Consider the following 72,089-nt stretch of genomic DNA (forward strand, 5'->3'; position numbering starts at 1 on the left):
ACTTATAAGAAAAATACTAATTGTCTTAGATTTGTTTTAAAAATATTTAATAACTACAAAAAGTATACAAGGAGAGAAGGAACTGATAGTGGTATACTGACAGATATTAAATCCCGAGGATGTGTTTATAAAGCTTCAAAATACAACTCCATATATTTTTATGCCCACATGAGATTTACTTATGAAAGTAAATAATAAACATGAAAAGCTTACCTAACTCTACCGAATAAGCTCTATTGTTAAGAAAGTTATTTTTCACTTTATGGAAGACCCTCACATAATATATTAGAAGAAATGATAGAGTTTAAAAAATCAACATTTTAGAACCTAGTCAATGATTAAACTAGATAAAAATTGGTTCAAATATTTTTAAGCAAAATAAGCAAAAGCTGAGTAAGGTCTTGAAAAAGAAAATAAGAAAAACACAAGAAAGGCATGTGATTTGAATGTAGGGAAGATGACTCAACAGCCAAGTCATCCTGCTCATGAGAGCCTCACCTTGCCTAATGAAACAAAGACTCAGGAAGTGTACTGATGTAAATTAGTAGGAAATATGTGGTCAACAAGTCCTGTGATGTGTCCCACCCACTGAGGGTACATATAAAAGGACCTGTGCAGATGGTGATGTTCAAACTGACAGAAACTGATTCCTTGCTCCTCAGCAAAACCCTCCACTCCTGAAACCATGTCTTACTATGGAAACTACTATGGTGGCCTAGGCTGTGGCTATGGTGGCTATGGATGTGGCTACGGTGGCCTAGGCTGTGGCTATGGTGGCTATGGATGTGGCTACAGTGGCCTAGGCTGTGGCTATGGTGGCTATGGATGTGGCTACGGTGGCCTAGGCTGTGGCTATGGCGGCTATGGATGTGGCCACAATGGTGTGGGCTATGCCTGTGGTGGTTATGGATATGGCTGCAACCGCCCATCTTGCTGCAGAAGATGCTGGTCCTACGGGTTCTACTGAGAAGCTTCCAGAGAAACTCAACTTACTATTCTCCTCCAGCTGCCTGAATCTGCCTCCATGATTCTTCCTATGAATAATTGCATTTTGTATTCCAAAATGTCAGCATCATCCTAAGATATCTAAAAAGATAAAATAAAATAGGTCAGAATCTGCAAACCTTACTAGAGTCACTAAAATCATATGGAATGTTTCACAATTTTTAAAAAGTTTTTCTTTTGATATTGTATTGCCTTCAAATTTCTTACCTTCTTGATCAACAATCTTGTATGAGAAAAGTTTAATTTTAATAAACATTTATCTCATTGAAAGTACTTGTTGCATTTATATTGGTTTCTCTTCATCATTTGTGTGTGTGTGTGTGTGTGTGTGTGTGTGTGTGTGTGTGTGTTAAAATAAATCAATTTAATACTGCTTTGGGGAAAAGAAAAAAGAAGATAGCAGGAGGGGAAGAATGAAGGGGGGAAATCGGAGGGGGAGATAAACCATGAGAGACTATGGACTCTGAGAAACAAACTGAAAGTTCTAGAGGGGAGGGGGAAGGGGGGATGAGTTAGCCTGGTGATGGGTATTAAAGAGGGCACGTACTGTATGGAGCACTGGTGTTGTGCGCAGACAATGAATCATGGAACACTACATCAAAAATTAATGATGTAATGTATGGTGATTAACATAACATAATAATAATAATTAATTAATTAATTAAGGATTTGGGTATGCATGTCTATCATCAAAAAAAATATTGCTTTGGGTGATTAATATTTTCAAATGACTTTGCAATATTGCCACAACTTAATGCTATACATAAGGGTGGAAGATCATAGCAGAAGTCATAATCACAATAATAGAAGTAATATCAATCCATTCCTTTAAGAGTCTGGCACATAGTGGGCCCTCAATAAATATTGCCTAAATGATGGAATGTTGCTAGCTTAAATGATGGGACATAGCAAACTATGTAATAATTTTTTAATTTTTAAATATTTATTTATTTTAGAGAGAGAGCAAAAGTATCAACAGGGGGAGGGGCAGAGGGAGAGAGAGAATCTCAAGCCGACTCCCCTCTGAGCATGGAGCCCAACTTGGGGCTTGATCTCAACACTGTGAGATCATGACCTGAGCTGAAACCAAGAGTTGGACACTCAACAGATGGAGGCACCCAGGCACCCCAACCATATAATAATTTTTAATGAGTTCTATGAAGTTTTGATTGGGAACATGAGAGAAATTGGAGCTCTGACCATATATACACATACCCATCTCCAGGCTCTTAATTGCCCAAATGATGACATTGTGTATGATGTTACAGCCTTAGGGAACCTGCATGCTGCAGCTGAGGAACACTTAGGCTCAGCAACCCTTTTCTTTTGCCCAATCCTCCTATAACCATGATAGACATGATGTACATATTGATCATTTTGTTTAGCCAACATATCACCAAGCTAAACTATCTTTAAATAAAATAGATTGTGGGGCGCCTGGGTGGCTCAGTTGGTAAAGCATCTGCCTTCAGATCAGGTCATGATCCCACAGTCCTGGGATCAAGCCCTGCATCGGGCTCCTTGCTCAGCAGAGAGCCTGCTTCTCCCTCTGCCTGCTCTGCCTGCCACTCCTTCTGCTGTTGCTCTCTCTTTCTCTTTCTCTCTCTGTCAAATAAATAAATAAAATCTTTAAAAAATAATCTAAATAAAATAAATAAGATTGCAATTCCACCTATTGGACTCCTCTTCTCATGTCCTAACCGAACATTCATACTCACATCAGAAATGCCAACTTCATTCCTGAGTATTGGGGGGAAAGAAGTAATTCCAATTCAGCACGCCCATTTTGATTGGCTAAAACCAGTGGGATGGTTTACATTTATAGAAAAATTTTACCTTTTATGCTGTTTTAGCATTATTCTTGTTCATATCATTCATGAGAGATAAAATTCATATTTAACACCAACCTATCCCTGCAAATATTGTTGCATTGCATTTACATTAATAGTTCCATCATTTTTGCTTTTTTCTGTTTATGTGTGTGTGTATGCATGTGAGAGAAAGGAATAGAAGGAGAGAGAGAGAAAAAAATGAGAGAGAAACAGAGAAAATGAGGCAGAAACAGAGGTGAGAGAACAGACTGTCTTGGGCTCTCTCTGAAGTTTTGCTGTATCTACAAATTCAAGGATTTGAATGTCCGTTCTTTTTGTCTTGGAACATACATAACCCAGGCTTCCATGTGATTTAGCAGCTACTACTACATCTGCTCAGACTACCAAATTGTTTTTCTAGGCCAAATTTTTAAAAGACGCTTTTGCCCACCAAAATAGTCCTTTTCCCTATCACTACATTTAACAACCCCTGCCTTTGTCCATTTCTTGATGCCCTAAATTTTAGCTGAATTACTTCAAACTGTGCTTCAAAAAAGAGATCACTTGGTCCTCACACCTCACAGGCTTCTACCTACATTGGGCATGTCATCCACAAAATAGTTCACGAACCATTCCCTGCCTGGAGGCTGCTGACTGCCTGAGGTTTGATGTCCAAATCCTCCAGGAAGGACCTGCTCACTGCTCACCACCTCACCATCTCACCACGATGGTCTTCAGTGCACTCAGTTACTTCATTTAGGCCCATACTTAAAATCTCCAAAATGAATGTGCCCACTTCTATTTTCTTTTTCTTAAGAAATCTCATGACATTGGGAAATGGTAAAGAGACCACAGAGGTTTATGGAATCCATTATCAGTCAAGCAAAGATCATTTCGATTAAGTGAACTTTCTACTTTATTTTCAAGAAATTGCTACATTTTGCTCAGAAAAAAAAAAGTTTGGCCATCATCCCATTTGAAAAGTGAAACCTAACAACAAAATTCAGCTTGATTCCATAGATGCCAAGCATCATTTTGATACTTGAACATTTACCTTAATGATGTAAAGAGATTGTGTAGAAAGTCTTCACCCAATGAAGAAAAATGATGATTTGTTTTCCAATTTCAGAAGAAAGCAAATTTATTTTATTTATTTTTCTTTACAATGCTGGAAGTTTCTCTAATGTCCTTTTACCACTTCCGACATCTCATGCTGTGAATGAGAAGGTCAGTGATATGAGGAAACACAAGAACAATAACACTGTCACATAAACACAATGTCTTAAAAATGACTGGCCAATGGTTAGCAACAGATAAATAACAATGGAGTGGTTGGAATACGGCCATACCACCCTGAAGGCACCCGATCTTGTCTGATCTCGGAAGCTAAGCAGGGTCAGGCCTGGTTAGTACTTGGATGGGAGGCTGAAAAATCTATGTGAATTTTTCTGTGAAGTTTCATATAATCTAAATTAGAAGCCTGAGGGAAAGCAGGGTTGTTCATCCCATCTATATACCTATCACTACTCCCAATGTTCGAAGCAGTGTTTGTGGGGTCAGAGAAAATTTCAGTTTGGTAGCTATAAAGTCAGGAAGCTTCTCCCCCACCTTACAAAATCTCCCAATAGCTATATTTAGAGTGAAAATGCATAATTTGTATTAATCTATTTGTCAAAACTCATTTAGGTATACAGGTAGCTTTCTAAAAGTTTGCATTATGACACTTGGTTTTTACAAAAAAAAAAAAAACCCTACATTTGTACCTGTTTTCTCTAACCAAAAGAAATCTGAAAGGGGTTTTTGCTTTTGCAAAAAAAAAAGGACAAAAAGTGAAAATAGCATTCATCATTGCTTTTGCAGTGAGTCATTACAGATACAAACAGCCCCCGGAACTATGAGAGTGGTGCCCCCACCTCCTCTCCCAAGACCTCTGCTCAGCATCTCAGCCTCACCTCCAGAGCTCTGAACTCTGTCTGTGAGCATCCATGCTATCTGAATTTATTTCGTGCATCTGTTAGCAAAATGTGTCCTAAAGTATTAGAAATGCCTAAGAAAGGTTATTTTTTTTTTTTGAGCCTGGGAATGCTCAAGAATTTTTTCATTTAAATTAATGGTAATTATTTCTTTGCTTTATGCCATTTCAATTTAGGAAAGGATTCCTAGGAACATTGTACTTTTGGACAGTGGAAAAAACCCATCCTCTTAAATAGAAATAAATTTGTTTTATGTAAAGTATGTTTTAATTAAATTCAATATTTCAATTTTCATTAAAAATTTGAAATTAAAAAAAGACAGAGAAAGAAAGAAAAAACTTAGAGCATAGTCTCTGCTGTGTGCTCAATTAGTCCTTCCATGATTGGGGATTTCTATCTCCACCAACACTTCGCCAATCAGCTGAAAACTGAGGGAATGAAGAATGAATGCTGGGCTCTCTTCACCTCTCTGATAATATCCACACATTGTTTAGGACACCTCTCACTACTGCAAATCTGGGGCATCTGGAAGAACAGAAATGAGCCATGATAAAAAAAACATGAGTTGAGGACGGAGCGTCAAGCTTAACCTCCATATGGTTTGCAGATGCATCTACAACACCTTCCTATCTGATGACACAAGGAAGCATAAGGCATAGACCATTTCTGCCCATAAAATGGTCACACATTTTCTGGAAAGATCAAAGTTGCACCTACTAGAGGAAAGGTTGATAAATAAATGCCAATATGTCCATATATGAAAGTACTTGCCACCATATTACCAGTAACATAACCAATAAGCAGTCATATTGAGTTGGAAGGAAGTGTTTTTTGTAAGACTATATGAATATATATTATATCTACCCTTTACATGCAAGATTCAGGAAACATGTTCCTCCACACAAGGCTCATTTTAAAATTCTTCTTAAAGAAGAATGGACACAAAACCAAACAATGGGATACCTATTTTCATGTTTGGTTCATGCTATGTAATCAAGTCATATTTTTTCAACTAAATAAATATAGAGTGAGACATAGCCTTGAAAACAGAATAAGAGATTCATTTTAAAGGCCCATAAATGGTGGAGTCCTGATATGGGAGTAAAATTATCTCAGTTATGAGGACCCTGTTTTGCCAATAAATAAAAATATTCATGATGTTGTCTGAAGCAAATTAGTGAGATATAGGATGCTACACTGCCTGTGGTTTTCCCCACCCACCACTGAGGGTGTATAAAAGGCCCTTGGCAGATGGTGGCATTCATATTAAAGATACCTACCTCTTGCTCCTCAACTGAACTTTCCATTCCTGATACCATGTGTTACTACAGCAACTATTATGGTGGCCTGGGCTATGGCTATGGTGGCCTGGGCTATGGCTATGGTGGCTGGGGCTATGGCTATGGTGGCCTGGGCTATGGCTATGGCTGTGGCTATGGTGGCCACGGTTATGTCTGCTGCTGCCCATTGTGCCATGGAAGACACTGGTCTTATGGCTTTTACTGAGGAACTTTTAGTCTATTGACTACATAACCCTGTTTTACTTTCATTCTCTCCAAGTTTCCTTCACATGAAAAATTTTTAAATGTCTTCAAAAATACTGACTTTGTATCAAACTATCTGAGGTAAATAAAGGAAATTCAGCATGCCCATTTTGATTCATTATTACCGATCAGATTGTATCGTAGTTTATAGGAAAGTTTTTCCTTTGATATGGTATTACCTTTATAACATGACATAAAATTTAATTAAGTTGTATTATTAATTTTACCTTAAAACATATGTATTAAGGGTGCCTGGATGGCACAGTCGGTTAAGTATTGGAATCTTGGTTGCAGCTCAGGTCATGACCTCAGGGTTGTGAGATGGAGCCCCATGATGGGCTCCATGCTCAGCAGGGAGTCTACTTGAGACCCTCTCCTTCTGCCCCTCCCCCCTACATGGCACACTCTCTCTTTCTCTCTCAAATAAATCTTTAAAAAGCATATGTATTATTAAATAAACTTTATTTAATTGTAAATATTGCTTTGTTACATTTATACTAAATTATCTCCATCAGTTTAGTTTGTATGTTTGTCTACTGGGGTGTGATTATTCACATGTGTATGCAATTGGGTGTGGGAGTATGGTGAAAGAGAGCAAGAGAGAGCCAAAGTTCTCTTTTTTTTATGATTTTATTTATTTATTTGAGAAAGAGAGCACAAGAGCAGAGTGAGGGGCAAAGGGAGAAGCAGACTCCCCACTGAGCAGGGAGCCCAGTGCAGAGCTCAATCCCAGGACTCTGGGATCATGACTCCAGCAGAAGGTAGACGCTTAACTGACCAAGCCTCCCAGGCACCCTCAGAGTGCTCTTTTGTGGTCTTTATGTGACTAAAATTGAGGAGTAAAAATACCACTTTTTTCCAAGTATTCATAAGAAACCTGTTTTTATATGCATCTCTATAATCTTTTATCATCTCTGTTGGTTTATGTCTTAATCTAAGCTTTAAAAATGGCCAGTATCTACAATAGTTGTATTTCATATCAGAACATTAAAACTTGTAAAAAAATGAACATTAAAACTGTGTGTATTTGTATGTTTTGTGTTTTTGCAACATCTATGGTTGGATTACATGAGCTAAAGTTTTGCTTCTGCTAAATGTTTCTCAATTTTTTTTTAATATTTTGCCCAGAGAATGAATATGGGCATTATCAAATTTAAAATATCAGCACTAACAATGACATTCTGTCTTACCTACATGATGTCTGAAAAATATTTCAAAGTATACCAATTTATACTAAGTATTTAGAAAAGATACATATATAGTTTATGATTCAAAATAGATTTATGAAAACCATGAGATGTTTTCTCAGTATCAAATTAATATTAGCTTATTTCATTTTTTACTTAGGGGGTCTGGACTTTATCAAATATATATGTTATACATATTAAATTTCCCCAGAATTAAATTTATTTTCCACCTTTGAAGCAGTTGTTTTACTTGGGAAACTCAAACTAAAAGCATAAAATACAATGAAGAGCTAATTAAAAAAAAACAAAAACAAAAACAAAACTAAGAATAAAAGGACCAAGATTCTAAAGATAAGACAACTGTAGAAAATTTAGTGAAATTCTGCAGTCCTTGATTCTAGGAGCAGAGCAAACAAGAGCTTGCTGAGGAAAAGATTAACAACCGGAGTTTTGGGTGTTATTTTTTTCTTTTTTCAGGGTTGGCAAAACAGAATTGGAGACACAAGATTCTGATAAAAATGAACTGGCAGAACACTGAGCTTAACAGACAGCCAGATTTCTCCATGAGATATTTTCTAAATTCTGAAGTTGTAAGAGTCAATTTCCTAAGATACCAAGCAAACACATTTGAAAATCAAATCCTTTTTTGTCATATCAAGGTGTTGAGGAAATAATCATTAAAGTTCAGGAATTGCCAGGAAGTGCCCTGAATTGGAAGATCCAAAGGAGTACTCCTATCGCCTAAAAGAAAACAGGTAGACAGGCCCTTATCAAAATTATAAAATTCTAGGAACCTAATTTTATGTGAGCCTTTGTTGGGATTAAGGCAATCAGAACCTTTTGAATAACCTAGGACCAAAACAAAAACAAAAACAAAATCTCTGTGATGAAATACAGAAATACTAGATCCTCTACAATGTTTATACAAAACATTGAGTTTGTGGAACCATCTGAAAGAATACAAAAGAAACAATTGACAATATAAGGAGACCAAAAGGTGAGTCATATATTGGATTTGGAAACTGGAAATTTAAACATAGTCATGATTAATTCATATAAGAAACTTAATGAAAAATAGAAAATAGGTGTTAAAACTGGAGAAATTCACCAAAGAATCTATTTTAAATTCTAGATCTTAAAAAGAGAGCAAATGAACAATGTAGTTAAGAACTCAATAGACTAGCTACAGGAAATCTGAACTAGTAAACTTAAAGATAGATTGATAAAAGCTATACTACTGAAGTAAAAATAGAATACTTAGAATGTAAAATAGTAAAAAGAGTATAAAGGGCACATCAGACCTCATTAAACAGTAAGAAATGTAATTGGAATTCAGCAAGAAAGGAAAGAATAAAGCAGAAGCCATTTTTGAAGAGAAAATAGTCCACACTTTTCCAAAACTGATGAAAGGCACCAAACCACATATTCTAAAAACTGCACTGCCAAGAAGAAGTACAATTAAAATTACATATAAGCCTGGGCTCCTGGTTGGCTAAGTTAATTAAGCATCTGCCTTTGGCTCAGGTCATGATCCGAGGATCCTGGGATCAAGCCCTGCATTAGGCTCCTTGCTCAGTGAGCAGGAAGGCTGCTTCTCCCTCTCCCACTCCCCTTGCTTGTGTTCCCTCTCTCGCTGTCTCTCTCTCTCTGTCAAATAAATAAATAAAATCTTTAAAATTACCCATAAGCCATAGTAGCATTGTTATAGATATATCTCCTGAGGCAAAGGAAACAAAAACAAAAATGAACTATTGGGACTTTATCAAGATAAAAAGCTTCTGCACAGTGAAGGAAACCATCAACAAAACTAAAAGGCAACTTACAGAATGGGAGAATATAGGTTTAGTATCCAAAATATATAAAAAAATTTATCAAACTCAACACCCAAAATATGAACAATCCAATTAAAAAATGGGCAGAAACATGAATAGACATTTGTCCAAAGAAGACATACAGATGGTTAGCAGACACATGAAAAGATGCTCAATATTACTCATCATCGGGGAAATACAAATCAAAACTATGAGATATCACCTCACACCATTCAGAATGGCTAAAATCAACAACACAAGAAACAACAGATGTTGGTGAGGATGTGGAGAAAGGGGAACCCTCCTACACTGTTGTGGGAATGAAAACTGATGCAACCACTCTGGAAAACAGTATGGACTTTCCTCAGAAAGTTAAAAATAGAACTACCCTATGACCCAGCAATTGCACTATTGGCATTTACCCAAAGAATGTAAAAATACTAATTCAAAGGAATACATGCATCCTGATGTTTATAGCAGCATTAGCCACAATAGCCAAATTATGGAAACAGCCCAAGTGTCCATTGACTGATGAGTGGATAAAGAAGATGTGGTATATATATATATATATATATATATATATATATATATATATATATATATAATTTATATTACTAAGCCATAAAAAGGCATGAAATCTTGCCATTCGCAACAACATGGATGGAGCTAGAGACTATAATGCTAAACGAAATAAGTCTCTGGAAAGACAAATACCATGTGATTTCACTCATAGGTGGAATTTAAGACACAAAACAAATGAACAAAGGGGAAAAAAAGAGAGAGAAGCTAACCAAGAAACAGACTCTTAACTATAGAGAATATAATGGTGGTTACCAGAGGGGAGGTGGGTGGGGAGAGAGGTGAGGGAAATAGGTGATGGGGATTAAGGAGTGCACTTGTGATGAGCACAGGGTGTTGTATGAAAGTGTAGAATCACTAAACTGTACCCTGAAACTAATATTACACTGTATGTTAACTAACTGGAATTTAAATACAAACAAAAATAATTAATTAAATTAAATTAAATTAAATTAAATTAAATAATTAAATTAAATTAAATTAAAAAATAAAATAACTAGGCATGACCCAAGTGCTGAAAATTAAATGCAAAGTCAAAATCAGAGCAGCTAGAGAAAACAGAAATATTACCTACAAAGAGTAACCATAAGTAGATTCCTCAACAGAAGCAAAGGAAGCCAAAGGAAAATGTGATGACATTTTAAGGAAGAATGGATTACAGATAACTATCAATGTAAAGTCTCATATAATCAAATATTTCTTCCAAAAATAAAAGTTTCCAAACAAGTAAATAGTGAGACAGTTTATTTTTATCAAGTATTAATTGTGAGAAACAATAGAGTTGCTTGGGCAGAAAAAAAGAGATCCTGACAGAAACATGGACATTCACAAAAGCATGAAATGAATAAAAAATACATATATGAATTATTAATCAGGCACAAATACCGATAATTTCTTTGGAGGTTTATATGAGACATATTACACTTTATTCCATAGAAGACTGGATTATAAAAATAGCTAGCTCTAAGGTTCTAGACTTACCAAGAAAGAAGTAAAAGTAACATATTGCAACAGATTGTAGTAAGTCATTGATGCCACAAACAAGATGAAAATGCAGTGTCATAATAATAGAAAAACTGCAGGTAAAAGGGTAGAACTTTGGAAAACTATTTAGTAGTGTCTTCTATAACTCAGCAATTCTGGTTCTAAGTGTATATCTAATTGGTATCCCTATTTTGATAGACTAATCAGAAGTAGGCAAACTTTTTCTGCAAATAGTAAAATATTTTAGATTTTATAGGCCATACGGTCTGTGTCTCCACTACTCTATTCTGTCACTGTAGCATGAAAACAGCCAAAGACCATACATAAATGAGTGATGTTTTCCAATAAAACAGATGGTGGGCAAGAGTTTGTGGATCCCTCAGTTAAACTATTTATTCAGCAGAGTATGTTCTTTTCCCTCTCGCTTTTAGGGCAGGAGTATGCATCCCTTACCCTTTGAGTATGGCAGCCTAATGTTACTTGGTCTGGCTTTACTGTGGACACAATGTATTTCTCTGATCATTGCCTTTGGGCTTAACCATGTTATTTGCATTGGCCAGAGGGATGTTGCCACACATGACTTGAACATAGGTATATGTGTGCATGTCTGAGGTTTCCCTGTTGTACTCCAGCCTTTTCACCTGGAGAAAATGCTTCCAGTAGCTACCAGTCCAAGGAAGATGAGGGACACCTGAAGAAAGTTTGAAATGAACCCACAACTTGAGCCAAATCTATATTATATTGGCCAAATCCCAGCAGACACACAAACACATGAGCAAGACATAAATGTAAATATCATATGGCACTGAGATTTGAGGGCTTTTAAAAGCAACATTATTATAGTAATAATTAGCATGTCTTAGATACATGCATAAGTGTACTAAGAGACATGTACAAGATTGTCTGTGGCAACACTATTTGAAAAATATTGCTATAAATTTGAAACAATACAAATGACCATCAAGAGCACATGAATAAAGAAATTATGGTATATTTGTACATTGATTTTTATACAGCAGTGAGAAAACAAAAAGCATGAATCTACAAAAAAAAAAATGCATCTCAAAAGAAGCCAGATAAAATAATCTTCTTTGTGTGATTCCATTTGTATAATGTTCAAAAGTTGGCAACCAAATCCATAGTTTTGGATATCAGGAATGGTTACACTTAAAAGCTGGTGCTGAATGGAAATGGGCATAAGAGGAGTCATCTGAGATATTAGTGATATGCACTTTTTGGACCTAAGTACTGATTAAACAGGTATGACCACTTTGGAAATTCATCAAGTTCTACCTTTATGATTTATTCATAATCTGGATGTTATACAATATACATGAATAAGGTTTTTCATTAAAACGCATAAAAATATGTTAAGTCAGTTCACTGAACATATTCCATAGAAAACATGATGTACTAGACAAGACATGTTTTCACCTGAGAACAGATGGAGAAACTTGGCAGACTTTCAGCATCAAGTAATTTCCCTTTCAAAGTACCCACTCATCCATTAAATACAATATAAAACTTTAGACTATATAATAGAATTATATAAATATAAACATTCTTAGAAATCCACAGTTGAGTAGAACAAATATCTAAAACAGAAAACCCATAAATTTAGAGGAATGCTTGTGTGCTCTATGTCATCCCAAGTAATTTGGTAATATTTATCAACTGGCCAAATCCAGAGTAAGCAGTCTTTGAAAAATAAACAAACATTTCTTTTTTAAAAAAGCAATAGACTGATTTCTGATCAGTTTTAAATGTACAGAAAAACTGTGCAGAAAGCACAGAAAGCTTCCATATACCCCCTCATCTTCTTACCATGAGTGTCTTCTATTATTAATTTTTGCATTAGTGTGGTGCATTTGTCAGAACTGATGAGCCAACATTGGTATATTGTTATTAATTAAAGACCACAATTCAGTGTACATTGTGTTATATATTCTATGGGTTTAGACAAGTGTGTAATAACATGTGTCCACCATTACAGTATCATACAGAATAGCTCCACTGTCCTACAAATCACCAGTACTTCACATTCTCATCCCTCTCTCACTCCCCCCACACCCCTGGCAACCTCTGATTTTTTTCTTGGCTCCATAGTTTTGCCTTTTTTAGACTCTCATATAGCTGGAATCGTCCCATATGTAGCTTCTGCTAATTGTCTTCTTTCACTTATCAATATGCATTTAAGGTTTCTCCATGCTTTCTAGTGGCTTGACAGTTCATTTCATTTTTTCACAAAATAATATCCATTACATGGATGCATCACAGTTTGTTTATCCATTTACCTATTGAAGGATTTCTTGGTTGCTTGCATGTTTTGGCAATTATGAATAAAACTGCTATAAACATCTGAATGCAGGTTTTTGTGTAGACATATGTTTCAACTCACTTGGGTAAATGGCAAGGAGCATAGGTTAGTGGGTAGTATGGTAAGAGATTTGTTGAGTTTGTAAGAAGCTGCCCAACTTCTTCCAAAGTGGCTGTATCATTTTGCATTCCCACCAAAAATGAATGAGAGTTACTATTGCTCCACATTCTTGCCAACATTTGGTGCTGTCAGTATTTTGGATTTCAGTTATCCTAAAAGTTGTATAGTGGTATCTCAGTGTTTAAATTTGCAATTCTCTAATGATGTGCAATGTTGAGCATCTTTTTGTATGCTTATTTGTCATCTATCCATCTTCTTTGGTAAAGTGTCTGTTCAGATCCTTTACCCATTCTTAATTGAATTGTTTTCCTCTGTTGAAAAAAAAAATGCCTCTTCTTAAAGTCACATGATTTCACTGTAGGAATTCTAACATTTTATCAAAGGAATCTTACTTATGAAGGCTTCATTTCACCTTATGGATCAAGAGACCCTAAAAATTTTCTAATGAAAATTAGTGTGAAATATGCAGTGAACACTGCCTACGGTTTTCTCCACCCACTATTGAGGGCGTATAAGCAGTTGTATGAAGATGGTCACGTTCAATCTGAGGCACGTTTCTTTGTTTTCAACTGAATCATCCACTCCTTCTGTAATGTGCTTCCACAGCAATTACTCTGGTGGCTTGGGTTACGGCTATGGCCACGTGGGCTGTGGCTATGACTATGCCTAGGGTAGGTATGGATACAGCTGTGGTCACCCATCTTGCTGTGAAAGATTCTGGTCCTGTGGATTCTACTGAGGAACTTCTAGAGCCACTTAGATTATTGGACTTCTCCTCCTGTGACTGACTGTTTTTAGAGCTCTTCACATAGAACTCCATTCTCTCCTCAAATAATGTCCAACCCAATCAGCCTACAGGAATGGTGAGAGGGAAGAGTAAGGTTCAAATTTGGTGTGTTTCACCTTGGTTGATTAATATCATTTGAAATATGTTATGATTTATAGAACTTTTTCTTTTTAAATTATACTTCCATTTTACTTCAGTGCACAGTTTATTTCAACAGCTTTCATGGGCAGAAAAATTTAACTTCATTTTAAAATCAATATTCTTATTGTCAATATTGCTTTATTTTCATTTATCTGTCTTTGTCTCCATTAGGTTTTGGTGATTATGACTGAAGAAACTGTGCTATTTACATTCCCAAGGTGATGAAGTAGCAGAAAGATAAGACTCTCATTCTTCGCAAGCAATGCTAATGTAAATTTATGCATTCATGTATATCTACAGCCACTTACTATCATCATCACCTTGATCACACCATAACCTTATCTTCAGAAGCTAAAAGTGTAACTAATAATTTATTTTAATTACTTAATAACACTTTCTATAATAGTAACCTAATTTTCCATGATTCTATTCTGATGTCTCTGTTCTTAGGCTTTTTCTGACACCACACATTTGGATTGAACCATTTATTGCTGTGCTTTTGTATAGACTTATTATTTTGGTTTGACCAACTCTGGTAGTTTTTGACTGAGGTTACCTTTCTTATAGATCCAGCTACTAGGAACAATTTCATTTAAGGAGATTTCAGTGAAAGGCATCTTTTTGTCATTAAACAGGATTCATTATTTTTCACTTCATTTTCATTATATTTCAAAATTTCATACAAAATTATGAATATGTTAGGGGCGCCTGGGTGGCTCAGTCATTAAGCATCTGTCTTCAGCTCAGGTCATGATCCCAGGGTCCTGGGATTGAGTCCCACATCAGCCCCACATCCTGCTCAGCGGGAAGCCTGCTTCTCCCTCTCCCACTCCCCTGTGTGTTCCCTCTCTCTGTGTGTCTCTCTCCGCCAAATAAATAAATTTTAAAAAATTTTGAATATGTTAAAATAACTTTAGTCCATTTTTCTACGAGGATGGATATTTATCTAATGGTCTTTTGTAATGTCATGTTCTCGTGGTATGACTATAAGATTATATTAAGATACCAAAAGTAAGTCCTATAGTTCAGCACCTAGAAAAATGGTCACCAAGTATAAGCACTATAGAAAGTACTTTACAAATATTTATTAATGAATGAAGGATGCTAACAATTATGCAAAATTTTTCATTCTGTTTCTATACTCTCATTTAAGAACATGTGACAAATAAGATCTGTTTATTTATATTCATCAATCTCTAGAATCTGAATTTTTTTAATATTATGGCATTTTGGCAAATTATACATTCTCTACAGAATGTGATATCTGAAAAAATCTGTGGGCTTCTCAGTAGTGGGATCCATGTTGCTGTGGCAGCTTGTCACTCATCAAACCACCACTGAGATGGTTATGTATACAGATATAATAAGCAAAAACCAAATTATTCATATTGACTCTGGTATCAACAGGGCCCAGTTGGAAGCCGGGTTTATGTTCCCCACTTGGAGGCAATGAGGCAGTGCAATTAGGCACCCTATTTTTACCAGAAAGTGTCAGCAAGACAGAGACGGGTACTACTCCACCCATCTTCAATGAGAAAGCTAAACAAACACCCACACCTAGCCCTTGCTACCTCACAAGACGACTGCTTCTTTTAGAAAAAGAGGTGAGGGGCACCTGGGTGGCTCAGTCGTTAAGCGTCTGCCTTCAGCTCAGGTCATGATCCCAGGGTCCTGGGATCGAGCCCCACATCGGGCTCTCTGCTCAGCGGGGAGTCTGCTTCTCCCTCTCCCTCTGCCTGCTGCTCTGCCTACCTGTGCTCTCTCTCTGTCAAATAAAATAAACAAAATCTTAAAAAAAAAAAAGAAAAAGAGGTGAAATAAGATCCAAGTCTTATGCTATCCAAAATATTCAGAATACAATTTTAAAAATTACTCATACTAAGAAACAAAAAAAAAAAATCACAATTTGAATGAGAAAAGACAACATATACCAACATCAGGATCGATCAGATACTGGAATTATCTGATCTCAGTTTCCTGGGACTGAGCCCTACATTGGGCTCCATGCCCAACATGGAGTCTGCTTGGGATTTTCTCTCTCCTCTCCCTCTGCCCCTCCCCAAAGCAGCCATTCTCTCTCTCTCTCCCTCTCTCTCTCTCTCTAGTAAATAAATAAATCTTAAAAAAAGAAGCAATTAAAAATTCTCTTTAAATGAAAAAATAGAAAATCTCAGCAAAAAAGACATTATAAAAAGGACCAAATGAAAATTATAGAACTGAAAAATACAACAGCCAAAATAAAAATAAAAACTCACTGAGTTTAACAGTAAAGTGTAAATGACAAATGATAGAATCAGTAAACCTGAGAGCAGGTGAATAGAATTTACTAAACTGAACAACAGGAAGAAAACAGACCACACAAATAAACAGAGCCTCCTGGACTCGTGGAACAATAACAAAAAAAGCTAACGTTGGTATCATCAGAGTCCTAGAAGATGAGAAAGAGAATAAAACTAAAAAAAGAATTTTGAAAAATCATTATTTCCCAGTGTGTTGCTTATTGGGAAAAAGTAATTTAAATGACAACGAATTTCTTGTCTGAAACCGTTCAGGCTAGAAGGAAGTGACACAACATTTTTTAAATACTAAAAGAGAAAAAGAATTAACTGTGAAATTTACATGTGGCAAAAATAATCCTCTGGAGTTCACAGATGAAGGAAAAACCAAGAGAATTTGTCCTTAACACCTACTTTTAATAATTGGCTAAGGAAAGTTCTCTAAAACAGACATGATAACAATAGAAGGTTTGGATCTACAGAAATAAAAAGAGTTACTAGGGTGGGTAAAATTGGGGTAAATATTTTAAACTATTCCTCTAATGATTTTCCTAAGTCGTATTTGATGGTTGAGGCAAAATATATAACACTATCTGATGTGGTGTCTATAAATCTGAAATGCTTAAGACAATTGTATTTCCTAAATGGGAATAAGATTTCTACACCTCACTTGAAGTCATAAAATGTTGATATAAGTAGACTCAGATAAATAATATAGGTAATAGTGTGAAGCTTACAGCAACCACTAAGAAAACAATAAAAATAGATATATTCAAAAACGGTGCAAGTACATCAAGATGGGATCAAGAAAAAGTTCAAGTAACCCACAGGAAAGTAAAAAGAGGGAAAGAGAAGACCAATAAACAGAGAAAACAAATAGAAAACACATAATAAAATGGCAAACATGATATATCAGCATATCAATAATTGCTTTAAATATAAATGGCTTAACTACACTAACTAAAAGATAGAGATAAGTAGAGTAGAAAAAAGACATGATCAAACCATATGCTCCCTAGGAAAAAAAAAACTCAATTCAAAAATGACATAGGTAGGTTGAAAATAAAATGATGGAGAACAATATATCTTGCAAACATTAATCACATTTTGCTCTGTCTATACTTAAAAGTGCAATCCATGGGTCACAGAATTAAGTTTGGTTTTCCAAAGAGATTATACCAGTTTATAATTCCCATCAGTAGTATATAAAAATTTACTATATGTATAATATGTGCACTTGAGAATTATGTTTTCTGGTGTTGGTTTTGTCTTATGCTTTCATCCACTGGCCAAGTTTACTGTGTTGTTTAGGCCTTCAATATTCTTGCATACTTTTGTTTTTGTTTCCTTATTCTCTCAGTTATTAAGACACATCTTTTATTTTATCCCATTATGATAAGAAAGGTATTTTTGCTTAATACTGAATATTAAATAAAAGTCATTATGCCTTCCTGATGGATTCATACCTTTATGATTATGAAATTTCCTTCTCTTGTTCTAGAAATTCTTATTGTCTTAAGGTCTGATATTAATATAGCTATACTAGTTTTCTTTTGCCTAATGTTTGCAAGGTAAAACTTTTTCTATACTTTGACTTTCAAACAACCTGTAACATGATGTTAGAGATGTGTCTGTTTTAAGCAGCATGTAGTTAGGTATATTTTTTCCAGGCTTACAATCTCTGTATTTTCATCTATTCACATTACCCATTTATTTTGATTTTAATTTACAATTCTTCTAATGTTTTATGTTTGTTGTACCAGATTTATGATCCATTTTCTGTTTTCTTGCTTTCTTGGAGCTGATCAAATATTTTATATTCTATTTTTCTTCTATTTCTTGATGATGATCTACTCTTTTACTGTTCTTGCAGTGATTCACTAGAGAATAAAATATGTATTTTTTACTTATTATACTCTAAAATAAATTAGCATTCTTTGCTACTTATCACATAGTGCTGGAACCTCAAAACACATTAATTACAATTATACTATTTGTCATCTTTTATATCATTGTTTTCAAGCTTATTGGTTTTACATGTTTTATATGACTCCCCTCCCCCACTCCAGAGAAAATGACAATGAAGACAATGATGACAATTTGTGCAGATAATATTCACCTATCTTTACTTTCATACCCATTCATTCCTTGTTCCTCACTCTTTCATTTATTTGTATGTTTCAAGCTGAAATAATTTTCTTTCTGCTGAAAAAATTCTTTAGTATTTCTCCTAGTGCAAGTCTGTGTGTGACAAATTCCCTCAGGGTTTGTTTCTCTGAATATATAATTATTTCTTCTTAACCTCTAAATGTTTTTACCCATACTTATTTTGTTAAAGACTTTAAATATACCATCCCTTTTTAAAAAAAAAATAACATTTACTTTGCAGCACAATAAAAAATGTAGGTCTAATTTGCACATAATTTTATATATTACATATTGTTAATAATATTATGTGTATATCAAGACATTGCTATGTATCAATCAGGTTTCGGGGAAAAGAAACCAGAAAATGTTCTGGGTATTTAAGGCAAGAAAAGATTCAATTAACAGAAGTATTAGCTTGCTCAACCAATGAAAGTTCTGGGGGAAAAAAAAGCCAAGAAATGTCTCCCCTACTGCTCAGACTTTCTATTATGTGTCAGTAAGTCAAGAAAGTGCAAAAACCACAGATGATTGTCAGGACAGTAGCCAATATTTCATGTAAAACTTCACATATTTCAAAAGTCATATATTTTCCCACTGCTCTTCTCTAATAATGTGGTTTTCTCCTCTCTTTAACCAATCTTGATCAATCTTAAACAAAAACCTGTCATTGGAATAGTTTAGTTTGAAATCCTTCTAGCAAGAGACTCTGAGAAATGTAGTCTCTAGTCCCTCTGATAAACAGAAGACAATAGAAAGTAAGGAAGAGTATGGGGATGGTCTCAGAAAATCTGGAACTGTAGGGTTCAATTAGACATATAATGTGTTCTTCCAGTTTTCTGGACAAACATCTCTTATTCCAATATGTGTGTCCTATTGAGAACACTGATTTTTGGCAGAAGTTTTGCCTCATTATAGAATAAAAATATATAAGGACATATGTAGGTTTCACCCATAAGGAACTTAAATTCTGTTTCTAGCAAATTAACTAATACATTAGAAGGAAAATGAATATATAAATAAATTGCTAATTGCATGGTTGAATTGAAAAATGAGTTGAAAAATGACACAAGTCTAAATGTGAATAGACAGATCTATTAATATGAATTTGTGAAACAAAGTGCCTATGAATGAACGAACAGGCAGTCTACCATAAGTAATCACTAGAAATGCATAGGTACATTGTATTTGCATGAAAATTTTTTTTCAAAGCCAAGATTATCCATTTTGTGATTTCATTAACTTATCCCATCCACAAATCCACATTCATACATAAAGATTTTTATAATTCTATGTTACACATTTTATAGTTAGATAATACCCCCCAAAAATGTGATAAGGAGTGTCCCATGAAAATCACAGTCTCTAAACAAAAATAGGTTGAGTTAGAGCTTTCTAAATAGACAGAAATTGCTTACAAAAGGCTCCTGATTTGCTGTGAGAATCCTGACACAAATGCAAATTATTCTTGTTTATGAAGGCATCTCTTCCCAACCATAGATTCAAGAAATTTTCAATGCAAATTAGTCTGAAATATGAGGCACAAACTTCCATTGGTTTGTCCCACCTTCTACTGGGTATATATAAAAGCCCATTTGTAGATGGTGACTTTAGAACTCAGAAAACTGATTCATGGCTTCATAACTAAACCTACCACTCTTGTCATAAGGTGCTACCACAGCAACTACTCGGGTGGCCTGGGCTGTGGCTCTCGCTGTGGCTCTGGTGGGTATGGATACAGCTGCCACCTCCCATCTTGCTGTGGCAGATACGCGTCCTATGGATTCTATTGGTCACTTCTACCTGTGTTTCCTGACTTTTTCACTAAAGACTGTCTATTCTCTCTTCTAAAGAGAAATTTCATCCTATGCAACCTGAAAATAAGACAAATAAAACAGAAAAACAACTTTATTAACCAAACTCCCTTGGAATACCTCACAATGTATAGTAACTCTGATATCACATTATCATTATACCTCATTTGTTTACTGTGACATCTTTATGTCATTTTTCAAGAAATTCTATTATCTTAGCATAAACAATGCTGTTTTGCATTTCTTCTTATTTCTGTCTTATGTGTGTATGCCATATGTGTTCAATCATGAGTGTGAAAGAAGGAGAAAGAAATAAAGAGAAAGAGAAATCATTGCACAGGTTTTTTTCCTGCAGGGATGATGTGACCAAAAGACGAGAGCAGACCAACTGCTTCTTTCTGTACTCATGTAAATCTATGCATTGTGCATTCAGGTGATCTGAAGCCATTATATATAGATGTCATTATATATTTTATATATGTGCATATGTATACACATATACAGATATAATACATATATACATAATATATAAAATATATTTGTATATAGAATATATATATAATATATTATGGCATCCACATCCTAGCAGGCTGAAGTCAGCCTCATACCTTGTGTTTTGTTTTGTTTTTTCAGAGTAATTAACAACTTGATTCCCACGAGCACTCTCTTTTGACTGCCTCTGGTCAGTACCAAGTTGGGCAGCATCTCTGGGCTGACTCCACTGATCTCTTCTACCTACAGTTTCAGTCTTTCTTCTTTGGGTCATCGGCACAAGTGTCCACACCACATCCCGAGTGGCTCCTCCCTGTCCAGATGCAATTTAATGAGCACTAACATCATAAGCGATGATGCTTGCAATGTCATTGACATTTATCACCTTATCAAGTTACCAGGAGAGTAAAACTAGCCTATGAAACATAAGATTAAATTCTGATGTAGTAGGGTAAGAGTTTGTTCATTATTTCTCCTATGCAGCTCAATAGGAAACAAGGTTGAGCCGGTACTTCACAAAGCAAGGGTACGTAGAAATGGCTCATACTATGTAAAAAAGATGTTCAAGTGTATTAGGTATCAGGGAAATGCAAAGTGAAATCACTACACACCCACCAGATTAGCTAAAAGAAAAGACAGGCGGTACAACCTGCTGATGAGAACGTGGACCAACAGCTTGTGGAGTTATCAAATAACACGACAACTCTGGAAAACCGTCTGGTAGCCTATCTCCAAAAACTGACCAAATTTGTCCTCTAAAAAACTGCAATTCTAATTCTAGTTTTGCCCCCAACAAACTGCATCTGTGGCAGAATAAATTGTTCTTCATAAAATTTTCACTCATTCCTCCCTGACCTCCATGAGAGGATTCTACTCCCTTTCTCCGTTGTTTTCGGCTTAGCTATGGAACTTGTGTGATCTCAGAGTGGACAGGGTATGCATGGACAAAAGGTATACCCCCACTCCTTGACTTGCTTTCCACAATGGGATTAATGGGCATGTGAGCAGAGGTTGGAAATGTGCTTCCACCATTGGAACTGGACCACTTGAACTCCTGTTTTCTGTAGTGAAAAGGAGATGAATCCATGAGATGCTGGTTCAGGTCGAAGGATCTAACTCACGGCTTTGTGCCAAGACCAGCCTAGTCCAGCCAAACCACAGGTAAGTAGACATAGGGGGGCAAAGTAAATGTTTAATCTCACATAAAACTGTGTTTCCTGCCCATTGGTTATGCAATATTATTGTGGCAATATCTGACTGAGGCATATATAAGTTTACCAACAGATATGTACAAGAATATACATGAAGCAATATTCATAATGATTAAAGTTGGAAAGAAGCCAACTCTCCATCAACAATAAATGGGTAAATAAATTGTGGTATATAATACCAGAGAATGTTATTCAGCAATGAAAATGAACAATTTCTACACACAAAAAAAGTATGACTCTTAAAAATCACACTGGTGAACAAATGAAACCAGGTGAAAATGGTACATAGGGTGTGAGCCCATTTGTACAAAGTATAAAGGTGGTAAAACAGATACATGGTTTCAAAAGGTAGGATGAGAAATGCCCAGGGAGAGGGATGAAGGCAAGAAATGTGAGAATCCCTCTGGGTCCTGCCATTATTCTTTCTCTTGATCTTAATGCTCACTAAATTGGTATGGTTATTTTGTGAAAATTAATCTATTTCTGCACTTAATGATTTATGGTCTTTTCTGTGTGTATTTTGGATTTCAGTAAAAGTGGAATGGCTCTCTGTCAGCTACTTGTAATGCTCAGAAAACCTAAACGTGGAGGCCCATTGTCCCTAAGGAAATGGATGGGTGAATTTATCAGGTACATGATGTGAGGTCAGGTAATTTCTCCTTCATGAACCCACAAACTCATTATGTACTGTGTGAATTGTCAGAGTATGTCTAACTTAAAATGAAGTTTTTGTTAGCAAAAACAAACATCTGGAATATGGCTTTCATGTTTTGTATTATCTCTTTTAACCTGGACATGTTTATGTTACCAAATATAGAAATAGGAAGGTTTGGGTTTGATTTTTTTTTTTTTTTTGGAAATGCAGATTTTTATTTTAGATAAATGCATTTTTAAATCTTAAAATTTTCTTTTTTTTTTTTAAAGGAGGACATTGGGTGTTGTATGTAAGTGATGAATCACTAAATTCTACACCTGAATCTAATATTTCACCGCATGTTAACCAACTGGAATCTAAACAAAAATTTGAAGGATTTGAAATTAGGAGAGAAATCACCTTTTAAAAGTGCATGATAACATTTCTGGCAATCTTGATGTAATAGCAAAATAATCTTTTTTGCATTATGAATCAAGAGGCTCCAAAATTCTTATGCAAATTAGGTCAACACAACCTGTGGTTTTCCCACGACTGAGGGGGTCTGAACAGATGGTGATATTCAATCTAAGCAAACGGATTCCCGGCTCTTCAATTAAACCCGGCACTCCCAACACCACGTGCTACTAGAGAAATTACTCTGGTGGCCTGGGCTGTGACTGTGGTTGATAAGGATACTGGTGCTACCACCCATTTTGTGTGGTAGATACTGGATTCTACTGACAAACTTTCAGAGCATTTCAGCCCCTTGGATGTATCCTCTTAATGTCCTGAACTCTGCCTCCAGAAATTCTAACCTCTTTTCAGACACGGCAAATCCATCTTAATGCCTAAGTGTGAGGTTAGGGGAAGCAGATACAGCTCTTTCTTCTTTATTGACAAAAATCATACAGTGTTTCTTTCAATTAATAGGAAATATCTCCTTTTAATGTTGTATTAACTATTTTACTTCTGTGTAAGGCTTAATTCAATCTTTCTCATGTGCAAAAAGTTTTAACTTCATTTTTAAATTAACTGTCTTTGACCACATTGCTTTTTTTATTTATATTTCTTTTTGTTCTGTTAGTTTTGTGCACATGCAACATGTATATGTGTGTCCTCGTTGATGGATTTAAGTGAGGAAAATCTCATCTTTATTAAACACTTTTTTAAAAATTGTCTTTCAAAAATCAAATATAGAAAAAGACCTTATACAAATATGATTTTGATTGCTATCTTCCAGACAGCACATTCAAAATGGAACATGTATGCTATTTGAAAATATCTATGATACAGATATCAATATCTATTTATTCAAAATTATGCTAAACCATGTTTTATAGTTTCAGAAATGTACTAAAAGAATTCTCTTCCACTTTCTCCAGAGATGGTTAATGGTACTCTAATGATTTTGCAAAATTCCAACATCCTCATACAGTGAGTATGAAAAGAGATGGTATTAGGAACCAGAACTAAATCATATGATTCAGCACTTAGAAAACTGCCCAGCATACATTTGATACTATGTAAATATTTATTAAATGAATGAATTAATAAGGCAGGCAAAACTCATTGTATTTCCATACTATTTTATTAACAAGCACATGACAAAGTAAGAGTACTCAAATATTGCCATTTACCAATCTCCATTATCTTAATTCCAAAGTTAAAATTGTATGAGTCAATAATATTTTTTGTCTCCTCATAAAATCTCTGAGGTAAAGGTTGTCTGATAGGAGCGCGGGCTTCTCTGGAAAGGGGATTTAGGCTATTGTGATAATCACTATTGTCCACCCACCTCTGCTATGCCTATAAATTGAGAGATCAAATGACCAGAAAACTGATCATTTAAATTGAAGGTACTGTTTGGTGAGCACCTTTTGCAAATAATAATAATAATAAATAATAATAATAAGGGACCAATTTTGTTTCATATTGTTTTAAGCAAATGTTTGAAGTGTAAAATCATGCAGAAAAATGCTTAAATTATAAGTAAACAACTAGAGGAACTGTTACAAAATGCAGTCATTATCCTAATCCCAAGGTAATCAATATCCTTTTTTCTAACATTATAGATTAGTTCTGCCTGATTTAAAAACTGATAATACTAAAAGCACAATACGTAGTGTTGCTTATTTTGTTTATTGTCATGTTTGTGAGATTCAAACATACATCTTCAGGTAGAAGATCTTTCCTCATTTCCATAGAATGTTCAATTACGTTAACAGGCAATTGTGTGGGGTTTTTTGTTTTGTTTTTTCTTTGTTTTTTATGTTTTAATGATTACGTTTCATCTGGCAAACATATGTGTGCATTTCTGTGGGATGCATACCCAGAAGTGAAATTTCTGCGTATAGGGTGCGTGCATGCTTACTTCACTCAGCAGGTGAAGTCGGATGGCTTTCCAAAATAATTATTCCAATTCACATCCCTCCTCCTAAGATGTTTCTAGTCCTTCCTCAACCTCGCTAAAGCTGGATATTTCCAGGCATTTTTATTACAGACATTCTAGTGAGGGTCCCCTGGTTGCCATTTAGATACAGTCCTTTTATGAAGTGCTTATCCAAGTTATTTGCCCATTTGTCCCTTGATTGTTTCATGAACACACACTACAAACATCTTCTCTAATTTGGTGGCTTGTTTTTCTCTCTTGTACTGTGATGAGCAGAAGTTCTTAATTCACTGCATTCCAACTTTTTCTATCCTATTTAAGCAATTTTTGCTGTTACAACATTTAATTTTTATTTCACATTTAGATATAAACCTAGCTGAAATTGATTTTTGGACACGATGTAAGATATAGGCAAACATTTTAAATAATATTTTCCGGCGCCAATTATTAAAAAGATTATCTCTCCTCCTTGCACTGAAGGGTACCTTTGGTATCTATCAGGTGATTGCATGTTAACGTTTCTGGACTCTATTTCCTTCAGTGACCTTTTTGCTCAACTTGCCTCAATAGCACACAGTCTTTAGTTACCAAACTTGACTAATAAATCTTGGTATCAGGTAGAGTGAGACTTCCAACTTCGCCCTTTGCAGCGTTGTCTTAGTTATTCTTGCCCCTTGGATTTCTATATAACTTGCAGTCACCTGGTCGATTTTTACCAAAAAAGCAACAACAACAACTAAAAAAGTGTCTGGTATTTTAGTGATACGGCCTCAAATTATACATCAGTTTAGAAAGAATTTCCATCATAAAATAGGAGTTTCCCTGCCCTTAAACTTGGTATATTCCTCGATTTATTTAGATCTTCTCTAATCTCTCTCATTAATGTTTTGTGGAATTTAGTTTATCAGTCTTAAATATATTTTACTGTATTTATTCCTAGATATTTAATGTCTTGTTATGCTATTCTAAAAGATTTATTCCTTAATTTTAATTTTGTTTATTATTTGTTTCCCATTTTCATAAATAAAATTGCTTTTTATCTATTGACCTTGGAGTGCCTGGATGGTCCAGTTGGTTAAGTGATCGACTCTTGATTTTGGCTCAGGTCACAATCTAAAGGGTCTTGAGATTGAGCCCGGTGTCGGGCTCCACGCTGGACATTGAGCTGCTTAAGATTCTCTCTCTCTTTCTGCCTCTTCTGGCTTGCTCTCTCTCTCTCTCAAAAAACAAACCAACAACAACAACAAAAAAAAAAACACCTAATTTATCTACTGACCTTGTGTACAGAAATCTTGGTAACTTCACTTATTAATTTTAATAGCTTATCTAGATATTCCTTTTTATTTTTGTCATCTTTAAATCAGAAAATATTATTTTTTTGTTTGTATAAATGATATTTTTTACTATTTCCTATCTAGTTGATTAGACTGTAACTCTAGGGCTGGATTGTAGAGAGGGCATGCTATCAGTTATCCTCATTTTATTCATCATCCCAGGAAGAACACTTCAAATATGTCACCATTAAGGATGAAGTTTGCTGTCAACAGTTTATAGTACACTTTTTCAGAATAAGAATTTGATCTAGCTCTGGTTTTCTAAAAATCATTATTATTAATTTGGTCTGGAGTTTTATTACATGCTTTCTGTGCATCTTTTGGAATAGTCGTGTGAACTTTCTCTTTTACCCTGTTATCTTGGTCAATCATACTGACTTTGTTTACATTTTCCTTTTTGTTTTTTGTTTGTTTTTTTAGGGAAAGAGAGAGATGGGGAGGGGTAGAGGGAGGAGCAGAGAGAGAATTTTAAGCAGGCTCCATGCCCATCATGGAGCCCAACTGGGGGTTCGATCTCACCACCCTGAGATCATGACCTGAGGTGAAATCAAGAGTTGGTCGCTTAACCGACTGAGCCACTCAGGCGACCCATTTTCCTTTTTTGTTATAAAATAATTTTAAACTTACAGAAAAGTTGCAAAACACCACAGAATACTATTTTATTCCCCAAACTATTTGAAAGTGATTTGCAAACACAATGCCCCATCACCCTGGAATACTCGAAGTAAGCATTCATTTCCCACAAACAGGACATTCTCCTCCATAACTACAAAACAACCATTAAAATCAAGAAAGTAACAGTGAGAATAAGACCACGTTCTAGTTTCACCAACTGCCCAATAATGTCTTTCATATAATACAATTTAATTCAGGATCATATGTTGCATTTAGTTACTATGTCTCATTTGCCTCCTTTAATCTGGGTAATTTTTCAGTGTTTCCTAGATTTTCACAACCTTGACATTTTTAAGGATTACAGACCAGCTGTTTTGAAGAATGTCCCTCAATTTTGGTTTGTGTTTATTCACAGCTAGATTTAGGTTTTGTCTTTTGGGTAGGAATATCACAGAAATGATTCTATATTCTCCCCCATTACATATTATCAGATCATGTGTGATTTTTATTTGTCCCATTCCTAGAAATATTAACCTTCATTATTTGATTATGGCAGTGGCTTCTGGGTTTATCTACTATAAAGATACTCTCTACTACTTTGTAATTAAGAAGTATTTTGTAGGGAATTATTTTGAGGCAATGTAAATATCCCATTTCTTGTCAAGCTTTCACACAGTCTTGGTGCCTTTTGGTGTTTTTTAGCTGAACTGATTATTACTATGATGGGTACCAAATAGTGATTTTTTCAAAATCTATCATCTTTCCTACAATAGTCAGGTGGTATTTCACGATAAGGAAAAACTTTCTTCTTTCCCACTTATTTATACATTTCTTTTATATCCATAAATACACATAAATTCATATTTTATTCAATGGTTATAATATAATCAAATCCTATTGTTATTTAATTATTGCTCAAGCCATGGTTTATTTGGCCAAGAGAATACCCCTCAAGCTACCTTCTGTGTCATTTTGACACATCCTATATGTTCTTATCATGTTTTGAGAATTTCTTTTTGCACAAAAAGATGGTTCAACCTCATGTTTTGACTTTTCTGCTACAATACTGGCATCAACCAATTTTCCAAAGTGCTTTGGCTCCTCTTTCTGAACAAAAACATCTAAAAATTAAGATCTAGACAATAGATGTACTCATTGTTACTGGGAGATGCTATTCCCAGGTCCTCTCAGTAGCCAAGCTAAGGAGCATATGCATACATATATTACATGCAGATACACGTCCACATCTATATTTATGCCATGTCTATCTATATAAATATATTGAAAACCATGCATTCACATTGATACTTGTGATTCCAGGCCAACCTCACAATGTTCATTCTGGTTTTCTGTCTACCATAGTTGTTCACGAGAGCCATTGTCAGTGACTACCATTACCCTTAATCTATGTACTTATTTGATCACTCTGTCAATATGTAACCCATTTTCATTGCTGATGAAATCTCCTACCACAACTTCTATGAAGACACCTTCTTCACCCTATATGTGCTCCAACAACCCACAACAAATAGTCACTAGTGTCTCTGATTCATGTGGATGCCCAACTTATGTTGCTCAGTCTCTAACAACTGTGCAGGACTGGACAAACATTCTCCTCATCTGGATTAGACTCTAGCACCCCAAACTGGGCCTCCCCTGATGTTCTCCATTATGAGATTCTCTCCTAACCCAGGTAGGGCTTCAAGGTTCTGCTCTGGATAGCTACCACTTCCATTGTTCCTCTCTTACTCTCCTCAATTACTGCCATCCTGCAATGGGCTGTCCCCACCCCTGTCCTTCTCCCTAAAGAGCCTCCATGTTCCACTCAGGTCCTGTTCTACCACACTAGGACCTATGGATGACATCTTACCCTGCTCAGGCTCCATAATCCATTCCAGCCCATTGTTACCTCCATCCAACTCATAAACACCCTGCTCCTACAGCTCATTTCTCCAGCCAAATATTAAGCTATATATTTCACTTTTCCTTGGTCTTCATAACTTCCTGAATTTCCATGTTTCTATTTGGGATCATTCTTCTGCTGGAAGAAAGCTCTTTAGTATTTCTTAATGCAGGTCTCATGGCCACTTTTCTCTGGAAAGACATCTTTATTTTATATTAAAGTTTGAAGGATACTTTCACTAGATATAGGATTATAAGCTGGTAGGATTTTTTCTCCATGATTACCATGAAGGAGCTTGATCTTTTAAAACCAGGAAGGAGAAATTTACTTTTTGACACAATAAAATTGCATGTTGAAATAATTCACACATATATTGTATGTTATCTTCCTGAGTGAGGCCTTGTACAAATGCCTGCACTATAAGGTATATCTTTCAGGGTTTGCTTAAGGAAATAGAAACTCTTTTGTGTAGCTTAAGCATTTTTAGGAAAGAGTCCAGACTTTACACAAATAAGATATTATTCTAAGCATCACTGACACATAAATGACTGCCAGTAAGAATTGGTACTGGGCCAGTGATTTGTGAGATTATTTTTAAGTAGCCCAGCATGGAGCCCAATGGGGGTCTCGAACTCACAACCCTGAGATCAAGACCTCAGCTGATATCAAGAGTTAGACATTTAACCAACTGCACCACCCAGGCACCCCAGTTTGTGTGTTTTCTTTATGCCCAGCATGGAGCCACGCCCAGCATGGAGCCCAGTGGGGGTCTCGAACTCACAACCCTGAGATCAAGACCTAAGCTGATATCAAGAGTTAGACATTTAACCAACTTTACCATCCAGGTACCCCAGTTTGTGTGGTTTTCTTTACTGAGGTCATTCTACTTCTGGTGAGCAACTGACCAGGCAAGGGAAATCCCGGGTCCAGAGAGGGGAGAGTTAGAAAAATCTCATACCTGTACTTACACGTGAATGATTCTTCATCAGTATCCCAATTTTGGATTTTGGCAATAGTGTGACATACAAATTCACTAAGTTGGATATCCCCCCAAAAGATTTAATTAATATATTTAAAGGGAAATTAATAAAAAGGTAAACAGCAAATTGCATGATTCAAGAGTAAAATCACCTAGACCAAGGTAAGAATACTGAATAATGACAAATTTCAAGGTGAAAGAAGAGGTGGCATTAAAACAATAAAGGAATATATAAGCAGCCATTTTATTGTACATAATCACTGGAAACTCCTATCTAGGGGCAATAATTGTTTATTCCTAAAAAATCAAATAGGTAATTTAGCAGTTTTGTGTCTTCATTAATCTCTCCAACTCATGAACCCATATACCCACATAGAGACATCATAACTTCTAACCACACATTTCATCATGAGATGAAAAGTAAAATAACAAAAAAAAGAATCATTAAGGACAGGGGGAAAAATGAGCTTCCCATGCAAACTTGTCATAGACCTTAAACTAACAAAAACATAGTAAGTAAAGCATTCCAAATATAAAAAATGTTGCTTGTTAAAGGCATTGACTTTGATTGTGGGAATCCTAACACAACAGCAAAGGATTCTCAGTTATGAGGGCTTCTTTCTGAAAGTTTAAAATGCAAATTAATGTAAAATATGAGGCTCACTCTGGCCTGTGGTTTGCCACCCCATGAAGGAGGGTATATAAAAAGCCCAGGACAGATGTTACCATACACACTGAGAAAATCGATAACGTGCTCTTCAACTGAACCTTCCATTCTCAACGCCATGTGCTATTACAGCAACTACTACAGTGGCCTGGGCTGTGGCTACCATGGCGGGTATGGATATGGTTGCTGCCACCCATCTTGCTATGGCAGATACTGGTCCTATGGAGTCTACTGAGAAACTTCTAGAGTTATTTGTTCTGCAGAACTCCTCCTCCTGTGCTTTCCAATTTTCCTTCCAGTGTTCTTCTTATAAGTAATTTATTTCTCTTTCCAACAGCAAAAATTTTATCAAGACTACTTCAACTTTAGCATACTACAAATTCAGCATGCTTCAACTTGATTGACCAAAGTCACATGTAATACCTCACAATTCATAAAAATGTTTATGTTTGATATTGTATTCCTTCTTCCTTCATTTTCACTTAACAATTTTGATGTGAGAAAGTTTTTAAGTTGATGTTTCAATAAATTTTCTCATTCGTTGCAAAATGCTTCCTGTTTATATTCAATTCTCTCTACCATGCATATGTGTGCATGAGGGTGTATATATTTCATTTAAGGACACCTGGGGAAAAACGGGGATCTTTACAGATATTGTAGCCACACATCAAGAGAACCTGGGTGGTAAAATAATGATGCTGTTTAAAATGCTTTTGCTCATCAGGTAAGAGGAAAGCTCTGTTCAGCAGCAGTATAAAATGCAAGGCTCAGATCGGTTCCGTCCCTCATTCAACTTTTTGATCACTCTGGAAATTAAGGACATGTGGTTTGTATAGATTTTGCTTGGCAAAACCTCTTCAGTTAAAAATAGATTAATGAATAAAATTACTTTTTTATACCTGTTAAAAATACTAATAAGTCATCAGTATACATATATAAAACAGATTACCTGAAGGATGCTCTATAGATACTCTTCTGTAGCTAGACTTCACTCAATCACTGTGTTCATTTTTCCTCACCAACGCTTCTTGTTCCCTCTGCCTGACTCCATGCTGAACAATATCAAACAAGTAAACTGTTGCATTTACCTTAAGAAAATCTTAAAGCAGAGTCTTGTCTACCTGCTGATTGAGACTCTGCATAAGTAAAATTTTCTATTTGCACAGAGCAGCTCTGCTCTCAAGTGAAAGGTGAGGATGATGAAAAGTAGTTCCGTGCCTTATGTAAGCCTTCTGCTATTGTCGGAAAATATCTGCAGTGAGCCCAAACCAACTATAAATGAGGCAGAATTGTGTTTAGAGGGGTCCCAGTCCTAGAATTGAGACATCAAAGAGATACATCTTTAGTACCACATCTGGGACAGTGGCATTTTACAAGATTGTGATACATAAGAAGGATAAGTCCAATAAAGACAGAGAGAGAAAGAGAGAGAAAAGTAGAGGGGTGTGTGTGTGAGAGAGAGAGAGAGAAAAGAGGGGATAGAGAGAGAGAGAGATGTAGATGCAATGAAATGTTTACAATGGAAGAATTTGAGTGAAGAGAAGAGAAATTCTTTCCATTGGTCTTATACTTTATTTGGAATATTTCAACATAAATTACACCAAACATTTTAAAAGAAGAGACAAACCTCGATCACCAGCTCTACCTTAAATGCTTTCATGTGACTCTGAGTCACTCCAATCATCTACATTTGATCTGGTTAAATTCTCAGAATGCTACAGAAACAGCACTATTCACATAAATACATCAATGCTGGCTGTTTCCTGAAGCCACTGTGCTCTTGTAGGATGGCAATTTGTTTCTTCCACATCACCTTCTTCTGATTACTCCTCTATAGTTTGAGGAAAATAGCTAAAACTCTACCATGCCCCTTGGTTGTTGGCTCAGTGTCTGTACCTGATAATCTTGTGCAAAAAGTCCCTGGCCACCCTCCCCGCACACCAGCTTCAACATTAAGGATCACGGCTTTCCTCCTACACCACTGATTCTAGTATTTATGGTTCTGACTTTTCCTCTGAGTTCACAACAACCCATTTCTGCATTGCTTTAGATCTCCTTTACTCCCCCACGCACACAAGGAACAATGTGAAAATGGAAATTTCATCTGGAGAAATACCATTCAAGTAACAGAGATGAGAAGAACCAAAAAGTCTGAAAGGTCTGATACCTATGAAAAAAGATCAATCTGCATTTTAAGACATTCATGCAAAGAAAACTCCAGGCTTCACTGGTGAATCATTTAAGCCAATTAAGTAAAGCAGAAATACCAGTTATACTAATGCTCTTCCACAGAAGAGGAAAAATGTAACACTAACAAAATCAAAACCTAATAAGGATATTGTAAGAAAGGAACTATTTCTGGTGAACCTAGCTATAAAAATCTGAAACAATGTATCATTTCAAAACCAAATCTCATGAGCTGTATTCCAAAATTGCAAAAGCCTAGATTGGTTTAATAAATGAAAACTCAATGCAATTCTTCACATTAACAAAAAAACAAAGGAAGTCATGTGAATATCTTAACAGATTCAGATAAAATACAAAATTCAGCATGCATTCATGAACTTTTTGAAATCTCGGTAAACCAGAACTACAAAATAATTTCTTCAATTTGATAAATGGCATCTACCTAAAATCAATAGCTAATATATCATACTTAATGCTGGAATACAGAATAATTTCCACCTGAGGTTAGGAACAAGACAAGGATAACCACAGCCATAACTTAATAAAAGTTTGTACCATTTTGGTACAACTTTGTACCAGAGTTCAATGCCAGTGCAATAACATGTAAATAAGTAAGTACATACATGTAAGAGAGACTGGAAAGGAAAATGGGGACCTGTCACCATCAGCAAATGACTTGATTATGTATGATCATAACACATGGTTCAAGAATTAGGACAAAAGCCAATGGAAAAAAAGAGCTGCTATAAACAGACTCAAACTTACAGAGTAACCTGATTTGTACTACTGAGATACCATATCAGTGCAGAAGATGAAAGGATTGACACCATAATAAATAATTTTAGATTAATTTGAAAACAATATAAAAGAAAATCAATCTTGATTCATACCTTGCACCAAAATAAGATGTGAGACTATCTTGGTTAATTAGAACCAGGCAATGATTTCTTGAACAGGACCCAAAGATCACTAGCTATAAAAAAATATTAGGGTGCCTGGGTGGCTTAGTCAGTTAAGCATCTGCCTTTGGCTCAGGTCATGATCCCAGGGTGCTGGGATGAGAGTCTCACATCAGGGTCCCTGTGAGTCTGCTTCTCTCTCTGCCCCTCCCCCCTGCTTGTGTGCTCTCTCTCTCTCAAATAAATAAGTAAAATCTTTAAAAAATATATTAATAAATTGGACTTGACCAAAATTAAAGATTTCTATTTTTTTTTTTTTTTGAGGAGGAGGAGGAGGGGGACAGGGCAAAAGGAGAGGGAGAGAGAGAATTTTAAGCAGTCTCCATGTCCAGTGAGGAGCCTAAAGTAGGGTTCAATCTCAAGACCTGAGATCATGACCTGAGCCAAAATCCAGAGTTGGATGCTTAACCAGCTGAGCCACCCAGGGGCCCCAAGATTATATTTTAAAAAGTGAAAAATCCACTGACAGGAAGAAGATAATTACCTGACATATATCTAAAAAAGGGTTTGTGCAAAAATTAAAATACCTACAAACCATTAGACAAAAACGCAAAACACAATTAAAAATGGCCAAAACCTGAATAAGCATTTTACAGCAGACTATAACAAAAGATGATCAACTTCATTAGAGCAAGAAAATGCAAATTATAACCACAACAAAAGAGCACTGCATGCCCATCAAAATGACTAGAATTAAAGAGGTTGATAATACCAAATAATTTTGAGAATGTGCAGCAAATGAAATTCACAAACATTCCTGGTAGGCATGTAAACACACAACCCCTATGCAAACTGGCAGCATCTAAAAATGCTAAACATGCACATTCCCTCAAATCCAGCATTTCCACCCTAACAGAAATGATGACTTTGGTCCAGCTGAGTTGTCTTGTCCTTTCCACATATTCACAAATCCACATATGTAAACTCTAAATCCTTAAGCAGGCTTTCGAGAAACTGAAGTTATTTTTAGAAAATAAAACAACAGGGGCACCTGGGTGGCTCAGTCAGTTAAGCATCAGACTCTTGATTTGGGCTCAGGTCATGGTCTCAGGGGCGGAATTGAGCCCCTTGTCAGGCTCTGCACTGAGCAAGGAGCCTACTAAAGATTCTCTCTCTCCCTGTGTTCCCCCCCCCACTATGCTCTCTCTCTAAAAAATAAAAAAAAATAAGCCAACAAACCAAAACTTGGAGAAAAGAATGTATGCTCATCACACCAAGTCACCTGAACACATCATTTCAAGTAAATAAATATGAGTAAGTATGGGCCATAAAAATAGGGGGAGGGGAACCTCTAAAAGTGCATGTTTTCATCAAGGTTATTCTGACAACAAAGCAAAATAGGCTTGGTAATGAAGGTCCTCACTTAGTCTAGTGAACCAAAAGATTCAGAAGGACCTAGAATGGCTCCTAAACCTCATTCAAATGTCTCTCATTGGTGGAATTTGAGGTAGAATCTTATTTTGTAAGGCATGTTGGGAAATATAGTCCCTGGGCTTCCAGATCTGTTACTTGAGAGTGGGGACTGAATAATAAACTGATAATCTCCCTTAAATTAATCACATGTTTTTTGTTTGTTTGTTTGTTTGTTTTGTTTGTTTTTTAAAGATTTTATTTATTTATTTGACAGAGAGAGAGACAGCGAGAGAGGGAACACAAGCAGGGGGAGCGGGAGAGGGAGAAGCAGGCTTCCCGCAGAGCAGGGAGCCCGATGCGGGGCTCCATCCCAGGACCCTGAGATCATGACCTGAGCCGAAGGCAGACACTTAACGACTGAGCCACCCAGGCGCCCCAATCACATGTTTTTAAGAGTAATTGCTTTTCAAAATAGAACAAAAATGTCTTATTAAATCATACGACTTAATTACAGTACACTTGATAGAATAGCAAAGCAAATCTTATGTCTTAGGAACTCTGTTATCCTAAGTAAACAAAAGAATTAGTAGATTTTTCTAGTAAAATCATTCTAAATCATTAGCCCAGCAATGCCTGTGGTTTGCCCTATGCACTACTGACTGTGTATAAAAGACTCTGGGCAGATGATGGCATATAAACTGAGAATAATTTCCTACTCCTCAACAGAACCTTCCATTCCTAACACCATGTGCTACCACAGCAAGTATCATAGTCTAGGCTCTGGCTTTGACTGTGACTGTGGTGGGTATGGATGTGGTTGCTGCCGCCCATCCTGCTGTGACAGATACTGGTCCTATGGGTTCTACTGAGAAATTTCTAGAGCTATTCAGCCCATTGGACTCATGCTGCTGCCACTAGGGATGACCTTAGAATTTCTATTATATCTTTAATGCAGAGTAAACTCCTCTTTGGCTACCAGGAAAAACATAGTTCATAGTTTGACATGACGTCTTCATTGATCAAACTCATCTGGAGTAAGTTAAATTTTATATTTTGAAAAGATGCTTTTGCTTTGATATTGCATTTCCACCATACTTCCACATAAATTCTGGTTTAAAGAGATATAGAAGAAAAAAACCTTAGTCTGTTTCTCAACAAACTATTTCACATCACATGCAATGTTTTCTCATGATTTTTGCATGTCTGTGTGTGTTTAATCAACCACGGGGGTAAAAAGAAAGAGTAACAGAGAAACAGAAACAGACAGACAGAGATGGTAGTGATGAGAAAAAGAAGAAAAAAAAAACTGCCTTTGGTACTCTCCTGAGTTTTAGATTTTGCCGAAAAACAAAAACAAAAAACGAGTCTCTATCCAGGCTCTGTATTAAAATTTGCAGTGATCAGAGCAAGAGTCCAAATGGTGGTCCACATATTATGTATCTAAATATATCAAACTTACAGACGAAATATGAGCCCAAAGCTTCAACCAGCAAAATCTCATATTAGATATGATCGAAATATTATTCTACCATGATAAACTTCATAATGATTCTCAAGGCAAGGTTCTAGCCTGAAATTTTCAGACTCCTTGTAGTTCTGCAAACAAAATCTAAGAGTATTGTTCTGCAGCTTACAATCTAACACCTTCCCCTTGCATGTCTGTCACTGCTGGTGGGAATGCAAAATGGTACAGCCACTTTGGAAGAAAGTGTGGCAGTTTCTTACAAAATTAAACATACTCCTAGCACGTGATAAAGCAATCACACTACTTGTCATTTACAAAAGGAGTTGAAAACGTGCCCACATAAAAACCTGCACATGGATGTTTATGACAGCTCTATTCATAATTGCCTAAACTTAAAAGCAACTGGAATGCCCTTCAGGAGGTGAATGGATAAATAAACTGTGGTACGTCCAGACAATGGGATATTATTCAGTGCTAAAAAGAAATAAGCTATCAAGCCAAAAAAAGACATGGAGGAAACTTAAAGGCATATTAGTAAGTTAAAGAAGTCCATCTGAAAAGCAAAATACTGTATGATTATACAACAACTACACAACATTATGGAAAAGGCAAAATCACAGAGACAGTAAAGAGATCTGTGGTTGCTAGGGTTTGGAGGCAAGAAAAGAACAAATAAGTGGAGCACAGAAAATGTTTAGGACAGTGAAACCATTCTCTCTGATACCCTAATGATGGACACATGTCAGTATGCATTTGTCCAAATTCTTAGAATGTACAATATCAAGAGTGAACTGTAATGAAAACTATGGATTTGGGTGATTTTGATGTGTTGATGTATTCATCATTTATAACAAATGCACTACTTTCATGGGAGATATTGGTAGTGAGGGAGACTCTGCATGTATAGGGGCAGGCAATATATGAGAAATCTCTATACCTTATCCTCAATTTAGCTGTAAACCTAAAGTGCTCTAAAAATTTGTCTTAATAAAAATTCTTAAAATAAATTTAAAATAACAGGGGCTCTTTCAGCTTCTGTCTTTGGCTGTCCCCCAACACCACACAATTGGACTCCATCATTTACTACAGTGTCTGTTGTAAACATAATTTTTTCTTCTACAGTTTCTTAGTTTCTCCTTCATCAAAAGCTTCTCGCCCCAAAGATATCATATAGTCTACCATGACTGTGGATATTTATTTAGTGCACTCTCTTGACATTCTTGTCCAAAACTACTCGGGAAAAAGTTTCCTTCTTACTTTCTCATTCCAACACACCAAGATTCAGCAAACTGGACCATGGTCTTCCCTCTTCTTTTGACATTGGGTAGTTTCAACTTTTTTTTTTCCACATGTCATTATTTTTTTACTGACCCTAACTTCCCCTTAAACCCAGTAAACTGGTATTTGTGCTGGTGTTCGGGATAACTTGGATGCAGCATCAGTAGAAAGTGGAGGCTCAGTTTGTACTTCACACGACCTTCCTGTGGCTATAGATAGAGCAATGATGCAGGAACATGTTGATGGTCTGAGGCTCGACCAAGAGACAAACAAGAAAAGGTTGGTATAAACAACTTCAAAGTGGAAAAACAATAAAATTACTCCTTAGTACATGTTTAACCTTCTTTTATTAATTCATTTTCACATTTTTTTAAAGATTTTATTTATTTATTTGAGAGAGAGAGAGAATGAGAGATAGAGAGCACAAGAGGGAAGAGGGTCAGAGGGAGAAGCAGACTCCCTGCTGAGCAGGGAGCCCGATGTGGGACTCGATCCCGGGACTCCAGGATCATGACCTGAGCCGAAGGCAGTCACTTAACCAACTGAGCCACCCAGGCACCCTCATTTTCACATTTATATGTGACAAAAATCTTTGAGTGACATTGCATACACACTGCCTTCTATCTAGGTTTCTCTCCATTGGAAACAGCATTGAGCATCTCTCTTTTTCTAAGACATCTCTTCCTTCCCTCACTGGTATCAGTAAAGAGCATAGCAACTTTTAGACGTACACATTCAATTCAGTGAAAACCTTGGAGTTCCTCTGGGTGAAGATTTGTTCTTTCCAAAAGGAAGAATTTCTTTCTGTGTGCATGAAGACCTCCCATCCAAGATGAAGGTTGAGCAAGATCAAGATCTGGCCCTTATTTTACAAAGAACACTCTGTGTGGACAGGTCATACAGCATGGGACTGGTAGAAATCTAACAAGGGAGGGACTACTGTAGGAGCCCAGTAGCTAAACTGTGATTTTTGGTCTAAGTCCTCCACAGAATTTTCTCAAGGACAGTGGGGTTTTATACACTGTAACAGGAAATTCAAGCACTTCCTCTGTTTTACTCCATAAGAAATTATAATTCAGATGAAGTAAACAAACCACCATATATAAGAAAATCATATTTATATGTAAAGCCTAAATTTTATTATAATAACAAACTCATCCAAAAATAGTCAATGTCACAATATTGAAGATGAATTAAGTGATGACTTTGTAACACTAGGAATATATATTCGGCCTGTCAATCACAAATAACTAGGATTACCTTGAGGAAAAAACAACTTTATTTTCTGCTAAGAAAAGAGAACAGGGAATTTGTAGACTTGTGGCTGGAGGTGACATCCCCATTCTTTGCACTCACATACCCTTTTATTCCTAACTGGGTATCTGATTATGGAAATGATTATTAACAAAGTCAAAACTTTGGAAAACAGGTTTCAATGTTTTATATCATCACATGAAATTGATCCTATACTTCAAAGTAATTGAATTTAGAGTGAAAATGGTTTTTGGAAATTGGATACTATTGTTTTGTTAAAGAATAACATGACTGTGTGAATCATTACACAGTAAGAAATCTTTGCCTTAAGAAACAAGCACCGAATAGATCTAAAGAAAGTTAACTTAAAATATGAGGTAAACAGGGGTGTCTGGGTGACTCAGTTAGTCAAGCGTCTGACTCTTGATCTCAGTTCAGGTCTTGATCTCAGGGTCCTGAGTTCAAGCGCCACACTGGGCTCCACACTGGGCATGGAGCCTACTAAAAAAAAAAAAATGAGATAAACATACTGACTTTGGTTTTTTCAGACACAACCAAGGGTGTATAAAAGGCCCAATGCACATGGTGACATTCAGACTGAAAACATCAGTTCCTGCTCTTCGAATGGATCTTCTTCTCTGGGACCACGTGCTACTATGATAGTTACCTTCATATCAGGGCTGCATATATTTGGTGGCCAGAGGTGGTCATGGCTGTGGTTACCCTGGCTGTAGTGTTGCTATACATTAAATGTTTGTGTCTCCCCAAAATTCTTATGTTTAAATCATAACTCCCAGTGTGATGATATTAGGAGGTGGGGTCTTTGGCAGGTGATTAGTGCCCCTTATAAAAGAGACCCCAGACAGCTCCCTCACCACTTTCTTCCATGTGAGGACACAATGACAAGACAGCCAATCATCAATCAGGAAGCTGCTCTTCACCAGACACCGAATCGGCCAACACCTTGATCCTGGACTTCACAGCCTTCAGACTGTGAGAAATAAATGTTTGCTGTTTAAGCTCCCAGTCTATGATACTTTGTTATAGCTGCCTGTACAGACTAAGACAGGCAGATGGGGATATGGCTACACATCTCTTCCTGAGTAGCTCAGCCTGAATTCCTCTTCCTCTGATTCACTGATTCTGCTTCCAGTGTTCTTAATAAATCCATTATGACCCAATGGCAAATATATGCTAAGATACATGGAAAAATAATTTAGATTCAGCATGTCTAAACCCCAATTGACCAAAATCATCTGGTCTCTCCTACATGTTAATAATAGTTTCCTCTACTGGGGCACCTGGGTGGCTCAGTCAGTGAAGCATCAGACTCTTGGTTTCACTTCGTCATAATCTCAGGGTCCTGGGATCAAACCCCACGTCTGGCTCCGCCCTCAGTGCAGAGTCGGCTTGAGGATTCTCTCTCCCTCTGCCCCTCCCCTGTTCATGCTCTCTCTCTCTCCCTCTGTCTCTCCCTAAAATAAATAAACCTTTAAAAAAGAAAAAGATAGTTTTCTTTTTTATTGGTAATATTGTTATCTTTTTGTTAAAATCTTAACCAAACAGCTGTCATGTGAGAAAGTTTTATGTTTATTTTTTAATAAACTTTCCCAGTGGTAATACTGTTTGTTGCCATTTACATTAATTTATTGCTGTCACTTGTGTGTTTATTTACAGTATGACTTTGAGGGTATATTCGAAGTCACTACATTACCTTTGCTGCTCTTTTTCATACAACCATTGTAAAATCTGTTCTTTTCAGGTTTCATAGGCATTCATTCACAACTTCTGCTTCCCTCCACACCTCATCACATTAAGCTTCACAGTCAGTAAAACTACAACCCCTTTTTCTCTCAAATATTCCAAAATGCCTCAGGCTGTTGGACTTTTCTACCTCCCCAGAGCAGGGCAGTATCATTCAAGTTGTGCAGCTGAATGATTCGCATGTGGATGTCTCCGCCTCTTCAGTTAACAAGAAAAACATTGGAAGCCTATCCCTCATCTCGTGTCCACAGGCCGGGTGGGCTGTCTGTCCTTCGTGTCTGGGAGAATCTGTAAGAACAGACTTGTGGTTACCATTTTGGAAACCAGGTCTAAGCAGTTTCTGGACCACTGCTGTCTCACTTTTATCAGAAGCAGCTAAATTTTGTATTTCCAATGTCTCTTCCAAAGACATGACAATTACATACTTTTCTCACTAATTTTGGCTTTCTCCTTAAACCTAATACAAGAATCTGAAATGCTAATTTCCCTGGGCTGTATTTGAAATATACCTTTATTTTTTTATAAGGTTAATTTTTTTATTTTAATATGTTTTTAAATGTTTTATTTATTTATTCATGAGAGAGAGAGAGAGAGAGAGAGGCAGAGGCAGAGGGAGAAGCAGGCTCCCCGCCTAGCGGGGAGCCCGATGCGGGACTTGATCCCAGGATCCTGGGATCATGACCTGAGCCGAAGGCAGACGCTTAACTGACTGAGCCACCCAGGTGCCCCTGAAATATATCTTTATAATCACATATATGATTTTGATTAGTTTTCATAGGCCATCAAAGTACATTGGGACTTGAAAACACATATCCAATTAGAAAGTGACAATTCAGCGATGTCTATTAAACTAGAAAATTTCTTGCCTTCAACTATGCAAAATCTTTTTTAAAAAACACGCCTTAGCATTTCAATACAAAAAGTTAAATCATCTACTTAATTATTCTTTTGGGATTGTAAGGACATTCAGTCTTCCTCCTTGAACAATCAAATGTCCTTCCAAAATATCCACAGGCCCTTGCTAAGAGATAAACTAATTCCTTGAAAAACACAAATTACCAAAACTCACACAAAGCAAAATAGATAATTTTAATAGTCCTATATCTAAAGAAATTGAGTCAACAATTATTAATCATTCATAAAAGAAACCACTGTGCCCAGATGTCTTACTGGTGAACCCTAGCAAAAAAAGTTAAGAAAGAAATTACACCACTTGTCTACAATATATTCCAAAAAAGGTAAGCAGAAGACGCACTTCCTAACTTATTCTAAAATACCAGCATTATCTTAATACCGAAATCAGATAAAGATATTTTAAGAAAAGGGAATTAAAAAGCAATTTCTTGGGGCACCTGGATGGCTGACTTGATTAAGCATCTGTCCCTTGATTTCAGCTCAGGTCATGATCTCAGGGTTGTGAGATCAAGCCCCAGGTCAGCCTCCATGCTCAGCATGGAGCCTGCTTAAGATTCTCTCTCTCCCTCTTCTTTTGTCCCTCCCCACATGTGCTCTCTCTCTCTCTAAAAATAAAATAAAATAAAATAAAACAAAAAGCAATTTCTTTCATGAACCTAGATACAAAAAATCTTCCCAAGAGTTAGCAAGTCAATTACAACAATGTGGGAAAAGGCTACATATTGTATGATTCCAATTCTATAACATTCTGGAAAAGACACAACTAGACACATGGTAAAAAGATCAGTGGTTTCAAGTGGAGGGGAAGGAAGAGAATGAGCAAATCACAGGGGGTTCTCTTAGGGAGAAAAACTATTCTGCATGATATTGTATTGGCAAATACATAAACTGTTCATTTGTCCAGATCCATATAGGTTCATAGCACAAACAGTGAATCTTACACAATTTTTTTAAAAGTGTTTTAGAACAGAGGATTCCAGAATGGAATACAGAATATTACAAAATCACCTAATTGTATTACAAGTACATGAAATGTTCTCACTGAAGAGATTAGGGAAAAAATGTTGCTGACTTAAGTAACTTTGGAAATGAGTGGAGTATGTAAGACCAAAGCAAAAGAAACTATACATCAACCAATTAATCAATTCCATTCAAGCCAGTTCACAGACTCAGAGCTCCTTGAATGAATGGAAGGCAGGTCCCTTGAGGAAGGTCCCTGCTACATCGCCCAAAAATTATGCTGTTTAAGTTTTCCCTTCAGCCTTCCTCTAAGAGACCCATGACAATTTACTGGTGACAGTAACAATTGACTAATGACAAGTGATAATTTTAGTGACAGTGCACCGAGGAAGGGAAAAGTACCAGAATTTTCAGGGATTACCCGACTCTGGCTCTAAAGTGACACTAACATTTTAGAGTCCCAAAATACCCTTCTGGTCCAGTCAAATGATTAATGGAGCTTTGGCTTAGATCTATCTCATAATGGGCTCAGTAAATCCATGAATCCTCCCTGTGACTATGCATTGTTAGCAAAGATATATTTATAACTGGCAGAATCTGCTCATTGAGTCCCTGCAGTGAAGTCGATTATGGTAAAAAAAAAAAAAAAAAAAAAAAAAAGAACAAAACTGCTAGAGCTTCCTCTTCATACCAAAATAGTAGATCAAAAACAATAGTTTATTTCTGGAAAGATTAAGCATATTATTGCTACCTGTAATAATTTCCCAAGGTTGATGTAACAAAGCACCATACATTTGGTAGCTTAAAGCAATAGAAATTTAATCTCTCATAGTTCTCAAGACCAAAAATTCAAAATTAAAGTGTTGGTGGGATCATGCTCTTTCTGAAGGCTCTAGAGGAGAATCCTTTCTTGTCTCATCCTGGCTTCTGATGGTTGCTGGCAATCATTGGTTTTCCTTGTCTTGGCATGTCACATCACTTGACACATCACTCCAATTTCTGCCTCCATTGATATCTGACCTTACCCTGTGTGTCCCTGTGTCCTCACATGGCTTTCTTTTACGAACACCAGTGATTGGATTTAAGGTCTACCCTAATTGAGTATGACCTCATCTTAGCTTGATAACATCTACAAAGACTCTATTTCCAAATCAGGTCACATTCACTGTTACTAGGGGTTAAGACTTCAACATATTTGTTGAGGAGACATGATTGAATACATAACACTGTCATTAAAGTTTGTAAAGTTTCAGGGGTTGTGATTTCACGTCTTTATTCAATTTGCCTCTACAAAATGTAGATGGATTCAGAGGAATGAAAATGAGTAATCATAAATTTAATTCAGTGGTGACTTCAAATGTGGGTTTTATTTCAGATATTGCACTTTTTGTGATCTGGCAAAAACTTTTTACTCTATCCCTGTAAATAGAGAATAGCAGAATCAGTTTGCTTTCAGCAGGCAGGACCAGTAATGCTCTTGAACTACCCCACTTCAAAAATATGCTAATTCTTCAGCCCTCGGGCACAAATTAGTCTACAGAGACTCTGACTCTGCATTCCAAAGGACATCACATTAGTCCACTATATCAATAATACATGGTGATTAGATCCAGGAAACAGGAATTAGCAACTACGACTCTGAACATCTTGCTAAGACCCATGAGTGACAGAAGATGGGAAATAAATCCTACAAAAATTTAGGGGCCTCTTGCTTCAATGAAATTTCTAGGGGTCCAGTGATGGAAGAACAAGTGTTACATTGTCACTAAGCAAGAAACACAGTACTTAGTGACCTCTTTGGATTTTTATGGCAACATATTCCTCACTTGGATATGCTACCTGTTATCCATTAGGAAAGTAATAAAATAGCTGCCCAGTTTGAGTGACTTAAGAGCAAGAGGAAATTCCAAGATGGTCATGTGTTGTACATACTGCTCTGCTACTTGGTCTTTATGCAGAAGCAGAGTCAATGGTGCTTAATGTGTCTATGGAAGATAAGGATGGTATTTGGAGGCTTTTGCAGGTCTGTATATGTGAATCACAACACAGGTCTGTATATGTGAATCACAACACAGGATTTTTAAGATTTTGGAGCAAATTTATGCCATCCTCTGTGGATTTATACTACCCTTTGAAGAAATAGCTTCTAGCCCATGACTGACCTCTTGACCATGGGACACCAAGTTACCATGTGACTTGAACTGCCCATTATGAACTAGATATTGTCTGGCTTTCTAAGCCATAAATTTGAGTATACGCAGCAACTCTTCCATCATCAGACAAAAGTAGTATATATGAGCCTGGGCCTGAGGAAGTCCAGAAAGCACAAATAAATTATAGAGGCAAGTGGATCGATTCCATGGTTTCTACCCTGCTGAGTTGTCTCTCTCAACACACATCTATGGATTTATGCCATTTTCCCAGGAAGAAAAAATATTAGTCCTGGCTTATAGATGGTTTTGCCAATAAAGTGACATCACCTAATAAAAGTGGATGGTTGCAGTACAACAGCCCAAATCAGACATGGCCCTAGAGAATAGAGGTGAAGGAAAATTCTCAATTTTTTTCAATCATAATGCCCAGATCAATCTATCTCTCAAAACTTAAGTCTATGTACAGGTGCATGATACATTTAGAGCTAATATTCCTGAAGAAGAAATTAATAGTAATGACCTCTATCAAATTCAATCTCAAAAAGATCTATTCTATGTTCCTATGAACTCGGAGGCAAATAAGATTGTCAAAGTTTTTCCTGTCTGCAAAGAAATGTGTATACTCTGGTGCAGGTATAGGGTAATAACTAGACAACTTCTTGAAGGAACAGAGGAGGGGAAACTATATAAGCAACAAAGTGGTATTATTTTTGAGAGAACACAGCAATACAAAAACCACAGAGTAAAATGTCATTGGAGTGGGTGGTAGTTTACACAGAAAAGACATTATTTGCTCCTAAGATTTATATAGATAACATCCCAGCTGTGTTGATTAAATCTGCATATAAGATGAAGGGTATTATTAGCAAAATCATCAGAGGAAAAAGGCATTTGCCTTCTCCACGTGATGTCATGCAGCATGGCTACAAAGGTTAAATTCAGCGTCAGTGTAAGCAAGGTCATTGAATTCAGCATTTTTTTTTTTTTTATTTAAAGCTCATCAACTATTTGGGAAGATCTAAACATACCAAGAAAACAACCTCAACTTTAATGAATATATGGAGTCTTTTTTATTTAAAGAAAGGTGATTAATGAGTTGTTGTTTTGGGGGGGTTTAATTTTAGAGAGAGAGTGCATGCGCTCGAGCGGGGGAAAGGAGCAGAGGGAGAGAATTTCAAGCGGACTCCGCAGTGAGCATGGAGCCCAACACAGGACTCAATCCCATGACCCTGAGATCATGACCTGAGCCAAAACCGAAAGTCAAATGCTTAACCAACTGAGCCACCCAGGCATCCCGTAATTAATGAGATTTTTAAATACAAATTTGGTCTATATGAGGATGTCAGGGCTACCTGCAGTTTGCCACAACTATACTGAGGCTGCATAAAAGACTGTTAAAGTATTTATGTAATGTTTTTACTTGCTACAACTTACTCTTCTCTTAGGCTAAAAACTTAAATCCTGACAATATACTACTGCAGCAACTATGATAGAGATCTGGGCTCTGGACATGGTTATGCCTGTGGCTTTGGTGCCTTTGGAATCTTGGGCTGTGGCCGTACATATGGCTGTGATAGGTGGGGATCTGGCTGCTGACGCCAAATTGTTACTTGATCCCGGGCATCAGCTGAATAATAGCTGCTGTTGAATCCACCCTCTTGTGTGACAGCAATTCTGCCCCACAGCATCTTTCTATTGCACCTGTTTTACTCAATTTGAATTGTTAATAATCCAATCTAATCCTGGGCAACCAGAATAGATTACTAAATTGATGGCACATCCATATCCGTGTCCTAGATTAACTACATTTTTTTCTTTCAACCTTATGCTTTTTTCATGACTATATACCAGGTAAATTACAATTCATTATATTTCATGAGTAGGAAACTCTAGGTTCATTTTTTTCATTAAACGTACTCTGGCCTGGCTAACGCTATTATTTTTTTTAATATTTTATTTATTTATTTGACAGAGATAGAGACACAGCCAGAGAGGGAACACAAGCAGGGAGAGTGGGGGAGGGAGAAGCAGGCTTCCTGCGGAGCAGGGAGCCCGATGCGGGGCTCGATCCCAGGACCCTGGGATCATGACCTGAGCCGAAGGCAGATGCTTAATGACTGAGCCACCCAGGCGCCCTGCTATTATTTTTTTTAATTCATTACTTATTCACTTGTTCAATAAAATAATTAAAATAATTATGTATCAATTAAGTAACTGATACCTAAGCCTCCCCGTTAAGTCTTAGTGTTACAAATATGAAAAGATGTGTTGAGTTGGAAAACAAGTACATAAACAAGCATATATACTACAACATGACAGATAATATAATGGTCAAGTGGAAATACAGAGGGGAAGTCTCATGTCTGCACCCAAAAAAGAAAGATTCCAGAGCAAAGGGAAGGAACAAATATATTCTCATTATAAAGTTTACTTTTGAATTAATTCTTGATAGAGGAGAGCTATATAAAGGAGGCAAAGTGTATGCCAAGCAGGGCAAACAGAATGTGCCCAAACATAGAAAAAGTATTGAATTGCAGAGCTATAAATTTATGTTATCCCTAGAGAGTAAAGGAACAAAACAAGTGGCAAAAAATTACGCCCTTGACAGTAAGGGAAACCTGAACATCAAGGCCATTTATAGCTTGTTTTCGGTACACTAGATACTGTGATATTTCCCCTACAGACTTATGTTTTATAAAAATCATTATGGCAGCTAACTGAAAGAAAGGTGGCTGAGGAGTATGACCGTAGACCCCAAGACCATTCAAGAGGCTATTCAAGCAGGTCTTAATTCAAGAGGTCTTACTGTAAAGAAGCAGCAACTAAGATTCTAAATAGAGGCTAGACCAAATAGGCATTTAAGGAATTTTAAAGGTTTTGTTTACGGGCGCCTGGGTGGCTCAGTCGGTTAAGCTTCTGCCTTCGGCTCAGGTCACGATCCTAGCATTCTGGGATCGAGCTAAGCATCGGGCTTCCTATTCACTGAGGAGCCAGCTTTTCTCTCTCTCTCTCTGCCCCCATCCCACTCTTGCTTTCTCTCAAATAAGTAAATAAAATCTTTTTAAAAAATCAATACAAGTTTTGTTTGTATGGTGTGAAAGTGAAGGGTAATAAGGAACAAAAAGCAGTGCACAATGAGCTCCAGAAAGAAGGTTCAGCAACTAGTGTATTGTGATGCTAATAGCAGATGTTCATGGGGCTGAGAGCTCTTGGAAGACCACCAAAGTGGAGATCTGAAAGCTCAGGTGAGTTCAGATATACGTTGGTGTTATCTATAGGAGGCTCAAGTGAAACTATTTAGTGGCAGTGTGTTGTAAAAATCTGGAACTCAAGAGACAACTGAGTTTGAGATTTCAAAACAGTTGGATAAAGGTGGTAATAACTTGAGAACTAAAGTATCCCACTATTCAGTAGTGAGCAGAAGAAAAGGATTGTAATACAGATAAGCAGCAGGCAAAAGGTAAAAAGTGAGTCAGCAAGGAATTGTATGGGGGAAATCAAAGACACATACACTTTCTAGGAGGGCATTGTCAGAGATCACCCTTTCATTCAAACATTTATTCTTTCACCAAGTATTTCTAGAGTAGTGACATAAATTTTGACACCAATCTAGACCCTGGCAATTAAACAATGAGATGGACATGGTGTCTGTCCTCATGGAAATTATAATCAAGAGGGGATAATACCACATCATAAAGGCCATTACAATAAAAGAGGCTTTAGTGATCACTTAGAGAAGAGTCGCTCCAGTCCTCCATGTCTGGGAATGGATCCCAAACTCCATCCATAATAGTTACCAAAGAAGCAGACATTTTAAATATGATCCCCATGCTCTGCTTAAGGTTGATGGGTCCAAATCTGGCCACTTGAACATGCTGAACCAGAAAACTCCCAGGATTTGCAAACAGGGGCTGATTTTTTTTCTACTTGATGGGACTCTAAGGACTAACACTAGGGATCTAGAGGCAGCTATGTTTTACTCCTTGCAGGAGTGCCCATTTACAGCTCATTATAAGGTACCTACTTATGTAATCAGCTGACGAATTCCTTACATGTTCTACTCAGAGACACTTCACGGAAAATCTTGTTTAACTTTGTAGGCTGGCATCTCAGAAGCTGATCTGTTGTCAAGTCTAAATAGGCTCATCATCCCAACAAAACTGGGTGAGTGAACTTCAAAATCATCATCACTCTCTAAATCTACACATTGACCTCGAATTCTGTGCTATGTTATTTCATTATTTGCTTATTTACCTCAGCATTACAGAATCCCAATTGGCTCTGCTTTGCATGGAAGTGGATAGAGATGTCATTATGATTAAGACATCATGCAGAATCTATAAGCCATGAGAGTAATTTGTAACAGGAAGCTTAAAATTTTCTGGTAGTTTGAAAATCTAGCACCATCAGGCACCAGAGGGGAGATGTTTGCTAACATGGTGGTAGTGATGACAAGTTGGAAATGGTCTGTGAAGGAAATCTCAAGAACATACAACAACATGGAGGAAAATTTCTGGCTTGGTGGCTGAAGGCAGTGGCAAAAGTTAGGCTTTAACTAGATTGAAAGGAAATGTTAGAGATGGCCAGAACACTGAATTTTTTTTAGTCCTATTAAAGAGCCTTAAAATCCTAAATACTTGTGGAAGTAAATGACATTTCGTTCCTGAGCAGAGATATTCCAGTTCCCCGTATGGGCTAAAGAGCACTGCAAAGAGATCAGCAGATCTGTAGCTCCAAAAAGAACAGCTGAAAACTTAGTTAAAACATTGAGTATTTACCTGTGTGTATATTTATTTATATATATCTTTTGTATTTTATATGTATATATTCAGAAAGAGAGAGGAAGAGAGGGAAAATCCATATGCTGGGTAATTTAACATATGGTTATCTGGCTGGGAGAGCAGTAGGGAACTGAAGTCTTGTGTTGGGTGGGTGGGATTAAGAGAAGGTCAGGGGCTAACCAAAAGGTGAGAAATAAAAAAAAAAAAAATAGAAACTGAACTGAAAAAAATTCCCAGAATGAAGAACATATCATTTATATACTTATATTTATGTGGGTGATATATAATAGAGATTCTATCTATTGACTTACAGCATAGCCATAATACATATCAGGATAAAAAGGCAAGGTCCCAGTATGTATGGTAGGATTCCCCTTTGTTTGACCACAAACTTCAAACCTCTTGTGTGCATAACTATGAGTAAAGACAAAATTGTATATGTCTGTAAGAGAGAAGAAAATGTAATAGAAGGTCACCTGGCAGGGATGGTATGTGTGGGCAGTAGGATGGAAGATAATTAACTTGATCATTATACATATTTGTATTGCTTCACTTATTATTACAGGCATATATTATCTTGTGAATAAAGATGACATCAAATAAACAAAACATTTAAAAACCAAAAGCATGCGTAAGGTAATAAAAACCCAAATCATACATCCATAGAATTGGAAGAAGCTTTAGAGAGCACGGCTTTTTTTAACTCTTGCTTGGTTTGCAATTTATTTGTCAATGTTTACTACAGATGATTTTAACATTTATTTATAAGCAGTTGGCTTTCTATCTTTAATTAATTTACTTGTATTTGGTCTACCTTGTTTACATATTGTGAAGAGAAAGGGCTACTTGCTCACAGCTCTCTAAGCAAGTCTTAGCCTATAATAGTCACAACACCCAAACAAATGAAGTAAGCGGGATGTAATGATAATGTAAGCATAAATTTTTAACAAACATACTAGACTTTAATCCCAGAGTGAGATTTCTTGCGTTTATTAGCACTGAATTCTGCCATGTCACAATGCCATATAATGAGGCCTAAGATTATTTTAGGAGACACAATACAAATAATTTGAATTTATATACAGCTGCCCAGAAATAGAATGGGATGCTGTGTAAAACCCCCAAGGAGCTGCCTGCTGTTATTAGTCAGGTGAGATGACAGTTTTATTTACTGACTACAACACAATTCCATATTCTGGAGCCCTAATGACCAGATTGATACATGCTTTATTAGCTTTTTCTATAAACTCTGATCGAGACAAAACCTGGACTACAGAGAAAAGTTCTGGACAGCAAGCAGGGAAAGAAACCCCTGGGATCTTCAGCTAACCTAAACCTTCCATGATATTCCTTGGACAGGTGGAAGAAGGAGGTGAACTACCTCAATAGCTATTGAAAATAGATGCTAGGCATCTGAGTGCATGCTAGGTGCTTTGTGTCAAAGGTCTCTACGGATAACTCTTGGTAGAATATCTTTACTATAGAAAATTGTTGGGGAACTACTTAAAGAGACTCTGGCTGCTATAATAAGCAATAGTCAATTTAAAAAACATTCTTAACCTAAATAACACAATATTCCTCACATTTTGAATGAATTGAGCATTCATTCATTTGGCACAAATATACATTGAGTGGGGTCCATGTGCATGGTCTCCATAGTTTCATGGGCTATGTGCATGGTCTTAGTATCTACAATTATCCTCATCACTGTATGTTGCCCTTTCTCTTGCCATGTTTGGCTTGTCCATAACTACAAATGGCATAAACAAAGAATACTTCCATATTTTTTTTTCTTTAAGAAATTAAAAAGACATGGGTAAGTCCCTGTGAAGTCAAACATAAAATCATAAAAAGGAAAATATATAGTGAAAACCTAAAAAATCCTCAATGCCATGGGGGAAAAACACAACATGTAGGATATGGGAATTGACTTCTGGTGACCTACAACCCATTTCAACAGACAAGTTTAACACAAAATAGAAAATGTGCTTCAAAATGATATATAGCATAGCATAAAGGTAAGTGTGAAATGCAATATATTATAGATCATAAATGCCACAGTATTCAGAACTTTAGTGAGGAGTGTGATGCTTCATAGCAGGTGTGGAAGGGGGGTGTGGGGGGACCAGAAACAGAAGTGGAGGAATGAGAATTATTTAGATTAAAAGAGATTTGGAACAACTGGGCAATACATGCCCACTACCGCATCACCTATGACACATTCTTGCCAAAGTATTAACTCTCAAACAAAGACCTAATATCTAATGTACAATTTATATAAAATTCATGATTTAGAGAAACAAGCTAATACCATGAGTAAACAAATAAATCCATATCATAGGGTATTCTATGGGGCAACTGATCTGATTTCTTCAAGTCAATAGTGTCAAATACTGATTCTGAATTCAAAGAGAATTGAAACACATATCAAGTAAATTCAGTGTGTGGATTTATTTGAATCCTGATTTTAAAAAGAAAAACTGAAACACCCATTTTGAACAATGAGGAAAATTTGACTACTGTATTTGTTAATATTGTTAGGTGTGATAATGCTATTCTGATAAAGTAAGAAAATACTTTTAGTATGTAGAGAGTCGTATGGAAATGTATATTATGAAATATCATAATATCTGTGATTTATTTTAAAATATTTCAACAAAAAATAATCAAATATATCAAAATGTTAACAATTGTTAAAAGTAGGTGATGTAAAAAGGTTCATATTTTTCTATTTTCCTGCTGATTACATGTCTTATAATGAGAAGTTTATAAAATATAGCAAGAGGAGAGAATGTGCATCAGTGAGACCAAATGACATGAGCAACATCTCATGGGTGAGATGTGTCATGCCTGCTCTTGGGACCACAGTTTTACTGAAGCTGAAGATTTGAGGAAAAATGTTAATGAAAGCCAAATTGGGAAAAATAGGCTGGAGTGTTGTTATTGAAGGCATTAATTACTGGATATTATAATGCCAAAAAAAGAGGGGTAGAAGAAGCAAGATGGAATTTTTGAGCAAGACTGTGTTAAAAGCAGTAAGATTTATTATTATTGTTATTATTATTATCATTATTATTTTGGTTTGGTTTGGTTTGATTCTCTTGGGAAGATTAAATGGGTTATGGGCTTTGTGGAATGCATCATGGAATAAAGAAATATGAGGTAGGAGAATAATTAAGGGATTGCTCTGAGAGCCCAACATGTTTCGTTGAAGCAGAGGCTGTGAGAATATGAATCACAAGAAGAATGAAAAGACATAGAGGATAAGGCACCTCAGATGTAAGAGAGTGTGGGAATGGCAAATAAAAAATGGCCTTAAATTATTTTAAGATTTCAAGCCATTAGCCATAGGAGAAAAAAGGGGATGAGGTCAATTGCTTGCAGCAAGATCTGGTGCCATTTTAATGAATCTGATGTTAGGCAATGAAATGTGACTACCCTGCTGAACTGGGATTGAATATCAGACTTTTGGCTTTCAAAAATTCTGAGAAGCAGTTTATTCCTTTTCAAACTAATCAAACTTTATGTCAACAAGTAGAATTCAATTCTCTTACAGTCTATCCTCATTATATCATCTAGATAAAATTGAGAAATATATAATCAACTATAAAAAGCAATTTTAATTTGCATATGATTGGCCAAAAACATGATAAATCCCTTCTTGGGCAATCATAATTTGTTGTTCTTGGGCTTCCAAGTGTATGTGAATATTCAATTATTGTCTCCTTTGGATATTATAAAATTGTTCTTACTCGAGTAATTCATTCACTTCCTTCAATATTTTTGCTAGTTATTCACAATGCTGCACCCAGCACTAGGATATAGATCAAAAAGATACATAGAGCATGATCCTGGCTTCACCGAGAGACAGATATATAAACAAATGATCGCAGTTGTGTATTTTAGGTGGCAAAACAGTAGTGGACACAGTTGGAAACAACTAAAAGAGAGATCAATTTTTTGGGGGATGTCATGGTAAGCTTTACAGGGACCTGGCTCTTAAAAGATTATTAGAGGATCCATAAGGGCATTAAGAACATTCTAGCCCATTAGCATTGACTATTTTTGTGTTTGTAGCACATTTGACAACTCAGTCCATGACTAGAGCAAGAGATAACCTCAATTAACATATTTATTAGCAAATGTTCTATATAAGTTAAAATTTGTCAACCTATCTGTGAAGGATATATTGTGACTAGTGTTCTGGGACACACATGTTGAGAACTCACCCCACACATAAAGACAAGTGAGTTATCAGAACATTAGTGGAATAAAGAAAAGAATTTAATAGAAATATATAAGAAATACAGTTATCCAAATTAGCCTGTGAAGTCAAAAATTCCAGCAAAATGATAGATACATGTGGATGCAGGTACCTGGACAAAGAAAGAAAGAGAAAAGCCCACTGAAAATATGAAACAGAATGCTATGGAATAAATGGTTTTATCATCCAAAAATTTATGTATTGAAATCCTAACCCCAAAGTGATGGTGGGGCCTTTGGGAATTGATTAGGTCATGAGGATAGAGCCCCTCATGCATGGTATCAGTGCCCTTACAAAGAGAACCCAGAGAGCTCTCAACCCTTCTGCCATGTGAAGACATAGCAAGAAGCTGTGTATGAACCAGGAGGAAGGCTCTCACCAGGTTCCAAATCTACTAGGGCCTTGATCTTGGACTTTCTAGCCTAGAGAACTGTGAGAAATAAGTATTGTTTAAGCCACCCAGTGTATGGTATATTTGGGAAAGCAGCCCAAATGGAATAAGACATAATCAGTGCCCAAAAGAGGGGAGGGAGGTGGAGGAGTTGCTGCTGTAACAAATGCCTATAAATGTGGAAGTGGCTTTGGAACTGGGTAATGGGTAGAGGCTGGGGGAGTTTCGAGGTGTATGCTGGAAAAACCCTGCATTGATGTGAATGGACTATTACAGTCAATTCTGAGGTGAGCCGAGAAAGAAAAAAAGCAGAGTGGTAGAGAAAGCCTCTGTCCTCTTAGATAATACAAGCAGTCATGAAGAGAATGTTGGTAGAAATGTGGGCGGTAAAGGACATTCGGAGGAGGTCTCAATCAGAAATGAGGAACCTATTATTAGAAAATGGAGCAAACTTACAAACCAGCCATGAAGTTGGCTGAATTGTGTTCATGTTCTAGTGTTTTGTGAAAGGTAGAACTTGCAAGAAATGAAATAGGGTATTTGTCTGAAGAGATTTCTGAGAAAAGTGTTGGAGTGGCTTCATTCCTCCAGACTGCTTTTAGTAAAATGTGAGAAAAGAGACATGACTTAAAGACAGAATTGTTAAGCTAAAAGGAAGCAGAACTAAGGTTCTAGACAATCCTCTGCCTATCCCAATCACAGAAGGTGAAAACATGAAGGGTAAGGCCAAGCAACCATTTGACGAGATTAATGTGGATCATCCATCTCAACAGAAGCCAGGTGCTACCCTTTCAGACAATAGAAGAATGAACCAAAGACAATTCAGAGACTACCTGGGCTACCAGTCCTATTATAGACTCTTAGTGCAAGCACCCCAGTTGGGATGGCAGAGCTAATTCCTCTCCGGTTCAGCCAAGCCAGAATGTCACCAGTGTATTAGGAGAGAGGCCCCTGCTGCACCTGGTGGAGCCATGGGCCCAGGGTCACCAAGAGCCACAGTGCAGCAACACCAGCCTGGGAGAGCTTGGGAGGTGGCATTTCCACCCTTGTGAGTCCAGAGGGCAGAACACTGAGCCAAAGAGGATTTTTCTCAAAACTGAAGGTTTAATGTTGTTTGCCCTATGAGGTTTTGGACTTAACTTGGGACCTGTTACCCCTTTCTTCTCTCCTATTCCCCCCTATTGGAATGGAAATATCTATCTTATGTCTGTCCCATCATTGTATTTTGGAAGCACATAACTGGTTTGGTTTCACAATTTTGCAGCTGGAGAGGAATTTGCCTCAAGATAAATAATACCTTGCATATCACTCACACCTCATTTAGATGATATTCAGATAAGCCACCCTTTAGGGATTTTAGACTTTATGTGCTAGGATGAGTTAAGACAAACACTTACATTTATGGTCAACTGACTTTGAATACGTAGGTCAGGACCAGCTGATGGGAAAGAATAGGCTTAACTATTCTTTTTTTTTTTAAGATTTTATTTATTTATTTGACAAAGAGATAGAGAGCACAAGTCGCTAGAGCAGCAGGCAAAGGGATGAGGAGAAGCAGGCTTTCCTCTGAGCAGGGAGCCCGACGCAGGGCTTGATCCCAGGACCTTAGGATCATGACCTGAGCTGAAGGCAGACACTTAACCAACTGAGCCACCCAGGCGCCCCTAGGCTTAACTATTCTTAACTGGATACCCACGTGCAAAAAGATGAAGCTAGACCCTATCTCATATCTCAAACCATCTCAAAAGTAACTCAAAATGGATTAAAACCTAAATGTTAAAGCTCAAGGTATAAATCTCTTAGATGAAAATATACGCATAAATGTTTATGACTTTGTATTTTGGGATCTTTCTTAGACAACCCAAAAACACAAGCCACAAAATAAAAAATAAATACATTGGCCTTCATCAAAATTAAAAACATTTTTGCTTTGACGGACAATAACAAGAGGATGGGAAGGCAAACCATAGGATGGGAGAATATATTTGCAACTTCTATATCCTAAAAACAACTTGTAATCAGAATATTTTTAAAATTCTTGCAACTCAATGGTAAACATAACCCAATTGAGGAATGGACAAAGGAAGTCCCTGAGTGGCTCAGTCAGTTAAGCACCTGACTCTTGGTTTCAGCTCAGGTCATGGTCTCATGGGTCGTGGGATCAAGCCCCATATCAGGCTCCCATGCTATCGGGGAGTCTGCTGAAGATTCTTGCCCTCTGCCCCTCCCTCCACTCATGCACATGCATTCACATGCTCTCTCTCTCAATTGAAAATAAATAAATATTTTTTAAAAAATGGACAAGAGATCTGAATGGTTATTCAAAAAAGATGCACAAATAGTTAATAAGCATGTGAAAAGATGATCAACATGATTAGACATTAAAGGAATGCAAATAAAAATCACAATAAGAGACTACTTCACATCAAATAGATGTCTATAATCAAAACAACAGACAATGACAAATGTTGGCAAAGAGGTAGAGAAACTGGAAGCCTCATACATCATTGTTGGGAATGCAAATTGGTACAACCACTTTGGAAAACAATTTGGCAGTTCCTCAAAAAGTTAACATTTCTCTTTTAAATAACACCCAAGAGAACTGAAAACATGTCCATATAAAAAGTTGTACACAAGGGGGAGGAGCAAGATGGTGGAGGAGTAGGAGACCTAAATTTCATCTGGTCCCAGGAATTCAGCTAGATAGTTATCAAACCATTCAGAACACCTATGAACTATACAGGAGATCAAAGAAAACAATAGCAGCAATTCTATGAAGAGAAAAGCAACCACTTTCTGGAACGTAGGACAGGCGGAGAAGTGGATCTGAGGCGATATTTGGGAAGATAGACAGCAGGGGGAGGGAACCTCCATCAGCCGGCTACCGGCAAGTGATAGAGTGGCAGTGCACAAAATCGGAACTTTTAGAAGTCTGCTCTGCTGAGGGACGTCGCTCCAGTGGCTAAGCGGGGGATGGAACCCTCGCTGGGACAGTACGGTCTCAGGACCCTCAAGGTCACAAAAAGACCAGGGGCACCTGAGTGTGGCAGAGACCCCAGGTATTGGAGCAGGGAAGCTGGCTGCAAAGACGGAGCCAAGGACTGGGGTCTCAGCTTGGGGTTCCCATAACCTGTGATCCGTGACACAGTTCTCTTCGATCAGTGACCCAACAAGTGGCAGATCCGGGGAGACTCCCTTCCTCCCCCCCACCGGGGAGGAATGGCTCAGGAGTGTACCACAGGAAGCTGCTGGGTTTGGAGACTCCAAACATGGTCATGTGCCAGAGATAGAAATGCTCAGTCACAGGCCAAGTGAGCATGGAATGCGGCTGGAGACCAGGGAGACAAGAGTGATTGACTGCTTTTCTCTGGGGCTCACTGAGGAGTGGGGCCCCGAGTTCTCTGCTCCTCTGTGAACAGAGATTGGGAGGCTGCCATTTTCTTCCTCATCCCTCAAAGCTTTCCAGAAAGCTTTCAGGGAACAAAAGCTACTGAGAGCAAATCCAATCAGATTACTTAGCCTGGCCCCTGGCAAGGGCGTGACAATTCCACCTCGGGCAAAGACATTTGAGAATCACAGCAACGGGCCCCTCCCCCAGAAGATCAGCAAGAACATCCAGCAAAGACCAAGTTTACCAAGCAATGAGAACTGCGAAACTCCAGTATTAGGGGAATAGAGCACATAGAATTCATGGCTTTTATTCCCATGATCCTTTAGTCTTTCAAAGTTAATTTTTTTAATTTTCTTTATTTTTCTCTTTTTCTATTTTTTTCGTTGAATTTTTCTTCTTCCCTTTTCAACCAACATCTTATCTTGTCAAATCCTTTTTAAAAATCTTTTTTAATTTTCATTTTTACAGTCATATTCTATCCCTTCATTGTATTTAACCTTATTTCATATATATAAGTTTTTCTTTCTTTAAAATTTTCAGATACGGTTTCTTCTAACAAACCAAAATATAACCTAAATCTAGTGTATGACTTTTTCCTAGTCTCCTGCCTGATCACATTCTCCCTCTTTTTTTAAAATTTTTTTCATTTTTTTTTAAAGATTTTATTTACCCATCTGAGAGATAGAGAGCACGAGAGGGAAGAAGGTCAGAGGGAGAAGCAGACTCCCTGCCTAGCAGGGAGCCCGATGCGGGACTCAATCCCGGGACTCCAGGATCATGACCCGAGCCAAAGGCAGTTACCCAACCAACTGAGCCACCCATTCTTTTTTTCAACCAACTTATCAATTCCTTTTTTAAAATCTTTTGAAATTTTCACCTGTACAGTCATATTTCATCCCTTCATCCATATTTACCTTTATTTTTGTATACACATATTTTTCTTTCTTTAAAATTTTGGGAGGCAGTTTCTTCTAACAGACCAAAATACACCCAAAATCTAGTGTGTGGCTCTGTTCTATTCACCAGCCTAATCATTTTTTTTTTCTCCTTTCCCCCCCCCCCCCCTTGTTTTAGGTCTCTTCTGATATGTTTAGTGTATATTTTTCTGGGGTTGTTGTTACCCTTTCAGCATTTTGTTCTCTCATTCATCTTCTGGACAAAATGATAAGACAGAAAAAAATCACCTCAAAAAAAAAGAAGAGGCAGTACTGACTACCAGGGACCTAATCAAAACAGACATCAGTAAGATGTTGGAACTAGAGTTCAGAATGACGATTAAAGAGATACTTGAAAAAAGCATAGAAGATACTAGAGAATCCCTTTCTGGAGAAATGAAAGAACTAAAATCTAACCAAGTCAAACTCAAAAAGGCTATTAATGAGATGCAATAAAAAATGGAGACTCTAACTGCTAGGATAAATGAGGCAGAAGAGAAAATTAGTGATATAGAAGACCAAATGATGGAGAATTAAGAATCTGAGAAAAAGGGAGATAGACAACTACTGGATCATGAAGGGAAAATTAGAGAGATAAGTGATACCATAAAGCAGAACAACATTAGAATAATTGGGATCCCAGAAGAAGAAGAAAGAGAGAGATGGGCAGAAGGTATATTGGAGCAAATTATAGCAGAGAACGTCCCTAGTTGGGGAAGGAAACAGGCATCAAAATCCAGGAGGCACAGAGAACACCCCTCAAAATCAATAAAAATAGGTCAACACCCCGACATTTAATAGTAAAACTCGCAAGTCTCAGATACAAAGAGAAAATCTTGAAAGCAACTCTGGACAAGAGGTCCGTAACCTACAATGGTAGAAACATTAGATTGACAGCAGACCTATCCACAGAGACCTGGCAGAAAAGACTGGCATGATATATTCAGAGAAATAAATGAGAAAAATATGCAGCCAAGAATACTATGTCCAGCTAGGCTGTCACTGAAAATAGAAGGGGAGATAAAAAGCTTCCAGGACAAACAAAAACTAAAAGAATTTGCAAACACCAAACCAGTCCTACAAGAAATATTGAAAGGGGTCCTCTAAGCAAAGAAAGAGCCTAAAAGTAACATAGACCAGAAAGGAACAGAGACAATATACAATAACAGTCACATTACAAGCAATACAATGGCATTAAATTCATATCGTTCAATAGTTACCCTGAATGTAAATGGGCTAAGTACCCTAATCAAAAGACACAGGGTATCAGATTAGATAAAATAACAAGACCAGTCCATATGCTGTCTCCAAGAGACTCATTTTATACCCAAAGACACATCCAGATTTAAAGTGAGGGGGTGAAAAATCATTTACCATGCTAATGGACATCAAAAGAAAGCTGGGGTGGCAATCCTTGTATCAGACATATTAGATTTTAAACCAAAGACTATAATAAGAGATGAGGAAGGACACTAAATCATACTTGAAGGGTCTATACAACAAGAAAATGTAACAATTTTAAATATCTATGCCCCTAACATGGGAGCAGCCAATTATATAAGCCAATTAATAACAAAAGCAAAGAAACACATTGACAATAATACAATAATAGTAGGGGACTTTAACACCCCCCTCACTGAAATGGACAGATCATCTAAACAAAAGATCAACAAGGAAATAAAGGCTTTAAATGACTCACTGGACCAGAAGACCTTCACAGATCTATTCAGAAAATTCCAAACCAAAGCAACAGAATACACATTTTTCTCTAGGGCACATGGAACATTCTCCAGAATACATCACATCCTGGGTCACAAATTAGGTCTCAAATGGTACCAAAAGATTAGGATCATTCCCTGCATATTTTTGGACCACAATGCTTTGAAACTAGAACTCAATTACAAGAGGAAAGTTGGAAAGAACTCAAATACATGGAGGCTAAAGAGCATCCTACTAAAGAATGAATGGGTCAACCAAGAAATTAAAGAAGAATTAAAAAAATTCAGGGAAACAAATGAAAATGAAAACACAACTGTTCAAAATCTTTGGGATGCAGCAAAGTCAGTCCTAAGAGGAAAGTATATAGCAATACAAGCCTTTCTCAAGAAACAAGAAAAGGTCTCAAATACACAACCTAACCCTACACCTAAAGGAGCTGGAGAAAGAACAGCAAATAAAGCCTAAACTCAGCAGGAGAAGAGAAATAATAAAGATCAGAGCAGAAATCAGTGAAATAGAAACCAAAAGAACAGTAGAACAGATCAAAAAAAACTAGGAGCTGATTCTTTGAAAGAATTGATAAGATTGATAAACCCCTGGCCACACTTACCAAAAAAAAAGAGAAAGGACCCAAATAAATAAAATCATGAATGAAAGAGGAGAGATCACAACCAACACCAAGGAAATACAAACAATTATAAGAACATATTATGAGCAACTATATGCCAGCAAATTAGATAATCTGGAAGAAATGGATGTATTCCTAGAGTTGTATCAACTACCAAAACGGAACCAGGAAGAAATAGAAAACCTGAACAGACCCATAACCAGTAAGGAAATTGAAGCCATAATCAAAAATCTCCCAACAAACAAGTGCCCAGGGCCAGAGGGCTTCCCAGGGGAATTCTACCAAACATTTAAAGAAGAATTAATACCTATTCTTCTGAAACTGTTCCAAAAAAATAGAAATGGAAGGAAAACGTCCAAACTCATTTTATGAGGCCAGCATTACCTTGATCCCAAAACCAGAACCCATCAAAGAGAACTACAGACCAATATCCCTGTTGAACATGGATACAAAAATTCTCACCAAAATACTAGCCAATAGCATCCAACAATACATTAAAAGGATTATTTACCATGACCAAGTGGGATTTATTCCTGGGCTGCAAGGTTGTTTCAACATCCACAAATCAATGTGATACAGTACATTAATAAAAGAAAGGACAACAACCATATGATCCTCTCAATAGATGCAGAAAAAGCATTTGACAAAGTACAGCATCCTTTCTTGATTAAAGCATTTGACAAAGTACAGCATCCTTTCTTGATTAAAACTCTTCACAGTGCAGGGATAGAGGGTATATATCTCAATATCATAAAAGCCATCTATGAAAAACCCGCAGCGAATATCATTCTCAATGGGGAAAAACTGAGAACTTTCCCCTAAGGTTAGGAACACGGCAGGGATATCCACCATCACCACTGCTATTCAACATAGTACTACAAGTCCTAGCCTCATCAATCAGATGACAAAAAGAAATAAAAGACATCCAAATCAGCAAAGAAGAAGTGAAACTCTCACTTTTTGCAGATGATATGATACTTTATGTGGAAAACCCAAAAGACTCTCCCCCAAAATTTCTAGAACTCACACGGGAATTTGGTAATGTGGCAGGACATAAAATCAATGCACAGAAATCAGTTGCATTTCTATACACCAATAACAAGGCAGAAGAAAGAAAAATTAAGGAGCTGATCCCATTTACAACTGCACCCAAAACCATAAGATACCTAGGAATAAATCTAACCAAAGAGGCAAAGGATCTGTACTCAGAAAACTATAGAATACTCATGAAAGAAATTGAGGAAGACACAAAGAAATGGAAAAATGTTCCATGCTCATGGATTGGAAGAACAAATATTGTGAAAATGTCTATGCTACCTAGAGCAATCTACACATTTAATGCAATCCCTATCAAAACACCGTCAACTTTTTTCAAAGAAATGGAACAAATAATCCTAAAATTTGTATGGAACCAGAAAAGACCCCAAATAGCCAGAGGAATGTTGAAAAAGAAAAGCAAAACCGGTAGCATCACAATTCCAGACTTTAAGCTCTATTACAAAGCTGTCATCATCAAGACAATATGGTACTGACACAAACACAGACACACAGATCAATGGTGCAGAACAGAGAGCCCAGAAATGGACCCTCAACTCTATGGTCAACTAATCTCTGACAAAGCAGGAAAGAAGATCCAATGGAAAAAAGACAGTCTCTTCATCAAATGGTGTTGGGAAAATTGGACAGCCACATGTAGAAGAATGAAACTGGACTATTTCCTTACACCACACACAAAAATAGACTCAAAGTGGATGAAAGACCTAAATGAGAGACATGAATCCTTCAAAATCCTTGAGGAGAACATAGGCAGCAACCTCCTCGACCTTAGCTGCAGCAACTTCTTCCTGGAAACATCACCAAAAGCAAGGGAAGCAAGGGCAAAAATGAACTATTGGGACTTCATCAAGATAAAAAGCTTTTGCACAGCAAAGGAAACAGTCCACAAAACCAAAAGACAACCAACAGAATGGGAGAAGATATTTGCAAATGACATATCAGATAAAGTGCTAGTATCCAAAATCTATAAAGAACTTATCAAACACCCAAAGAACAAATAATCCAATCAAGATATGGGCAGAAGACATGAACAGACATTTGTGCAAAGAAGACATCCAAATGGCCAACAGACACTTGAAAAAGTTCTCAAAATCACTCAGCATCAGGGAAATACAAATCGAAGCCTCAGTGAGATACCACCTCACACCAGTCAGAATGTCTAAAATTAACAAGTCAGGAAATGACAGATGTTGGCAAGGATGCAGAGAAAGGGGAACCGTCTTACACTGTTGGTGGGAATGCAAGCTGGTGCAGCCACTCTGGAAAACAGTATGGAGGTTCCTCACAAAGTTGAAAATAGAGCTACCCTATGACCCAGGAATTGCACTACTGGGTATTTACCCTAAATATACAAATGTAGTCATCCATAGGGGCACCTGCACCCCAGTGTTTATAGCAGCAATGTCCACAATTGCCAAACTATGGAAAGAGCCTAGATGTCCATCAACAGATGAATGGATAAAGAAGATGTGGTATATATATGTGTATGTGTGTGTATATATATATACACACACATACACATATATATTTATTTATAATGGAATATTATGCAGCCATCAAAAAATGAAATCTTGCCATTTGCAACAACGTGGATGGAACTAGAGGGTATTATGCTAAGTGAAATAAGTCAATCAGATAAAGACAAGTATCATATGATCTCAATGATATAAGGAATTTGAGAAGCAAGACAGAGGATCATATGGGAAAGGAGGGAAAAATGAAACAAGATGAAACCAGAGAGGGAGACAAACCATAAGAGACTCTTAATCTCAGGAAACAAACTGAGGGTTGCTGGAGTGGAGGCAGGTGGGAGGGATGGGGTAGCTGGGTGATGGACATTGGGGAGGGTATGTACTATGGTGAGCACTGTGAATTGTGTAAGACTGATGAATCACAGACTTCTACCCCGAAACAAATAATACATTATATAATAATAAAAGATTAAAAAAAAAACTTGTACATAAATGTTTATAGCAACCCAATTCATAATAGCCAAGAAGAGGACAATCCAACCGTTCATCAATTGATGAATGGATAAACACAAGGTGGTGTATTCATATAATGGAATATTATTCAGTCTTAAAATGGAGAAGAATGGCATGGCGCCTGGGTGGTTCAGTCAGTTAAGCATCTGACTTTGGCTTGGGTCATGATCCCAGAGTCCTGGGAGCAAGCCCCACCTCAAGCCCACATTGGGCTCCAAGTTCAGTGGGGAGTCTGCTTCTTCCTCTCCCTCTGCCCCCCCACCTCGTGCTGTCTCTGCCTCTCTCTCAAATAATAAATAAAATCTTTAAAAAAATAAAAAAGGAGTAGTATGGAGTCATTTCAGCCCCACTCACACCCTTGGGTGTGTACCCTTAGGAAGGTATTACCTGCTCCACCATATTCAGAGATGCTGTGCATAACACACACAAATATAAACAAGTCTTATTCAAAGATACCTTTTAGGTTATTCTTTCATTTATTGCCCCAAGACATAGGGGTCTAAATAGCAAGTGGGTCTACCCAATTATATTTCTCACATGGGTCTCCTAAGTATTATATCAGAAAAAGAAAGAAAGAAAGAAAAATAGAGGCAAGACCCTGCAATATAACATATTTAACTCACTGCTCAGTTATTTAAATATAAACATAATATAATGGTATTTATTTATTTATTCACATCAACTCTCATTAAACTGGCCAATGCCTTGTATCATTTCTTTTTTCTTTCTTCTTTTTTTTTTTTTTTTTTGAGAGAGAGAGAGAGCATGTGTGTGTGTATGGGAAGGGGGACAGCAGAAAGAGAGGGAAGGAGAAAATCTTAAGCAGGCTTCATATTCAGTGCAGAGCCCAATGTGGGGCTCCATCTCACAACCCTGAGATCATGACCTGAGCCGAAGTCAAGAATCAGATGCTTAACCGACTGAGACACCCAGGTGCTCCAACCTTGTATCATTTCCGACATGCTCATTATAGAAATGCTCACTCTCGAGCACTTTCCCAGTTTTCAGACATTACTGATTCACAAGATTTCCAAAGCTCTTTATATTCTGATTACTATTAACTTGGATTGTGTGACTCTGAACAATAGTAGAATGTAAAGGTGGTCATATTCCTTGGAAAAGCCTTGCAAAATTGCCTGCTATTGGTGCTTAGGGGAAGCATTCCCTTCCTCTACTGCTGTGGCTATGGAGGCTTTCTGATGATTACAATGGTATTTTCCCAAGGAAGGAGGCTAGTTTCAGGTGCAATTCATGCCCCAAAATACTCCCCCTACCAATTTTCCTGACCAGTTTCTTATAAAAACAACAACAAAATCTTGTTATCACTTTCCTGTTACATACTTGAATATTTTCCACCCAGATGAATTGTTTTCCATCCACGTATCTAGGAACCATGTGAGTAATGATGAAATAAACATATAAACTCCAAGGCACCCTGTCATCTTGTATACTCATAGGTACTTATTTTGCATAGTTCAGTGCTGCTGGCAACTCTGCATTTTTATTTCAGAAACCTTCACACACAAAAAAATGTGTATGTACCTAGCCTCTATGTGCCCTCACCCCTGAATATTTCTGATGGGTCTTAGGCTAAATCACTTTGTTTTTGAGTTTCAACTTTAAGCTTCTTACAGATAATACATATTCCCAAAGTCTCAGCTTAGAAATGCTAGATTTTGTATTCCCTTCATATTTTTTCTGTTCATTTAAAAAAAATGTAACATGCCTGAATTCTATTGTGTGAAACTGGAATCATTATTTTTAGGGATGGTATCTCAACAAAAATGAAATCCAACACTCTCAGCTGAAGAACATTACAATACATCCCCAGATGACTGCTTTTAGCTTGACGCCATGAGATGGTATTAAGAAGCAGTGTGAGAAAAAAAAAAAAAAACTATATTTGAAAATGTTCATCTTTCTACTGATGTAAAGAGGTTACATCTGCCTTGAATATAAAGGAAATGGCAGGCGTATTCTTGTGGTTAGCTGAATTCCCCAGCTCTGGAAAGGAATGTGTTCAGTTTATATATGAATCTCTGGATTCACACATAGGCCATGGATTTTTCAATTTAAGTTAAAGGATAAACCAAGATTTATAAAACTCTTATTTTTTTTCCCATCAGTCATAGAATTCTAACTTTGTCACAAGGATTCTATCATCTTCACTTTTTTCACTTATATGTACCAGAATTAGCTATCATTTTGACACTAATTTGTTTATGGAATTAAGAATTGGAGCCCTGGAGTTTTCCACAGATACTCCTGGTGCTACATTAAGCTCCCAGATGAAGTAACAGTCAAACTTTGGACAATCACCGTTTGCTTAGCAACCCATCCTCATCTCCCACGACTCTATGCTACAGCTATTAGGAAACCTACTTTAGGGTCCATGGTAGTGGAGGCTGTGGCTATGGAGGCTTAGGGTATGGCTATCACTAGGGCTTTGTAGTTCTGGGGCAAGTCAACGAACATGGTTAGGGTGGGTATTGATATGGCTGCTGTCATCCATCATGTTATGACAAAACAAATCTATTCCTTCTTTTGACAATCGTGACAGCTTATGGTGTGCCTGGGTGGCTCAGTCAGTTAAGCTTCTCATTCTTGATTTCAGCTTAAGTCATGATCTCAGGGTCTTGAGATCAAGCCCCAAGTCAGAAGAGTGGGGCAAGTTGGGCCCCATGCTGAGCTTGGAGTCTGCTTAAGATTCTCTCTCTCCCTCTGCCCCTCCCCCTGCTCGCTCTTTCTCTCTTTCTCTCAAATAAATAAATAAAATCTTTAAAAAAGAAAGAAAGAAAGAAAAAGAAAAAAATCTTGACAGCTTAAAACAATTCCCGAAGAGATTCATCAGCTCAATTTCACATAAGAAAGTCTCTTCTTCTTACCCACTATTTGTAACTGGTGATCCCCTCCCCATTGTCTAGGAACCCCACACTGCTGTCTACCATGAACACAGGAGTCAGCCTACATCCATCACTCGGATCAGACTCCCCTGGGATCTCAAACAACTGAGTATTTGATTTGCAATTGTCAACATTTAATTGCAGCTCCTCTTGTTAAAATTATTTTTAACTCTGCTGTCACCTATTTCTCCTGTACCCATATCTTCAAATGTTTACATTTTAACTTTTTCAATGAAGATGCTTAATCTTCTTTAGCAAGCATTGTTTGCTATTTGTGTTTATTCCCTTCAATGGGCTTCTTGTGCTCTAGATACATCATTATGAGTCCAAACATGAGTTTCTCTTTACTGGAGCTGCAAGTGATATATGCTCCAGGGATGGCTGAGGATATGTGTGAAGAAATGGAGTTACTTAATGTCTAGTGGCTTTTTGTTGCAAAAGGGATGAATTCCAATTTCTTAACTTTTTTTCTCATGAGAAAATGTACTTTCCTTCCACTCTTGCCTCCAAACACATTAGACATATAAAATGTACAAATTTAAAAAGCCAGAGATATTTAACATGGAATAGAGTCCTGTATTCATTTCCTGGGACTGCCATAACAAAGTACCACACTCTGGGTGGATTGAAACAACACAAATTTATTCTCACAGTTCTGGAAGACAGAATTCTAAAATCTAGGTGTCTGCAGAGCCATGCTCTCTCTGAAGTCTCCAGGGGAGAATCTGTTCCATGTCTTTCTCCTAAGTGTTGCCAGCCATCTTTGATGCTCCTTGGCTCATAGATACATCACTCCAATCTTTGAATTTATAAATGAGAAACATGAAATGATTAGAACCTAAATGTTCTTACAAAATATTGTATGCACATGACTCTTTCATACTATTTTGACCTAATGAAAATTACTTCCAAAAATGATAGCATGAACACTAACACATCTCCCCATGTGACATCAAAGATGACCTATAATGCCATTATCCTGTGTTGCATCCCAAAACATTCTAAATGATGACAATGATTGTGTCATGGGCTGTCAGTTGAATGGAAAGTACTAACCTGACTCAGGGCTTATCCTAATTCTGAGAGCACATATTTACATAAATAAAGTGTAAGTTATCTGGAGCAATAAAACTTCATCATCCAGTGTAGTTCCTTTATGTAACACAAAAACAGATCCCTGTGGGAATCACAGGGTCCAATAAAACATAATAGATTATAAAATTATAAAAGATGCCAGGCTTGCTTAGTTAGATAAGTTTGTTAGGAACCTGATTTAGTTTCACTTCCTCATGGGTGTAACAGAAGACAAATTATTTAACTAACACAACTGGGGGTTATAAAATCCAACATTACTTCTTTGAGAATAGGTCTTTCAGCCAGTTTGATTTCAAGGTATGACAGAGTGAAATGAATCTGTGGTCTTGGCTGCTTAGGAGTTGCTAAACTGAGGCTAAGGAAGGAGGAAGCTAATAAGAAATAATGGAGCATCACCACATTGTGAAACTTTTACATCAGAGTATGTCATTGTTTGGATGTATAAGAGGTTACAAAGTTTATATGGCAGAAAATAATTGTCTACCTTGTCAAGAAATTCAGATACTGCGATACCCATAGTTAGAGACATTACCACAGCCAAGTCACCAAAGATTCCATGGTCATGCAATACCAAGTTGTAACAAAATCCACAGCCACCACCCTAGGTAGAGCCATCTGCGCATTCCCTGTGGGCATTTCCTTTGTGGCAGACAGTCTTCTAAACTGGTTTTCAAATAAATGATCTCGACCTCATGGCATTCACACCCTTATGTAATCTCCCTTTGAGTGCAGGATGGGCTTAGCTACTTTCTTCTACTAGATAGACTACAGCAATATAATGGGATGTGACTTCTGAGACTAAGTTATAAAAATCTGGGACTTTGTCCTTGCTGGCATTCTTCTTGACTCTTCACACATGACTTGCTGCCCACATGGCTGTGTGCAAATCACTTAGGAGCTTAGGCCTCCAGTCCAACATCCCCCAAGGAACTGAATTTTTCCCACAACCATGTAAGTGAGCATGCAGAGAGGATCCTTACCCAGTCAAGACTTCATTTAGGAATGTAACCCCAGGCAATCCCTATTTAAAGCCTCATAAGAAACCCTGAAGCAGAGAACCCTGTTAAACCATGCCAGTATTTCTGAGGCCCAGACACAATGACCTAATAAGTCTGAAGTCTGTGTGGTTTTAAGTTGCTACATTTTCAGATGATTTGTTACACAGCAACAGATAACTCATATACGTTGGTAGTTACAACCCATGATGTCAAGAGTAGAAATTTCCACTGGACAACAAGGAATTGGTTATTTGATTTTAAATGCCATCTTTTTCAGAATATCATATATTTATCTTTGAAAGAGTGATTTCATGCCTGAACTATCACTTCGCTCTGGCTAGGTTGGTACATCGTGAAATTGCACTGCCCAAGAAGAAGGGTGAATAAGCCCCATTTCTGGAGAAAGCCTGAGTTCTAATCTAGATTCCCCACCACCACCACTAATTCCTAGATTCTTACCCTCTGTGTCCCTCCTTTGCTTCATCTGTACTATGTGGATGATAGCACCTATTGTAAGGTGCCATTAGTATTCAATTACTCACTACATGAAAAATGCTTAAAACTCTTGTATATAGGAAGAGTTCAGTAAGTGACTGCCAGTTTTATTTTAAAATATCTAATTATCTTCAGTACAGACACCACAAGTTTCCTGTCATTGCTAGAGAGTTTGCCAATTTATCTTCAGCTAATTTGTGAATTTTTTCCCTGAACCTTCTATAAAATGAGCGAGGAGCACATCATTCCAGCCACCAGATTAATCTCCTGCATTTAGTATTCATGAACCTAGCAGACCTCTCTGCTTGTTCAGCAACAAAAACATTTATTGAGGTTCTGCTATGTGCAAACAATCATTCCAAATACTCAAATAAATTAATAAAACAGCCAGCCTTTTCAGAAGTTTAAACCAAATAACTTCGACTTGGAAATGGAAGAAACTTCATTAGTCTAAGACAATGATTTTTAAAACCTGGATATTCATTAGAAACACCTGAGAAGCTTAACATGTGTATGTAACAGTGCCAGGGCCCAGCTCACAGAGAATCTAATTCAATTGGGATGGGGCCTAAAATTAAATGCTTTTTAAAATCTCTCTAGGGGATTATAATGTATAAGCAGGGTTGATAACCACTGATTTAGCACAAACACTTTCGTAAAGATATTAAGACTTGGAGGCTTACTTCAGGTAACATGGATAGTGTGAAAGCCAGAATTAAAATTCAGATCTTCTGACACTGGATTGTTCAACTATCAGGTGGTTTCCAGGTTTCTCTGCGTTTACTCATGCATTCAACATTCATAAAAGAAAAATTTACTGAGCATTCCTTCAATGCAGGAAGTGGGGATACCACAACACAGAGCCACACACTGATTCTTCCAAGATTAAAATTTCCTGAAGGAGATAGATAATACAAAAATAAAAACAATAAAGTAAATATTTACAAGGACATGACTGCAACCCTGAGAGTGTACCAAAGGCAAAGTATCAAAGTCATTAGAGTGTATGGTGGGAGACCTGGCTTATCCTGGGGAGGAAGAGAGCTCTCTCCAGAAGTGATTTGCAATCAAGGGATGATACTCTATGTGACTGAATTTCAGAGATAGGCTTTTAAAGAGTATGCCCACAGGGGCAGCTTTGTCCTTTCTCTGAACATAAAAAGATCAATCGCTGTGAGGTCTGCAAAAGTATTCCTTAGATTATCTTAATGACAAAGGTACTACTAATAATAACAAATTATTTTTCCTGCTCTTGACTAAGTATGTTGCATGCATTCTTTCATTGAATCATCACCATAAAACTGGCAGTGTAACGGTCCTCTTACCTGCAAGAGCTAACTAAAATACTTGGCACTCATTAGAATGAGGTGATGGATTCACTGAATGCTCCAGCTCAATGAGCATCTTAAAAGACATCCTATTCTAACACTACCTCATTTCACAGATGGCATTTGCAAGGAGCTAGGCACTCCTGCCTTGGAGAGTGTAATCAGTGATTTGCATGATTTCCATAACCACTCCCTTGGTTGATCTTGCAATCTAAGCATAGCATCTGAGAAGCATATGAAATAGCAGTCAAACTTTGAGTGACATTATTGTATAAATTTAAAATGATAAATCGATCCTGACTAGTGAAGGCAGCAGTAAATCACATTTCAGGAAACTGTGCAGACAGAAGCAAGGACCCAGTTTAATAGCTCACAAATGCCATTCTGAGACCCAACACTTTGGGCTGCAGACAGCCAAGAAGGAGCATATCAACAATTAGACCAAATTGTGATAAACCAGAACTGATTGTTCAGCTAGGGCTCTTCAAAGTTAATATGTTTTTCTTAATTCTATCAAGTTCATTTACATATGCAGCTGATTTCCTTTTGGTATAGCAGTTCCTCTTCAAATCACAGAACATGTATTTGAGATGATCTACTTTTGGTATATGGAAAATGCCCTCGACTGGGAGCCATCCTGGAGAGAAGCAAGGAACACCAACATTAATTTCTGTAAAAATAACCTAGATCAGAAAATAGTATCTAAAAGGAGGGTATTTGCAAGTATTTTTGTGTCCATTTTCAGTACCTCTAGCAATGACTGCATGGATTTATGATTCCTCAAATGTATCCAAAGCTTTGAACAACAAAGCCGTGGATCTCAATAGGTTTTCTTTAGCAGATGATATTGCAGGGTATAAATATAAAACCATGGAAATAAATGTCAGGAATGATGAAAGACTTCAAAGGAGGTGGAGTCTAAGCTGAACTTCTTGTTTAGCAAAAGAAGCAAGGTAATTTGGAGTGATGGGAAGAAATGAAGAAATGAAAGAAGGCAAAGACAAAAGGACCATTCAGAGGATTGTGAATGGATCAGTTTGGCTGTTGTGCAGAATGAGAGGAATAGAAAAGCATGACAGCATATGATGGCAAGGATGAAAAGCTAAAGTGGCAG

The 72,089-nt window shown here is 37.0% G+C and overlaps 2 protein-coding genes across 2 annotated transcripts; both read left to right on the forward strand.

The window, feature by feature from the left end:
- Positions 1-685: 685 nt before the first annotated feature.
- Positions 686-30,953, forward strand: LOC113915833 (keratin-associated protein 6-5-like). The gene is made up of 2 exons (XM_035722525.1): positions 686-957; positions 30,851-30,953. The coding sequence occupies exons 1-2, from the start codon at positions 686-688 to the stop codon at positions 30,951-30,953; spliced, it is 375 nt and encodes a 124-aa protein (XP_035578418.1).
- On the forward strand, positions 6,107-6,295 carry LOC113915800 (keratin-associated protein 20-2-like). Its single transcript, XM_027581716.2, has one exon. The coding sequence runs from the start codon at positions 6,107-6,109 to the stop codon at positions 6,293-6,295; it is 189 nt and encodes a 62-aa protein (XP_027437517.2).
- Positions 30,954-72,089: the final 41,136 nt, after the last annotated feature.

This window comes from Zalophus californianus, chromosome 1 (genome assembly GCF_009762305.2).
Source record: "Zalophus californianus isolate mZalCal1 chromosome 1, mZalCal1.pri.v2, whole genome shotgun sequence".
Lineage (NCBI taxonomy): Eukaryota > Metazoa > Chordata > Mammalia > Carnivora > Otariidae > Zalophus > Zalophus californianus.

Bases quoted from the DNA above. Each gene is read 5' to 3' on its own strand.
- LOC113915800 (XM_027581716.2), top strand. From the start codon at position 6,107: ATGTGTTACTACAGCAACTATTATGGTGGCCTGGGCTATGGCTATGGT.
- LOC113915833 (XM_035722525.1), top strand. From the start codon at position 686: ATGTCTTACTATGGAAACTACTATGGTGGCCTAGGCTGTGGCTATGGT. The intron at 958-30,850 runs GTTCTACTGAGA...GTGCTATTACAG, and splicing joins AGAAGATGCTGGTCCTACGG to CAACTACTACAGTGGCCTGG.